The sequence below is a fragment of the Saccostrea cucullata genome, unplaced genomic scaffold (assembly GCF_032062105.1).
Source record: "Saccostrea cucullata isolate Sc308-1 unplaced genomic scaffold, CSIRO_AGI_Scuc_v1 ctg2403, whole genome shotgun sequence".
NCBI lineage: Eukaryota > Metazoa > Mollusca > Bivalvia > Ostreida > Ostreidae > Saccostrea > Saccostrea cuccullata.
Window position 1 is genome coordinate 1 of NW_026935532.1, and position 67460 is coordinate 67460.

Here is a 67460-nt window from a genome sequence, read left to right on the forward strand (position 1 = left end):
ATGAAGTTTCTGTAGGATTTTAATTCAAGTTTTCACACAATTACCATCATCCTACTTTTACCATTTATTAACCAAAATAAACAATCAGTTTCATTTCATGAGCTTGCAATAGAGAAGTTATTGATAAAGAAAAAGAAATCAAACTCTCTATGATGCTTGTTTTTTCTTACATTCATAACTCTGGTCAGGTTCATCTGGATTCTTGTTTTCTCTTCATTGCCGAGTTTGACATCTGGTAATAGGTCAAGGTCAAAGCCAAATATAACAGAAACACTACCACATGATAACACGTATGTACTTATAAATAGAGATGACAGTTTAAGATACTGGTATTTTTTTAAAACAATCATACATTAACTAAGGACTTAAATTATTAAATCTTTTGAATCCCAAAAGAAGGATGCACATTTCAACAAGATCTAAACAGACAGATAAATCCATTAACTATTGGTTATATTTATAGTGTATGTACATGTATTTGAGAGAAGGATACATGGTCCCACGAGTTCCACAGAGAGCACACGTAGTCCTGGACTTTAGCCGTTAGGTAGGCACACTTCAGAGAGATGTCCAGAATCGAGGTCAGGAGGGACCACCATCGCTCCCCACGGTAATCCCAGGTCACCTTGTTCAACAACCTACAGCAAACAGGGGATATGTCAGCCAAGCATGGGTAATAACTTAACTAACAGTTTGAATTTCTCCCCTAAGACATGAAGTCACAGCCATATTTTAATTAGACTTACATGGGTGCTTTACTTTAATCTTTAGACTTATATGCCATTGATTGCCTTATTGTAATCTTTACACTTCATGAGTGCCTTATTTTGAGACTTACATGAGTGCCTTAGACTTACATGAGTGCCTTATTGTAAACTTTACACTTCATGAGTGCCTTATTGTAAACTTTACACTTCATGAGTGCCTTATTGTAAACTTTACACTTCATGAGTGCCTTATTTTGAGACTTACATGAGTGCCTTATTGTAATCTTTGGCATGATAGTACTCCTCTCCCATTTGTACCACTGGAAAAAAAATTAATGGCAGAAAAGCTGAATAATGATTATTATACCTTCATGATAAAAACTAAACTTTATTGGATTTAGAAGTATTTAATAATTAATTTTGTTTTCCTAGCAATAGCAACACATTTGATGTTACAGCTGAAATTGACACCCAGAGAGAATGACATGAATAAGAATATTCCAGTCCCCACTGTTGTGGTGATTTAAGAATCATGTCCCTCTTTATAATTACCTCTAAAACATGCATTTTTTTATGAAATGTCAATTTTATCATAAAGTAAACAAAAGATTAAGATGTCACTGCCATGTCCTTATTACTTTATCATTGCATATACTCAGTATGAAAAATATCTCAATACTCTGAACAATTTTAAACTAATTTAATACTATATAGTTGTAAAAGTCATGCATTTCTGAAACTAGTACTTACTGAGATATCGCTTCATACGAGGAGATTTGTATTTCTTGAATTGAGCTACAGCACTGCTGAGTAGAGGAATAATCAGCCACTGAAAGAGAACCATACAACACTTATAAACCTGTCTATCCAACACTGAATGTAGTGGCTACATGAAAAGGCTAATTTTACTGTACATACACAGTATAACAATTTAATTTTTGTGACACTTTGACTTACAGAATGGTCTACTTTAATCTCTAAGCTCTGGAGAGCCATGATTCCATCCCGTTCTCTCTGCATGTCTGGAGGCTCAATGCCTAAAAATCAAACTCTGTGTTAGTAACATGGAGAACAAAGCTGGTTTAAAACTCTGCTTGTAACATGGAGCACTTCTTTAACACTGTGCTAGAATGATCAAGAATACTTGTGTTTAAGACTGTGATAGATACCCAGTAACTGACTTACTTTTGTTGAAGATTGTGACAGAAAATTGTCTTACTTTAGAGAATACTTTTGTTTAAAACTGTACCAGAAAACTGACTTAAATTTGTTTAAGACTGTAAATGACCTATTTTAGTTTGTGACTGTGACAGATATCTGACCTATTTTAGTTTGTGACCTATTTTAGTTTGTGACTGTGACAGATATCTGACCTATTTTAGTTTGTGACCTATTTTATTTTGTGACTGTGACAGATAAATGACCTATTTTAGTTTGTGACCTATTTTAGTTTGTGGCTTTGACAGATAAATGACCTATTTTAGTTTGTGGCTGTCACAGATAAATGACCTATTTTAGTTTGTGACTTACTCTGATGTCCCTGCCTCCAGGGCCTCTGTCCATAGAAGTCAAGGTTACTGAGGCTCTCAAAGGGGGTCAGGTTGAAACACTGCATTCAGGGGCTACAACAGGGGGAAAGTTATTAAATAACAGTTACTGTGGTTTATATTTCTCTATTATAGTAGACTGACTCTAATACGGTTCACACGTAATCATAAAAAGTCATAATCCTGAGTAATTTTATCAACTCATTGATTGAGTTGCTGACTATTTAATCCTTGACATATATATACACCTTACCTTACAGAGCCCCCTACACAGCTGTTTCCTGTTGATGGAGTGGTTAGCGGCCTGTTGGTAGTAGAACCCAGGGTGCTGTGTCTGTATTGCTGTCAGGCCAAGTTTTATAGCTTCATCAAAAAAGATCCCCAAACACTTGAAACCTGACAAAGACATGTACAGTGTACATACCTAAAGCTTCACATACAAGCCAGAAAACTAGTAAATTTTTTCTTAGCCTACAAATAGTTTGATGTTAGAAGACATACTGTTTTGACATCCAGGCACTGTGTTCGAATGCTAACTCTGGGCAGCCCACTCGTGACTTGAAGAAGTCTATGTGTTTTCTAAACTGAGCAATAGCATCTAAGGAGCTGTATGCTGGAAGGACAGTCTACAAATCTGGGGAAATATAAACATAATGATAATTGATTAATTCAGACATGCAGAAATACTTTACCCTAATATGATAAAATTCTTACTACCGGTAATCATTAAAATCTAATACTGCATGCTTTTGCTTTTACAAAAAGATTTTGACATTGTATCACTATGTCAGGCTGGCATTTCTTCTCAGCCATAAAGTACATACTGTATACAGGGTTATTTTCGCCCCAGGGTTCTCCATGAGCTGTTTTACTGTGCTGCTCCCGACACAGTAAAATTTTCTCCGACACAGTAACGATTCAAATTTCATGCATGCGACACAGTAAAAATTTTGCCGACGCAGTAAGACTTGTGATAATTAGAATATCTAAACTAAAAAATTTTCTCTAACTGAAACTTTAATCAAACAATTCTACCGTCTTTCAATTCAAAAAGTTACAAGAGGCCCATGGGCCACATCGCTCACCTGAGAAGCTTTGACAATCCTGTACTCTTATATTTACCCCTTGTAATACATATTGTGACCCCACCCTACCCAACTGATCATAATTTATACAATTTGAAATCTACACTACCCCAGGATGCTTCCATATAAGTTTCAGCTTTTCTGGCCCAGTTGTTATTAAGAAGAAGATTTTCAAAGCTTTTTCCTATATATTTCTATGTTATACTTTAATTCCCCATTGTGTCCCCGCCCAATCCCCAGGGGTCATGATTTGAACAATTCAGAATCTACACTACCCCAAGATGCTTCCATATAAGTTTCAGCTTTTCTGGCACAGTGGTTCTTGAGAAGAAGATTTTGAAAGATGCTTCCTACATATTTCTATGTAAAACTTTGATTCCCCATTGTGGCCCCGCCCAACCCCCGGGGGTCATTATTTGTACAATTTAGAATCTACACTACCCCAGGATGCTTCCACAAAAGTTTCAGCTTTTCTGGCCCAGTGGTTCTTGAGAAGAAGATTTTTAAATTTTGCCTATATATTACTGTGTAAAACTTTGATTCCCCATTGTGGCCCCGCCCAACCCGGGGGTCTTGATTTGTATAACTGAAAATCAACACTACCCCAGGATGCTTCCACATAAGTTTCAGCTATTCTGGCACAGTGGTTCTTGAGAAGATTTTCAAAGATTTTTCCTATATATTTCTATGTAAAACTTTGATTCCCCATTGTGGCCCCGCCCAATCCCTAGGGGTCATGATTTGAACAATTTAGAATCTTCACTACCCCAGGATGTTTCCACAGAAGTTTCAGCTTTTCAGGCACAGTGGTTCTTGAGAAGAAGATTTTCAAAGATGCTTCCTATATATTTCTATGTAAAATTTTTATTCCCCATTGTGGCCCTGCCCAATCCCCGGGGGTTATGATTTGAACAATTTAGAATCTACACTATCCCAGGATGCTTCCAGATAAGTTTCAGCTTTTCTGGCACAGTGGTTCTTGAGAAGAAGATTTTCAAAGATGCTTCCTATATATTTCTATGTAAAACTTTGATTCCCCATTGTGGCCCCGCCCAATCCCCGGGGGTCATGATTTGAACAATTTAGAATCTACACTACCCCAGGATGTTTCCACATAAGTTTCAGCTTTTCAGGCACATTGGTTCTTGAGAAGAAGATTTTGAAAGATGCTTCCTATATATTTCTATGTAAAACTTTGATTCCCCATTGTGGCCCCTCCCAATCCCCGGGGGTCATGATTTGAACAATTTAGAATCTACACTATCCCAGGATGCTTCCACATAAGTTTCAGCTTTTCTGGCACAGTGGTTCTTGAGAAGAAGATTTTCAAAGATTTTTCCTATATATTTCTATGTAGGGGTGGGACGATACACACCTCTTGCGATACGATACATATCTCGATATATTGGCACGATACAATACGTATCTCGATATTATGAGAAATTTTAAAACTATTCAAAAGAATTAGTATTTTATTTCTTTTTTTTTGTCTTGCATCAAATCAACAAATTATTCTATATCAAATCATGTTTGCTTTGAAATTAATACTTGAAGTTCATCAATTTCATTGACTAAAACTTTACAAAAACAATAATACATGTACATACTATCATTACCAAATTACTATTCAGAAGTTGTTTACAAATAGTTGTGTAGTTTATCAGAGAACACTGACTAAAACTTCATTCAAAAACATCGATCAATTTTTTATTAATTCATAGCTAAAAGTCTGTAGCCAAGTTGAGATTACAAAAAAAAGTACAATGGACTAACAATTAATAATATCAAGTGTTCTGGAAAACGATATTTTCTGTGTATAGCACGCATTACATACTGAATTTTTCTTGTCCAATCTTCCTAGGCTGCTTAAAAGTGAAAACTTTTTACCCCTAACCAACGAGTTATTTGTTCTAAAGTGCGTTTTCAATATCAACATCGTCTCTTCGCTTCGTACAAGCCGCCATTTTCTGGACAGGTACTTTCATTTTCAATTTTTGGATAGGTCGTTCGTGTATCGTTTCGTACCGATATTTGAATGCTTGTATCTTAAACCGTATCTTACAGGGAAATATCGATATGTATCGGTGTATCGGTATATCGTCCCACCCCTATTTCTATGTAAAACTTTGATTCCCCATTGTGGCCCCGCCCAATCCCCGGGGGTCATGATTTGAACAATTTAAAATCTACACTACCCCAGAATGCTTTCACATAAGTTTCAGCTTTTCTGGCCCAGTGGTTCTTGAGAAGAAGATTTTTTAATGACCCCACCCTATTTTTGTCTTTTCTTGATTATCTCCCCTTGCGAGGGGATATGTCCCTTCATTTCAACAATTTAAATTTCCCTTCACCCAAGTATGCTTTGTACCAAGTTTGGTCAAAATTGGCCCAGTGGTTCTTGAGAAGAAGTCGAAAATGTGAAAAGTTTACGGATGGACAGACGGACGGACGGACAGACGGACGGACGACGGACAAAATGTGATCAGAAAAGCTCACTTGAGCCTTCGGCTCAGGTGAGCTAATAAAACTTAATTACTAGGGCTTCACCTCGAGTAATAAATCAATTATCTCTTAGACCGTCGCCGGACTTTACGCATGCCAGAACAAAGACAAATAAATTGTTTTCACAATTCAATGTACCGGTTAATTGGTAATTGCAATAAAATACATTGTATTATTTATGAAAAATATTTTAAGTTGTCTTTCGTATACTCTGATGGGCCAGTTGGCTTAAAGAAATAAAGAAACTGAAACTGTATAGAGCCTCGGCTCTAGAATTATGAAAACACTGCAAGTCAAACATAACATCGTACCAAAGTGAATAAATTGCCGAAAATTTTGAAATTTCAGCATGTTTAAGGCTCTTTAAAATATGTTACTGTTCTGAAGTTCCTTTTTTTTTTGTAATGCGGTAACTCGATCAAGAAACCTGATAAATAAACACGGCAAATCTACTTTCAAAAATGTTAAGTAGTTCGACTATCGGTCAGAATTTCCTCTGCTTTTCAGAACGTTTTTACCCTTATATCAGTATGTACGACCATATCATTTGTGTAACGAATTACCGATTTTTAAATAAGTATGCTCTTGTAATCTTTTGTAATTATAATGAAGTGTGATTCAGTTGCGAATTTATTCGCGAAAATACTGCGAAATATTAGTGCTTCGCATAAACTCGGCAACACAGTAAAATCTCAAATGATGGAGAACCCTTTTATTTTCAGCCCTTTCAAACTCGAAAACACTTTTGCCCTGGTTAAAATTCACCCAGTTACAATTCTGTTTAAGAAATCATGCTGTGTATTTTTAATTTGCCCCGTTTTAAATTAGCCCATCTGAGGGTAGGGCGAAAGGGGCGAAAATGAAGTGGGGGCAAAAATTTCCCTGTATACAGTACCTTGTAGCTAATGAAGCCAGCAATAGTTTTAATCTCCAGTAGGTTTGTGTCATGCATTCTGAGATCCAGCAGGTGCCCATACGCCTGTTTGTAGTGTCTGAAAGGAACCAATATAAACAAATTGTAATTTACAATATTATTTCAACTTTTACCCAGTACAGTAAGTCTTGTTTATAATGAAGTCACTGGGACCTATGAAATTACTGAACTTACTTGAGTGCGGTATGACTGTCTTGTTTCAGCTCATTAAAGAAAGCAATCTTAAATTGATGCCTGACAAACAGCAGCTGATGGGTCGTCTTGTTCAGAAAGTCTCGGTGAGATTTAACCTTCCTAGCCTCCCCATGATAATAACTCTGAGCCAGCTCGTAAAACGCATTCTCCAACCTTCAAAGAAAACTCAGGGGTTTATCTTTCCATGTAAACTACTGGTATAGAACTATACTATTACAAATATAGATAATTATACAAATGTAAATAATCTTGACCTTTTACCTTTAAAATTTTAAAGCATGACCTTAAACCAAATAAGTTTCACTGTCTTAATAACAATCTGAAGCTATGCAGTAAACTTCTTCTTTTTTTGGAGGAGTCGTATTTAAATACAATATTTTTGTACCTGATGGTGTAGCCTATGAGGTGGTCTGTGTGGGGTAACACATACAGCTGTTTAGCTGACAAATCACAAGCACTACACAGGGACGCGGCCCTCTCAGCGGCCACCATATCCTCACCAGGCGGGAGGGGGGCGTTCTTCTGTATCAAGACCACTGCCACCTTCGTCCCTCGCCCGTGTAAACTATTTCTGTAAATTCAAAAGTCTCAAAAGTTATAATTTATTACATAATTTATGTGTATTTGAAAACATATTTCATTTACAAACTGTTTGTCAATGAGTTATATCCAAAGTGTCATGATGAAACATACATGCACAAGTGCAGACAGACTAAGTGAAATGACCATATATCTGTAGGTGTAATGCTCTTCTAGTAAAGTATAAGTGAAGAAATTTGTAAACCTTTTGTTTGTGAACTATTTGAGTTTTCATGGTAGATGTTCATAACATTACATGCCCATTAAAATGCTAAAGGAAAGATGAAGGCACAGAAAGATGGAGAGATAGTTTGACTCCTTAGGGGTTCCCACATTTTCATGTGCTTTTCTTATAAAACAAGTGAAGTTTGACTGTATCTACTCTACTCTAGTGGAAATTAACCTACCTGACAATCTCCACTCTGGTGGCACACTCCATCTGTCTCTCCTTCCACAGGGGCTCGTCCCATTCGAGATCAAAAAAGACGACCACCACCGCCGGAACCAGGGTCAGGTGCTTATTCATCCAGCCAGTCTTCAGGATCCCCTTAGGGATGTACCACTCATAGGACTGTCTCTACAAGTACAAATATACAGGTATACACAGCTTTGGTTTGCAATGATTAGTCCTTGAACCTTGAGGAAATGGATTAGTATTCAAAATAAAACTTTCTCTAGTCTCTTGTTTCAAACATTCTTCTCTTTTGTATCAAATTTCTGTGAGTCTCAGTTTAAAACTCGCTCGATTTTGTAGCATTGCATTGTCTTTTGGTAGATATTTGAATTCAAAATATCTTTAATTCCTTATTCTAACTGAACTGCTATGACCAAACCTTGTTTGTTCTACATTTTGGGTATTCATGGTCTCCAGGAAACACCTTGAACTGTAGAGGCACTCTGTCTGACCTTCGATTGTTGTAGAACGAGTCCCAGATCAGCTTGTGTATGGCGTTGTAAGTGATGTCCAGGCCTGTCAATCCAACAAGACCAGTCGGTCGGCGCTGAAGCTCAGCAGGAAGTTCACTGGCCCATGACATGTTTGAATGATCCTACTTTAATAGAAAAAAAGGCCAGTATACCGTATAGCAGGTTATTTTAGCGGGGTGCTAATTTTGGCTTATTTTGGTGTTTTGATGGAAGACTGTTAAAATTTTAATAGCTAAAATAGTAAGTTCTCTTCTAAATGTTCATCTGCAAAGAATTGAATCGCTGTGTCAGCTAAAATAAATTGTGCCAAAATTAATGGCATACCTTTGAGCAGGTAAAACGCCAAATTTTACACCTGCAAAGAAAAACCGCTATACGGTACAGTCATTTAGGGTATTTCGGGTCACTTTTTACATTTCTACTGCAATTAATTAAACAAACAAGATTAATAATGGTTCCTGGGCATTATTAAGAAGTTTATTGTTTGATTGAAAAGACTTACGAACCAAATTGCGATTATCTTTGATAAAACGACCCCAGTGGGAGCTTTATCTAGACCTCCAATTTAAGGAATTGCGGGTCACTTCCGGTTATTTCGAGTCACTTTATAAACGTGTGCAAAACAAAACAAAAATTATATTTAATGTTCTTTTATGACCAAAATTAGTTAGTTTTGCTAATATCAAGTTGTTATTTCAGCAGAAATGATTTTTTTGTGGGGGAATCGCTCACGGTGAAAGCTCATATCAACACACTATATTGACCGTGTGTAATGTGGGGCGGATCTCGCTTGAAGACCATGAAATTATGACCTTTAGATTGTTAAATTCTCTCGTAACATTCAGAGACAAACATTTTATGTCATTATTTATTTGAATAAAATGACTTTTTAACAAAGAAAAAAGTAACAATGGAAACACCTGGTTTTAAATAACGGGAAAATGACTAGGAATGTAAACATGGTAAAAGGCTATAAAAAAAATTATACAGTAACAAAAAAAAAGTAAATTCGTCCTACTTGGACTCATATAAAATATAAACATATAAAAATCTTTAGATCTACAAAAGAAACATAATAATAATATAGTACCTTGATACTACAATATAAAACACCCCCTCACTTTCTAGTGGAAATATGCATCTCTCTCTCTCTCTCTCTCTCTCTCTGCAAAATCTTTGGCAAATTTATGTGCATCCTTTCTCTCTCTCATTGCAGTCTTTGGCAAATTCATGCTCTCTCTCTCTCTCTCTCTCTCTCTCTCTCTCTTATTGCAAATTCTATAGTAAATTTATGTGCATCTTAAAATGATATAAAGTATGTCAAACTTAGTATGTAAACTTTTATATTAAAAAAAACAAAGGTCCTACTTTGGACATATAAAAACAACTTCACATTCTATGAAATGAACTTTGATACAAAGAATCATATGTGATGCATGTACACTTTATGATAAGGAGACATCAATGACCGACTTTTCAGGCATCTTTTCAATATGCTGCTCGATCTATAACAGTCAATGCTTCATGGAAGTTTTTGGGACACACTTTGTATTTGCAGGGTATAACAACAACTCCTCCTTTTTCCAGCACATGGGGCAACATTTTCTACATAAAGAAAAGCTATAATCATGATAATATTGAAAAAGCACAATGTAAACATTGACATGTGACGTACCAAAACACGAAGCTGTAGAAACACACGTGACCCAAAATACACTAAACCGAAGGGGGTTAGGAATACACCACTACCTCAATAGATTTTATTGCAACCAGAATTTGTTTAGTTGCATAAGAAAGCGTATAAATTTTCCTTTCCAGCAGTACATTGTATATAACATGTATTGTTTTATCAGACGTAAACTTCACATCATTGAAGAAAAAAAGATGTCTCCGTTTTTGACATGCAAAATTCTCTGATCGGGAAACATACGCCAATTAATCAACGTATTAATTAAGACATCTATTTTCAGTATTTTCTTTTGTGACTGTGTGAATGCATATAACATACCTTGCTGGACGTGACTGCAACAGCTTCTTATTTTTCTTTTACGTTTCGCGCGAATTGTGTCAAGAAAACCCCGATGACTCCCGAAAATCGGGGTGACCCGAAATACCCTAAATGACTGTATTACATCAAAACATGAAAAGTACATCACTGCACATCTATTAAAAGCATTGGTGTATGTCAGTCCTATTTAAGGAAATGACAGAAAATGTTTATACGAGTCTTCAAAAAAAATTACAGGAAAGGAAAAGAACTGTGATCTCTTGCCCTTTTAAGCAAAGAAATAATTTTGACAGAAAAGTTCAGGCCCCTCCCCCTTTTGACAATCTATTCTGCATGAAGGTTTAGGTGGTGTAAACGTCATGCGTCAATAAAAGGAACTTCAAACATAAAATTATTTAAACCTGAAATTAGAAGCCCAGTGTTAACGTCATGGCTTCTAAATTATGGTATCTTTTCCGATTCCTTAGAGAAGCTGCATCGATCTACAAATCGGAAGTTGAATTTATCAATCATTCGTACAAGGATATTTGCTTTTCTCTTAACGTTCCTCAAAAGAAAAAAAATATAACTGACTCAGTAATTATGATCCTAGATATATATCATTAAAATACTTTACAATATACACCATTATATATTTAGATATATTTAATCTCAGATTTACTAACTTGGTAGGACCTACTTTGCTCCTTCAACTTTCAAGATGTCTGCGCCCATGTGGCATGGGACGAGTGGCAGAAAACATTTTAGGTTTGTATTGCTAGATACTTAGATAGAATGTTCTATCGTTAAAATGATATTGTCCTACGGACCCGGTTTTTTGAGGGCCTGTACCGAGACACAGTTAGATTATTCTAACTACTAGATAATAGGAAACATGAAAGGTTTGTGGAATTGTCAAATTAATGTATACATATATATTTTTGTCAGCCAGCACTTAGTTAGAATAATCTAACTGTGTCTCGGTACAAGCCCAAACCGGGTCCGTAGGACAATATAATTTTAACGATAGAACATTCTATCTAGCCAGCACAATGCCTTATCTCCAAATCAGATTTAGCCCACATTTAGGAAATATATTCAAAAGGATGGGGAAGATTGTAAGATAGAACAGACCAAGATATCAAACAGGGTTTCTGATTGAAAGAAGTAACCAAGTCTTAGATACTTGGCATATTTACCAAGAAAAGTTATAGGCCATGCTTACTCCTACAAAGTAAGAGCCTCGGTTAACGTCCCTACGCTCCTTATATACCCCTTGGACTCTTACATCCGAAGGCCATTTTCTCGCGCTCGTTCCGCCTGAGATTTTGGGGCGGAACATTATGCGTAAAGTAAAATTTAAACAAGTAATTTTCAGGTACCTACGTGTTAGCATGAGGTATGAAAGTCACAAGAAATAATAAAATCCATTTTATTCAGTGGGCAATATTATTGTTAATTAATGGAAATTGGAATATTCCAATTTGTCACCAGAAGTACTTTCATTTTGTCTTCACATTCAGTCTATCCCAAAAGCACCGGTCCGTCGGACAAAACAGGTGAAAATCTGATTGGTCCGATGCATTATCTAGTAAATTCGGTCCGTTTGGCCGAGGTTCGTTTTGGTTTGAATTTAAATTTTATATTTCTATTTCATCATATAGACGCTTAATCTTATAACAAAACACACTTTTAGCAATCAATATTTAAAAATCTATTGTATTTGTTGATTGTGATTGTTTTAACACCTACTAAAAAAAATGTTTGTTCCCCATTCAAATTATAATAATTTGAATGGGGAACAAACATTTTTTTATATTTATAATTATTATTCCCGATTGGATTTTTTTCTGACAATCAATCAGCCGATTCCATTTATTTAAATAAAAAAATAACTTGCATATATAACTTTTACTAGCTTGAAACATAAAATATGTCAATCTAGTTTACAAATTACCTTAAATATAAAGAGTAATCATTATGGTAACAACAATTTCCCCCTACAACTTTGTGTAGTTTCTAAGTTTGTTTTCTGCCGCTTGGTAGCCATATTGGATGCCATGTTGGGTGTCCACTGGAAATATGACACCTGGTATTCAGTCCAGGGATGTTTGGCCATACATAAGCAAAAAAAAAGAATTCCTGACCTAACGAACCTTATTTTTTGGGGGGAATAATACAGGGAAAAAAATATTTTTTTAAAGCTTAATACATGTTTACTGATTCATATGCTATGAAAAAACATGACGTTGTGATCATCATATGAAAAAAGTTTTGGACCGGTGAAAATTTGTTTGGTCCTGTGAAATTGTGATAACTGTCTGTCCAAATGTCCTGTGGCGATTTTTCTTTTTCGTGAAGACTGCACATTAATTTTGCGGATTGCTTGTCAGAAAACGAAATTTTCGTTGCATTACTAGTTTTGTCAAATTTTCTGCATTCCATTTCCGAATTTTAAACAGACAACTTGTTTCAATTTCTGCTTCGATTTGAAAAATAATGGATTTATTGCTAATACGATAGGTTAACAGTGTTTTATGCTTAAGTTTTATCGTAAATATTGAGTATTTTATTATTTCGTACCATTCGTTAATATACAAAGCCTTATTTCTTAATAAAATAATTTTTTTCCATTTGGGGTTTCAGCGGCGAGAATTTTAACAATGGATGCTAGAGGTTACGCGGCGCCAAGTCAAAAGTATCTCGCCGTGAACCTCTAGCATGCTGGAGTAAGGCCATGCTATGGTAAACTTCCTAAAACTATAGGCCAATAGACCCTTTCATCAGGTCCAGTCCAAAGACTTTTCTACCTACGTAGCTATTAATGGCTACCTAGGTATTTAAAGCTACCAAAAGTAGCTATTTTTACCTACTTTATATAATTTCTGCATTTTGCAACCAAAAGACCAAACGGCGCAACATGGTGAATACCAGATTTTTTTATATGGTCACACTAATGATGAATACGACAAAATTTTGGCCAAAAAATGATTACCCGTACTTCCTGAATCGGCAATTTTACATTAGTTTCTATGCAAAATTGATAATATTCGAAGTTTTCATTTTTTGGCCAAATTTTTGTCATATTCATCGTCAGTGTGACTCTATCAAGAAAGTTTGTGCTCACCATGTTGCGCCGTTCCTGCATTTGGCCACAAAATGCAAGTAAAGCAGAAAGTAGGTAATAATAGCTACTTTGGGTAGCTTTAAATACCTAGGTAGCTATTAATACCTACGTAGGTAGAAATAGTCTTTGGACTGGACCTGTTCACGATAACTGCGGTACTACTGTTTTGCAGGGCAAAATGCTATATTTTGGCGAAATATGACGTAAAAGTAAAAGTAATTGTCTTATATACGTAATTTAATTATCTATCAAAAAAAACTTCGCCAAAAGTTATTAATTTGCCCTGCAAAAGAGTAGTACCGCAGTTATCGTGAAGGGGCTTATTAATAGTTACAAACAGGTTGGGACTAATCGCCCAAATCGGATATATAATAGTCGGTTTGGAATATATAAATATCCCAAATGGGCTATAAATTTACAATGCCAAAATTGAAAATTGGCTATGATTATCATAAATCCACATCAAAACACTTAAAAAGGAATAACTTTTGGTAAGCAAGTTTTTCTGCAACCCTACCGTTTGTTAGATTGATCCCCAAGAAGTTGAGGAACTTCCGAGGGATCAATCTCCTAAACAATGCGCATACAGGAAAACTTGTCAACCAAAAGTTATTCCTTTTTAAGTGTTTTGATGCGGATTTCTGATATTTATTGCCAAAATAAAAATTTTCAGTTTTTGCACTGTAAATTTATAGCCCAATTGGGATATTATATCCCAAACGGACTATTATATCCCATTTGGGCGATTGGTCCCAACCTGAATAATATGACCGAGTATCAGTAGAGGTTAGGTCAGTAGGACATTTATCATTTTAATGATAGAATTAAAGTAACTGGGGGTGGGGTGTTTACAACTATTTATTTATAACAACTATACACAGTCTATTTTGCTGTTAGTTCCAAGGCCAATTTTCAAGAGAACTTATGATTATCAATCTCCTAAACAATGGGCATACAGGCAAACTTGTCAACCAAAAGTTATTCCTTTTTCAGTGTTTTGATGCAGATTTATGATATTTATAGCCAAAATAAAATTTTTAAATTTTTTGTAAATTTATAGCCCATTTGGGATATTATATCCCAAACTGGGTATTATATCCCATTTGCGCAATTGGTCCCAACCTGTATGACTAAGACTAAAATTTTTGATGATTGTAAAATCTGGCAAAATTTAAAATTATATTACAGATTGTCTGCATAAATGTATCATTTTAAAGTCTTCTGATAAGATTTAAACAATATTTTTATATTAACGAAAGAAATTTTAAAAAAAATTATATTTGGTTTTAGTCATTGCTAGTAGTAAGTTCTTTTGTAAACTGGGTCCCTGGTCCAGCCAACTCCCGGCTCCGCTGCTGTTCCATACACGTCTGGTCTGCTTGACATCCATGTGTAGAAGAGGTCTGTGTCCCATCATCAAGTTTTTGACAAATAATCCCTCAAACTGGCATACTGTAGCTTGCAGCAAAATATGTTCTTCTGATTGGTAACTTTGAAAATTTAGGAGTATTAGCATTTGTTGTCATTTAGTGACCCATAGGAAAAATAAATACATGTATAATATGTATATACGGTACATGTATAAAGTGAAACATGCTTATAGCAAAGTGGCAGGGATGGAGGATTTTGCTTTGTTATGAAGGTAGTTCTTTAAATCTGTTAGCTTTCCAATATGTTTAAAAGCCATAGGGAATGAAAATCACATTGACATAATTGTTAATTCCTTAATATGTTGACGGTGCGACCGTTAGGGTGAACGCAGGTACTTATCCAGTTTTCATTTAGGTCGGATTCGTCAAACTGCATGTGACATTCAGCGCGTCTAAGACTCTGATGTCATATGACGTCGTATGCATGTTGCAATATCAAAATCAGGCCTAAACAGGGCTGATTTTAAATGATGAACTGTTTCATTGACTATTTTCTGTAACAATTTCATTAAATCAGGGCAAGTTTATTATTCATTTAACTTTTATGTTCTTATTCTCATGAGAACGTTGCTTTAGCATTGTGTACGAAGCATTGCATTGTGGGTCAAAATTGCTGCGTCAAAAAATTCTATCAAATGAATGTGCAGCAGTCCGAATTTTCTCTTTGCTAAGGCGTTGTCGTTAGAGCTCGCAGTTACGAGTGTCGCTTCGCAACACTCGCTTCGCTGGCTATCAGCATGTTTACTTTAAGAGTGTTTTACTGAAAATATTAAATAAAAATTATCATAACAAAAATGAATGTTGAATTCATTCTTTTTAATTTTTTTTGGTAGGTGATACAGATACATCTGTAATCCTCCATCAAGATGACTTGTAAAGACCAACAAGAGGTACATTGTCACATGTTTCAGTTTTATTTATTTCTGAACTATGAAAATTTCTATACAACAAGTTGTTGTTTTTATAGCCCTGAGCCTTAATTAAGGAAAGCAAAACAATTAAGCTAGTAAATAGTCAAATTAATGGGTATTATTTTACAATTTTTTTACCCTGACCTCATCATTATGTCAAGGACATCAAATATTTCACTTGAAGACTGATGCTGTTAAAAGGATTCTTTAAAGTGCAACAAAGTCTAAGCTTCATTCAGTTCACTCAAGGAATCATGATTTTAAATGGGACATTGGAGAATAAACTTAATAATAGATGAATACACTATCTGTCAATACTGGAATATCTAAGAAAACCTGCAAGGAAGTGTGTTCAAGGTCATATATAAATGTAAAAAAAATATTTAGGAAGAACTGTTTGTTTTCAGTTGTAATAAAAAAAAAATTTAATGTATATTGATTGACAAAGCAAATCTAATTGATGTGAAATCTGACATGTTTTCCTTGTAGGAGGAATTGGAAGTTCTCCATTCTATTTATGAGGGCGATGAAAATTTCAAAATAGTTAATCCTACAACTTTTCAATACAAGGTTGGTTTCTGTAGTTGATAAATTTAGTTTTTTAAGTGAAATTTTCTGCATGACATTTAAAATGTTATCATTATTAGGTAATTTTTGTGTATGTGCATTTAATTTGTATGTAGGTATAGGGAGGGATGGATCATACCTCACAGATTTGGAAGTTTCAATACTTTTAGTACTTTGCTTATCCTCTATCCTTATGGGAGGATCATATTTTGAAGTTTCAGTACTTTCATAACTTTGATTTGTATCTGTCATTATGGCATAAATGGGGAAGATGGATTGTACCACATATAAACTGTATTATTTAAGTTTCAGTACTTTTAGTACCTTGATTTGTCTCTGTCCTAATGGGGGTGGTGGATTTTTTAAAATTCAGTACTTTTAGTTCTTTGATTTGTCTCTGTCATAATGGGAAGGATGGATTGTACCACACTTATTTTTATGTTTCAGAACTTTTGTCTCTTTTGATTTTTCTCTTTTGAAGTCTTTGAAGTACCTAGTTTATTATTCACCAGTATAGGGAAGACAGATTGAACCAGGCATATCTTGAAGTTTCAGTATCTTAAAGCTGCTTAACCCGAAACAGGCACATATTATCTTACACAATTAAAGTATGTCATTACATAGATAAAATATAAAAATAAATTATAAGATTGATTTAATAGTTTATTACAAAAATCCTTACATGGAAAACGCAGATCAAAAACCTTATTGACAAACAGTAGTTCCTGACGGAAGTTAAGATCTGTTGTGAAGTCAATTTTTTGAAAAAAATAAGTTTATAGGATATATCTATTAATGAAGATAATTCAAACCCGAGTATTTTTTTTATTCTCTATTAGTAGAAGCCTTAGTCATAATACATCTTTTCAAAATTAAGAAATTAATTGAATATAATCCATGGTAATATTTATATTGATATTCATATCTAAAGAATAAAAGAAAATCAGATATTTTAAATGATTTTTTAAAGGAGTTAAAATATTGTCCGTGTACAAGTAATAAATGTACTTTGTTGTGAAAAAAATGCTCGGGTTTGTTCTTCATGAGATAAACATGTAAGCGATAAATTTAATTTTTCTAAGGTGATTTCACGTGATATCAACAATGATCAACATAGGATTATTTTTTGTGTGACCTAACAAAGATTATTTTTTTAACATTTTGGATTTTGATATCTTTCAAAGGAAAAAAACTTTGTGGATATAATTTAACAAAAGTTGAAACAATTTATGGACAATTAATTTTCAAGAAGAAAAATGAATATATATCTTTAGCGATTAGAATCGGACCAAGCGGCTTTAAGTACTTTGATTTTTTCCCTTTCAGTATGTGATGTTTCAGTACATTTAGTACCTTGATTTTTCTTTGTCAGTATGGGGAGGATGGACCTTACCACATATATTTTCATATTTCAGTACATTTAGTACTTTGATTGTTCTATTTCAGTACATTTAGTTCTTTGATTGTTCTATTTCAGTACATTTAGTTCTTTGATTATTGTATTTCAGTATGGGGAGGATGGATCCTACCGAGCCTTTAATGTGGAGATTGTGTGGAGTGAGGAATACCCAGAAAAAGGACCCAGGGTCAATCTGGACACCTTCTACAACAAACACGTGTAAGTAAAGTGTACAACAAACACGAGTAAAATGTACAACAAACACATGTAAGTAAAGTGTACAACAAACACATGTAAGTTAAGTGTACAACAAACACATGTAAAGTGTACAACAAACACATGTAAGTAAAGTGTACAACAAACACATGTAAGTAAAGTGTACAATAAACACATGTAAGTAAAGTGTACAACAAATACATGTAAGTGAAGTGTACAACAAACACATGTAAAGTGTACAACAAACACATGTAAGTAAAGTGTACAACAAACACATGTAAGTAAAGTGTACAATAAACACATGTATGTAAAGTGTACAACAAATACATGTAAGTGAAGTGTACAACAAACACATGTAAGTTAAGGGTACGTAAAACACATGTAATGTGTACAACAACAAACACATGTAAGTAAAGTATACAACAAACACATGTAAGTGAAGTGTACAACAAACACATGTAAGTAAAGTGTACAATAAACACATGTAAGTAAGTGTTCAACAAACACATGTAAGTAAAGTGTACAACAAACACATGTAAGTAAAGTGTACAACAAACACATGTAAGTAAAGTGTAAGGCAAACACATGTAAGTAAAGTGTACAACAAAAACATGTAAGTAAAGTGTACAACAAACACATTTAAGTAAAGTATACAACAAACACATATAAGAAATGTATACAACAAACACATGTAAGTGAAGTGTACAACAAACACATGTAAGAAATGTATACAACAAACACATGTAAGTAAAGTGTAGAACAAATACGTGTAGTGTGTACAACAAACACATGTAAGTACTGTGTACAACAAACACATGTAAGTACAGTGTACAACAAACACATGTAAGTAAAGAGTACAACAAACACATGTAAGTAAAGAGAACAACAAACACATGTAAGTACAGTGTACAACAAACACATGTAAGTACAGTGTACAACAAACACATGTAAGTACAGTGTACAACAAACACATGTAAGTAAAGAGTACAACAAACACATGTAAGTAAAGTGTACAACAAACACATGTAAGTAAAGTGTATGACAAACACATGTAAGTAAAGTGTAAGACAAACACATGTCAGTAAAGTGTAAGACAAACACATGTAAGTAAAGTGTACAATAAGCACATTTAAGTAAAATGTACAACAAACCAGAGACGTATAAGAGAGGGACCGCTGACTCTTTCGGAGCACTCTAGATTTTTCATGATGCTTCAAAAATTCGAGTTCCGAATGGAAAATCATCTTCCGATTTTCGCAGCGCCGTCACCGGGAGGCATAGAAACTATAAACAGTATGGCGTTTCATCATAAGAATGGGTAGAAAACATCGCTAAAACTTCAATTTTATGCAAAATTTACTAGTGGCATCAATCGTAGAAGGATTAGATACTTTCGTTTGTATCATGTGTATGACGACAAAGAATTGAGAACAAATTTAAATACAGTAAATAGATGAAATCCATCTAACCCATGTCTCGAGTTGCATTTGTTCAGTCTGTCTTTTAAAAACTATAACAATAAAAATACACTATAAAATGTATTTTATAGTGTAGGATGAGACCAACTATGACGAGCTCATTTGTTTGCAATGTTGATTTTGCAGTTTCATGTATTAATTACTTGGTTTTTCAATACCTACATAGGTGTTACAGCTGTGTTGGGTTTCAGGTTGGTGTATGACAGTATGTTGTTTGTTTTTAGACTTTCATGAAATAATTATTTTTAAAAATGGCTGAAATTAATGATTTTAGTGTATTATATTGCTGTATAGAAAAATAAATCTATATCATTATGTTTTTGATTTTTTTAACTACATATCTGCATTAATTTGGTATTATAAAACAGAACAAAATACAGTTAAAAAAATACACCATCCTGAATCCAGACTAATGTTGCAACATGAATCTAGTCCAGCAACTCATACATTGTATGATTTACTGGTTTTTAAAACAGTGTTTAAGTACTAGACTAGTGCTAATTTTTACATATTTAAAAAATTTAAAATGTACACTACCCCATGATGCTTTCACATAAGTTTCAGCTTTCCTGACCCAGCCACAGGTGCTTGAGGAAAGGACCATCCCCCTCCCCTAATATAGACCCCTATTAGAATTTTTTCACATAAATTTAATATATATGGATGACACATTTGTGATAAAATCTATCCTATCAATTCAGAAAATTTGCTTAAACCAACATTTTATAAAAAAATTCTAATCACTCTCTATAGTTGATTTTTATATACCGGGTATAGAATGTAGGGTAGATTTGATAAAACATTTGTTTTAGGTAATTTTTCGATTTGCTAATGTTGGTAAAGATCTTATCACAAATATGTCAATGGAAGATTATTTATAAGAAAAAAGTTGAAAAAGCCCAGGGGTCTATATTGAAGGGGGGGGGGGGTCCTGTTGTCAAGCACCTGTAGACCCAGTGGTTCCTGAGAAATTTTAAAGTTTTTTGATATATATTTCCATGTAAAACTTGGATTCTAAATCAAGGCCCCATTCTACCCCTGGGGTCATAAATTGAACAATTTAGAATCTACACTACCCCAGATGCTTTCACAAGTTTTTCTGGCTGTGGTTCTTAAAGGCCTGTACACACGGTAAGGCTTGCCTTATAAGTCATGAAGCTTGAGTTCTAGCCTTACCGTGTGTACACCCTTAATACACGTTTTTTGGAGCCTTACAAGTCTGAATTTAGAATAGAACACTGTTCTATTTCCTAATACAAGACTTAGCTGACATTGAATTCTTGACCAATGAAAACCATTTACCCAAAGTTCAATCTATTTTTATAAAACCATACACGTTCGTATATTGAAGAAAACACATAGAATATTTGAGTAAGATAATGAAAATATCTACAAATACTTCAGTTAATCTCCTCTTCCTTGTTAAGAAGTGTGGATACACTGATCTGTAAAACTATTTCAAAGTCTTTGCTAGTATTCTATTATTTCGTTTAATAATGCGCAATGTTTATGGTTAAAACACATGGAATTTATGTTAGTGTTGTTTATAATATTGTAAGTCTTACCTTAACGTGTGGACATGAGAGCCGTACGTCATGCAAAACGTAAGGTTTTAGATTTATAAAGCAAGCCTTACCGTGTGTACCGGCCTTAAGAAAAAGAATTTTTCCTTTTATATTACATTCTATGTATTACTTTGCTTCCTTATTGTGACCCTGCCCTACCTCCAGGGGTCATGATTAAATAATATAGAATTTGCACTACCTTAGGATGCTTCCACGTTGGTTTCAGATTTTTTGGTCCAGTGGTTCTTCAACTTGAGAAGAAGATTTTTGAAGTATTTTTTCCTAGTATATATTTCTATGTAATTTTAACTTTGATTCCTTAGTGTGGCCCAGCCCAACTCGGGGGGTCATGATTTGAACAATTTAGAATCTACACTAATCCCAAGATGCTTCCACAGTTTTTACTTTCTTGCCCAGTGGTTCGTGATTTTTTTTTCAAGACCCCACCCTATTTTTGTCTCTTCTTGAATATCTCCCTTTGTAGGGAACTTGGCCCTTCATTTTAACAATTCAAACTCCCCTTCAACCAGGGATGCTTTGTACCAGTTTGTTTAAATTGACCCAGAGGTACTTGAGAAGAAGTCGAAATTGTGAAAATTTTTACAACAGACAAAATATCATTAGAAAAGCTCACTTGAGCCTAAAAACTAGGTGTTCAAAAAATACAAAAATATGCATTGGCTAAGTTTAAGTTGGATTTATTGTCATACATTTAGGCCTTGAACATGTAGTATATTTTAGTTTATACATGTATGCATCACGTAGAAATTTGCACATTTCTTTACTCAGAATTTACAGTCCAAGGAGTGGGAAAATGTTTGGAAAGAATATTATTTTATTAATTAAATTCTTGGAAGTCTTAATTCTTTTTTTTTTTTTACAAATACCATGGAGAGAGATGGCTCAGAAAAAACATAAAAAGTTTCTGATATTATTTTTTATTCATTTGCAGTATTGTTGAAAAACCACACATGTCAATGTTTGTTTTGTGCCGTTTTGAGCGTGGCTATATTTTATGCAGCAACACAATTTTAAGCTTTACAGCTTACTGAACAACTATTGTCTTATTATACCCGCACTTTCTAAAGAAAGTTTGGGTATATTGTTGTTACTCATGTCCGTCCGTCTGTCCGTCCGTCCGTCCGTCTGTCATACTTTTCTTCCCTAGCTCCTCCTACATTTTTCACAGTAGCCTAATCATCTTTTGGGATATCTGGTTGGGGGTGTCATGTAGATGTGCAGTAAGGTTTCGGAATTTTGATTTTGCCCCGGGGGATCAAATGGGGGTCGAAAAATGACGTTTTTTATACAAAAAGCCCCTTCTTCCCTGAACTCCTCCTACATTTTTCACAGTAGCTTAATCATCCTTTGGGAGATGGTTGGGGGTGTCATGTAGATGTGCAGTAAGGTTTCGGAATTTTGATTTTGCCCCGGGGGATCAAATGGGGGTCGAAAAATGACGTTTTTTATACAAAAAGCCCCTTCTTCCCTGAACTCCTTCTACATTTTACTCAGCAGCCTAATCATCTTTTGAGAGATGGTTGGTGGTGTCATGTAGCTGTGCAGTACTGTTTCGGAATTTTGATTTTGCCCCGGGGGATCAAATGGGGGTCGAAAAATGACGTTTTTTATACAAAAAGCCCCTTCTTCCCTGAACTCCTTCTACATTTTACTCAGCAGCCTAATCATCTTTTGAGAGATGGTTGGTGGTGTCATGTAGATGTGCAGTAAGGTTTCGGAATTTTGATTTTGCCCCGGGGGATCAAATGGGGGTCGAAAAATGATGTATTTTATACAAAAAGCCCCTTCTTCCCTGAACTCCTCCTACATTTTTCACAGTAGCTTAATCATCCTTTGGGAGATGGTTGGGGGTGTCATGTAGATGTGCAGTAAGGTTTCGGAATTTTGATTTTGCCCCGGGGGATCAAATGGGGGTCGAAAAATGACGTTTTTTATACAAAAAGCCCCTTCTTCCCTGAACTCCTTCTACATTTTACTCAGCAGCCTAATCATCTTTTGAGAGATGGTTGGTGGTGTCATGTAGATGTGCAGTAAGGTTTCGGAATTTTGATTTTGCCCCGGGGGATCAAATGGGGGTCGAAAAATGATGTTTTTTTATACAAAAAGCCCCTTCTTCCCTGAACTCCTTCTACATTTTACTCAGCAGCCTAATCATCTTTTGAGAGATGGTTGGTGGTGTCATGTAGATGTGCAGTAAGGTTTCGGAATTTTGATTTTGCCCCGGGGGATCAAATGGGGGTCGAAAAATGACGTTTTTTATACAAAAAGCCCCTTCTTCTCTTAACTCCTTCTATATTTTACTCAGCAGCCTAATCATCTTTTGAGAGATGGTTGGTGGTGTCATGTAGATGTGCAGTAAGGTTTCGGAATTTTCATTTTGCCCGGGGGGTAGGGGGAATGGGGATCAAATCGAGGTAGAATTTTTATATTTTTTTTTTTTACATATATTTGACATGTTTAATCACCCTGCTTTCAAGAACTTCCCTAATATCTTATGCTGCAATAGCTTTAAACCATGATCATTTAGAAAATGATTGGTTTGTTTTGTGTATGTGTAAAATGGTTTCAAAATTTGAATTTTCATATGGATGGCAAAAAGGGGCTGGAATAATATGGCACCTCCCTAACCCTGGTGGTCATGATTTGTACAAACTTGAATCTACACCTCTTGAAAATATTTCCATATTAATCATGCTCTTGGTGTTCCTGAAAAGAAGAACTTTAAAGATGTGTTTCCTTTTATTCCTAAATAAAACTTTGATCCCTAATTGTGGCCTGACCCTAGCCTGAGGTGATGATTTGAAAAACTAGAAATATGTCTATAGGACATGAATGTCCCGCCAGATGTGTATTACTAATGGTACATTAAACAAGAGGCCCATGGGCCACATCGCTCACCTGAGTACTGAAGCTAAGAAAAAGTAGAAATTGGTTTATAATTGAAAAGTTAAAATCCAAAAGTAATCCCATGATCAATCATGGATTTGCTTTTCTTCAAAGAATTTTCCATATATTTCTATGTAAAACTTTGGTCGGCCATTTTGGCCCCGCCGTACCCCCTGGGGTCATGATTTGTACAAATTTTTGAATCTAGTCACTACCTGAATATGCTTCCATATGTAGTAGGAAAGGAGAAATGCACGAAGAAAACATATGGCTGGACCGGGAATCGAACCCGGGACCCCTGCATTACTAGTCAGGTGCTCTAACCACTGAGCTATCCAGGCCGATATCCACGGTCTGTAAAGCCCGAACTTCTACATTCCTCCCTCCTTAAACAGTCTTCGACCTCGAAGACACAAGTTCAAGGGCCCTACCAGGAATTACTAATTTACACATACACTGTAACCTGAACAAGGCCCCCCACACTGGCCACCAAATGTAGTAGGAAAGGATAATTGTATGAAGAAAACATATGGCTGGACCGGGAATCGAACCCGGGACCCCTGTATTACTAGTCAGGTGCTCTAACCACTGAGCTATCCAGGCCGATATCCACGGTCCGTAAAGCCCCAACTTCTACATTCCTCCCTCCTTAAACAGTCTTCGACCTCGAAGACACAAGCTCCAGGGCCCTGCCAGGAATTACTAATTTACACATACACTGTAACCTGAACAAAGCCCCCCACACTGGCCACCAAATGTAGTAGGAAAGCAGAAATGCACGAAGAAAACAGGGTCATGATTTGAACAAACTTGAATCTTCACTACCTGAGGATGCTTCCATTTAAATTTGATGAATTATGGCTTTGTCATTCTTGAGAAGAAGATTTTTAAAGAATTTTCCTATATATTTCTATGTAAAACTTTGATCAGCCATTTTGGCCCTGCCCTACCCCCGGGGGTCATGATTTGAACAAACTTGAATCTACACTATCTGAGGATGTTACTCCATAAGTTTCATCTTTCCTGGCACAGTGGTTCTTGAGAAGAGGATTTTTAAAGAATTTTCCAATATATTTCTATATAAAACTTTAGTCGGCCATTTTGGCCCTGCCCTACCCCCGGGGGTCATGATTTGAACACATTTGAATATTCACTACCTGAGGATGTTAACCCATAAGTTTCATCTTTCCTGGCATAGTGGTTCTTGAGAAGAAGATTTTTAAAACATGCCACCAAATTTTCATTAATTCCCAATTATCTCCCCTTGAATGAGGGCATGGCCCTTCATTTGAAAAAACTTGAATCCTCTTCACCCAAGGATGCTTTGTGGCAAGTTTGGTTGAAATGGCCCAGTGGTTCTTGAGAAGAAGTCGAAAATGTGAAAAGTTTACAGACAGCTAGACAGACTGTGGACGGACGCCGGACAAAATATGATCAGAAAAGCTCACTTGAGCCTTCAGCTCAGGTGAGCTAAAAACTAAAAACTAAAATTTGTATTTGTGTATAAAGTTTTATGAAAATATCTTAAACAGTTTTTTTTTTCAGAATTGAAACTAAAATATAAATAAATTGGATATAGATAATAAATTCTCATCAAATTATGTATAAGTGCATGTTAAACATAAAAATGTCTTAAATTATTTCTTAAAAACTAAGCAAAATACATATTAAAGAGGAGGGAGGTCAAGGTTACAGGAATGTGCAAGATGAAGTTTTTGATGCAGCTGAATAGCTCTCACTAATACATATTAGCTTATTATGTTTGATAAAAATATCTTTAATGATTTAATAAAAGTGAGCTTAACACTTTGTTTTAAGAAAAGAGAAGTCAAAGGAAAGGTTGTGGTCAAAATGTTGTTCTAGCTGAAAAGCTTACATCAGTGTGAATTTACTATTATCAAATGAATTTTGATAAAAATATAATTAATGGTTTATTTGAAACTTAGATAAACACATATTTTAAAAAGTGAGGTCAAGGTCAAAAGAAAATTCAAGGTCAAAATAAGTTAATGCAATATTAGCTCTCATCAGTATGTATTAGCATATGAAGTTTGATTAATATATCTTGAACTGTTTATTCAAAACTGATCTAGTCTATAACTAATCATTTGTGTAATATAATATTATTTCTCTGTTTTAGGTATCAGTCATCCTTATATAGTTAATTAAAGACTCATTGGATGATGGTTATCATTTATGACTGATACCTCGAATTCGGCAGCTTAGTTGAAATCTCCCTTGCAAAATGATAAAAGTAGAATAAATTGTTTTTATCATGGATAATTACTCATTAAGTCATTTCTCAAAAAACACATGCATCTACTGTAAAGTGAAAGTAGCGTCATTGGATGATGGTTATCATTTAGTCTAAGACAGTGAGGTCAAGATCACAGGAAATGTCAAGGTAAAAAAGAGTGAAGCATTGTAAAGCTTTAATTGCTAACATCAGTATGTATCATCATGTGAAGTTTCATTACACAACTTGAATCATTATGGTTTCTCTAAAATAAAGCTAAACACTAATTTTAAGAAAAGTTAAGTAAAGGTCAAAGGAAAGTAAAGGTAAACAAGATGTGTTTGTGAAACACTATGCGCCCGGCGGAAACAAAGTTCAGAAAATCTATTTTTAGCATATTGGTCACAGTCAAGGTCACAAGGTCACTGGCCGTGGTGTCATTTGAAAGAACTTAATCAGTGGAGTATGCATCCCAAATATGAAGTCCCTATCTACTATGGTTTAAAAGTTATGGCCAAAAGTGTAAAAAGCTATTTTTAGCATATAGGTCACAGTCAAGGTCATTGACCATGGTGTCATTTGAAAGAATTTAATCAGTGGAGTATGCATCCTAAATATGAAGTTCCTATCTCCTATGGTAAAAAAGTTATGGCAAAAAGTGTAAAAAGCTATTTTTAGCATCTAGGTCACAGTCAAGGTCACAAGGTCATTGACCATGGTGTCATCTGAAAGAACTTAATCAGTGGAGTATGCATCCCAAATATGAGGTTCCTATCTCCTATGGTTCAAAAGTTATGGCAAAAAGTGTAAAAAGCTTTTTTTAGCATATAAGTCACAGTCAAGGTCATAAGATCATTGACCTTGTTGTCAACTGAAAGGGCTTTATTAGAGGAGTATGCATACCAAATATCAAGTCCCTATCTCCTATGGTTAAAAAGTTATGACAAACAGTGGAAAAAGCTATTTTTAGCATATAGGTCACAGTCAAGGTCACAAGATCATCGACCTTGTTGTCAACTGAATGGGCTTTATTAGAGGAGTATGCATACCAAATATCAAGTCCCTATCTCCTATGGTTAAAAAGTTATGACAAACAGTGGAAAAAGCTATTTTTAGCATATAGGTCACAGTCAAGGTCACAAGGTCATTGACCTTGATGTCATTTGAAAGGACTTTAATAGTGGAGTATGCATACCAAATATGAAGTCTCTATCTCTTCTTATTGTTCAAAAGTTATGGCCAAAGTTAAAGTTGACAACAGACAAACAGACAAACAGATAAACAGACAAACAGACAGGACAAAAACAATATATGCCCGGGATCTATCACTCCGGGCGCATAAAAAATATTGCCACAGTTGGATAGTTTACATCAGTATATGCATCGGCATATGAACTTTGATAAAATATCTAGAAAGTAATTTCTTTGAGCTCGATGGAAATTAGACATATGGAAGGGTGGAGGATGGACATGACAAAAACTAATACATGTATTCCTAATCATGGCGTAGCATAAAAAAACTTGAATATACATTATATGAGGATGTTTCCATATCAAGATTATACATGCAAATTCAAAGAATTGTGGTCCTTTGCTTTCTGTGTTTAAGTGAATGGGATGCCATAATTTATGGCAGATTGTGTATCAAATATGCATCCCTATCATATGTCACTTTATGAAAATTAGGTCAAAGGGGGGAAATCATCGCATGCTCGAAATATTTTGGTGCAGGTAAAGTACATGTCAAATATGAAAGACCCATCTCTTTTCAATCAAAAGTTATATATATATAAATATATAATATAATATTTTTGAAAAGTAGGTTAAACTTCTACGTCAAGATCAGAAAGTCAAAAGTCATGATATATTTAGAAAAGTCTTTTCACATGTAATATACATGTATAATTTAAATGCCATATCTTTTCTCTTTCAAAATGATTAATTTAAAATGTTATTTTTTGGAAAGTAGGTAAAATTTTGAGGTCAAGGTCTCACTTGGGTTAAAAAATCATAGTACATTTGGAAAGTTTTGTGGTAATGTACATGTGAAATATAAAAGCCTTATCTCATATTATTCAAAAGTTATGATCAAGGTTAAATTTACTGTGACAGATGCACATACTGTCAAAGATGGCCAGACTGACAGACAAATAAGATTTATTATTACCCAACTTACTATCTAAATTATAATTAGGCATTTTGAACTGTTTCACGGTTTACTTTATGTTTTTGCGTGATCATGAAACAGTGAACTGTTGACCAGTCCACAGAATGAACTGTTGACTGGTTAAAGCGTCATTGTGATATTCAAGCGTTTTGATGATCACGACATCACTATTTACCTGCTCTATAATGAATTAAATTTAAACAAAACACACAAACAATAAATTTATTAAGTATTACTTTAAAATAAAAATATTAATTTAGTCTTTATATTATGTATTCAGCTAATTAATAGACAAGTACATGTATGTGAATAAACAATTGTGAAAACTTTTTATTGATTGTTTGTGTGTTTTTATTCCAATTTAATTAATTATATAGTAGGTTAGGTAATAAAACACTTATTCAATGACTACTCGGTGAAACAGTCAAACTGTTGTCCCTCAGTAGTACGTGGGGGAGACCTGGGAAACTGTTGCCCTTGGCCGTCGGCCTTGGGCAACAGTTTCCCAGGTCTCCCCACCTACCTCGGGACAACAGTTTGACTGTTTACCTCGTAGTCATTAAATAAGTGTATAATGTTCCCTCCCTTTCCCCCAAAACGGGGGACAATAATGCCCTTGCTGTTCTTGAGAAGATTTATGATGGAAAAAATCCCCTGCATATTTCTTAACGCAAATCAATATTGTGTTTTTATGTCATTTAATTGTTTGTTTGTTGTTAAACATCCCTCTCAGGAATTTTTCACTCAAATGGAGACACCCCCACTTGAAAAATAATGAGGACAAGTCGGATTTGAGGTCAACATTCATTTTAGGAGTTTTCAACCATTAAGACGTAAAGAGACAGGAACTCGATCCTTCCCCTCACCCCATCCCAGACCCCTGTTTATATTCATGACATGTATGCAAACTACTGCTTGTTTTACATTTTTAAAAAAATATGTTAATAGCCTATATACAAATACTTTAATGTGGTCCATCTCTTTGAATGATTTTCATTCCTAATTCTAGGAGGATAGGTTGATGAATGAAATGTCAAGCAATCTTATCATTGATGCACTTTTATTTCATTTAATGCAGTCATATTGTGAACATTTCCAGTTAGAATCATTAGGAGAGTGGGGATGACCTCCAGGGGGTTCAAAACCTTTATACCATTAAATTTACATAACATAATAACACAAAAAGCGCAAAATTATGTATTGTCAAATGGAAAAAGTTTCCTACTATTTAGGAGTCACATGATCATTTGCCATTACTGTTTACAGGGACTGAAAGTGTATCTTGAGACCCCCCCCCCCCCCCCCCCCCCCCCCCCCGAATTTGCAGGACTATAATATAAAAAAGACTTTGGATGCCCTCCACCCTAGAACACAGACACCACCATAACTTCTCCTTTTATTTGCTTCTCAGAAAATTCTGGTCTGGAAGTCCCCCCTCCCTCTCAGAAAAAAATTCTGTATTTTGTAACTGAATGTAACGTCGATAACGGTGGATAACTCTTTAGAATGTGAAATTCGTCTTATTGCAGCATCGGATGACCTTTGATCCTTTAAACTTTAACCTAACCAGTTGCATTTCATACTATTTTACCCAAATCTATACCAAAACGTGTACTTACCGACTGCCATAGCTCCAACTTCATGAAATATAATCCAATTAAACACAAAATAATTCCAACTGACATACATGCAATGATGTGTACACAACACTAGGCCTAGTACTGCACGTGCAGTGCTATCTAAAAATGATAATGGTAAAACTAGTACTTAAGTTAGGAACGTGACGCAAACCCAATGTGATGCAGGTCTTCAGATACATTTACAGTATAAGAACAAATTTAAAATTATTATTTACAAAAGATGTTTTATCTTAACTTTGCCATCTAGGCCTATTTCCAAAAACAGGAAAATAGGGTGTGTTTGCGCGTGTGTGTGTTGATGGGAGAAGGGTGGGGGTTGACTAAATTGATTGGGTATAAATGGTATATGGCAGCTTTCAAGGTGTTTCTGCCTAATCAAGTATAAAAAAAGTTTGTACATTTTAGAAAAAATCATCAAAAACGCTTTAAACTAATTTGAATAATATTTGTTGTTGATCTATATGAGAAAATAGATTTAAAAAGTTCCAATTATGGGCCAAAAATTTAAACCCCCCCCCCCCTTGTTTCAAACCTAATTTACATCATTAATTGAATTCTGTTGTTTAATTTCAGACTGGTAATAAATTATGAATATGAAATACATGTACCTATAAGATCGAAGCCCATGGTGACGGGTCACATGTTCACTTGAGAATATTATGCTCAATTTGATGAATACATGGAGGCCCTATTATGTAAATTATTAAATTATATTGACTTTTTCTTTGGTAAAGCCTAATTTTAGAGGAGTGTGCATTTAGAGGCAAACACCTTAGTGCGGGTATTACTGTCTCATGACAGCATCTAGTTCATCCTTAGATCTCGCTTAAAACACCCTTATGAAGCAGGTCAAGGTCTTTTGAGAAAACAACTTCAGAATCTTGTAGAATCAATCAAGAGAGGTACTGTTACTCTGAAAATATGAAAAAGACAAAATCAATGAAGAAGAGAATTTAATAGCCCCATGAAATATACCTGTAAAACCTGGGATAATAATTGTTCATTATTTAGTATGGTATATTTAAAAAAAAAAATCAAAAGCAGTAAAAAGAAAGATCAACAATCCCCATGAAACAAGGACACCGCAAGGCGGAGTATCCCCTTGCAAAGAACATATAAGATTATCACTCTATAAATCAAGGTAATACATGTACAATTGTATTTGATATTGATCCTGATGCAAATTTTGATGTAAATAACACGTTTACAGTCATGTGAAGCAAAATAATACATTTTAAAAAAAATATTGTGATATAAATGAGTAAAAATTGCCACTTACTTAATAGATTTATGGTGGTCAGGATAAATTCACCCATAAAAATTTATGCATTAATTCTTCATTTCCTCTGCTTGCAATCTGTGTCTGTTGTTGAGAAGAGTGATTTCTGACATACCTGGAGATTACATGAACAAGTGTTCATCTTTACATGATGTAAAAATTTAACATCCTTATTATACATTCTTGGATATACAAAAAAGTAAATAATACATCTTAATACTATGATCAAGTCTTTAAAATGTTGAGAAACTCTCAGGCCCCTTTTGTGGGAAGGAATTTCAGTTTTGGGGACAAATCTCAGTTGAGCAAATAAAAAAAGGAAAAGAAAAACATATGAGTTTAATATTTATTTAAGGGAAACATTAAAGCAAAGGTAGTTTCTAATGTTCGAATAGCACATAAAAGCATTATATTGATGGGTGAAAAGGGGGGGGGGGTCCACAACATAGGTAACGGGATGTTTCGCGCCGATGCATGGTTCGCACCGCGATGTTTCACGTCCATTCTGTTTCGCGCTGAGATGGTTCGCCTCACGATGTTTCGCTCTAAGAACATGCTATTTATTTCGTTCGTTTCTAAAAAAAAAAGAAAAATTATAATATTTGTAAATATTGATGTAAGTATCGAGATTTTGTAGGATATTAATTATTTTTTTTTAAATTGTAGAAACCGGTCGCGGTGGCCTAGTGGTAGAGCGTTCGCTTCGTGATCGGGAGGCCCGGGTTCGATTCTCGATCGCGGCGCCACGTCATACCTAAGACGTAAACATAGGTAGTGACTGTTCCTTCGCCAAGCGCTCGGCACTAGAAGTGAAAGTCACGGGTCTTTCGGATATGACCTTAAAAGCGTAGGTCCCGTGTCACGGTAGGCGTTGGCACAATAAAGAACCCTCACTGCTCAATGGCCCTGAGTGCCGAGTATAGGTCTAAATTTGAAGCCCTTCACCGGCATCGGTGACGTCTCCATATGAGTGAAAAATTTTAAGAGGGACATTAAACAATATACAATCAATCAATCAATCAATAAATTGTAGAAGTTTATTTGAAGTACATGTATGTAGTCTAATTGTATATTATTCTTACACTGATAATTAGGTTTATAGTAGTTACTTTATCACACCGCCATCTAATTAATTCTGTAATTATTGCTAGCTTGGGGAACCTTTTGATCTCCAGCAAATTACATTTAAATTGTTGAACACACACGCTGAGGAAACGGGCACCATATTAACATTTACGATCCGTTACACATGCCCACGCATATTATTAAGTCATGATTTTGAGCATAAAACACATATTTACATCTAAGATTTAATACATGACCTTAAATTATTACAAGATAAATGAAATATTTAATAAAAGAGGGGAGATGTTTCGCACCGAAATCGGCGCGAATCATCCTGGCGCGAACCATCTCAGTGCGAAACAGAATCGGCGCGAAACATCCCGGATTCCACAACATATACAGTGTACCCATTTACTGTTGAAAATGTACACTAAAAGTTGCCCCCCCCCCCATCCCGGCCCCACCTACACAAAATACTAGTAGTATTTTTCTACAGATTGTTCTGACAATTTCCTTCCCTTTTTATCATGTTTATTTGCTTGTCTTCAAGTTTTTTTTCCCAGATAACTTTTCCTACATTTACATACCCTCCCCCTTTTAAAACGAAACGTGCCTAGATGCTTGCTAATTTTTCCTCCAAGCTCACCGGTTCCTAAGGGCCTGAGTCTACAATGTTTATGAAGATAAAAGGAGCAACTTTTCAACAAGAGAACATTTTTATTCAGAATTAATAATGTTGTACAGACAACGACAAGATGTAAACATTATGATGCATGGTCTCATGTTATACGTGTTATCTTTTTAATTTCTCTTTATAGCTGCAAAAATACATCATAGATATCCACCTAATGTAAATTATTATTGATGTGCAGGCTATAAATAGTAAAATATACAATATATTAGCAATATTTACCCCAAAGTCTTCGATGAAAACACTGCAGCTAATACGACCGGAAGTCTTTCTATGCCTCCCGGTGAGGGCGCTGCGAAAACATGAAGATAATTTGGCGCGAAAATGAGTTAGCGGTCCCTCTCTTATACGTCTCTGAACAAACACATGTAAGTAAAGTGTATGACAAACACATGTAAGTAAAGTGTATGACAAACACATGTAAGTAAAGTGTAAGACAAACACATGTAAGTAAAGTGTAAGACAAACACATGTAAGTAAAGTGTACAATAAACACATGTAAGTAAAGTGTACGACAAACACATGTAAGTAAGTGTTCAACAAACACATGTAAGTAAAGTGTACAACAAACACATGTACCGCGTAAGTAAAGTGTATGACAAACACATGTAAGTAAAGTGTAAGACAAACACATGTAAGTAAAGTGTATAATAAACACATGTAAGTAAAGTGTACAACAAACACATAATTATAAGTTAAATGTACATTGAAGTTGTATGAAGAGTATTTATTCACAATATAAGATATTATGTTCCGTAATCAAGCACAACAGGGTTTGAAAATAACGCGGGTCCTCATGAACTTGATGAAATATCCCATGAAATATTTTTTCCGGCATGGTAGTATAGCCACAAAATCTTTGAAATGGATAGGTATGTGCACAACATATTATAAACAGTAAAGAGTGTCCGACAAATACTTGAAAATAGTATGACAACATATTTAAGGAATAACTGTCTTATTTTTCGAATTCATGAAGTGATCAATGGATTGGCTTGTGTGATAATTTGCATAAACGCCGAAGGCGTTTATGCATAAAATTATCACACAAGCCAATCCATTGATCATCTTCATGAATTCGAAAAATAAGACAGTTATTCCTTATATTTACATGCTTTGATTCCGCCAATCCACGGGCTCTAAGCCTGCTTCTCTCTAGGTGTTGTCCCGCCCTGCACGTGGTTTATTTTGGAACTGCGCCAAAACATTCATGAGGAAATAAATTACATTTACATTTGGTAATTTTATCTCGGACAAAGACATTGGAAATGTAAATATTTATCCCTACATTATCTTTTTATGGACTACTATATCCATATTTTGTATCTTTAGGTATGACACTGTAAAGACCAAAATCATGGAGGGCCTTCAGGAACAGGTAATTTGTTTGTCTGTATATTTCATGCAAATGACTTTCATTTAAACATTTCCAACATTTTTATAATATGTAGATAATATTGTAAAAAGGAAACATATTTTTGCTCATTTTGTTGCACATTCTTCCATGCTGCAATATTTGAAAAGATAAATGAGTTTTGAAATGCTGAGTCACTGATCGTGGTCAAACTTTTTTCGTATAGATCCCCGACTTATTGGACTGTGCCATGACCTACACTTTGTTTGAGTGGGTCAAGGAGAATTATGATGACCTTGTTGCTGAGCAGCCAGAAACACAACCAATCAATCAGGTTTGTTGTTCAGTGATTTATTGTTACAAACTCATGGACATTAAATGTATTGTCTTTCATTTGAAAGGGTTTTTACAGATTGAATATGAATCAAATCAGTTACAAAACAAGTAAAATTTAAATAAGAGCTTAAATGTAATATGTGTATATCAAAATATAGCAAAAAGGCAAAATCAATGTTAAATTATTGATTTTCTAAAACTAAATTCCAACGTACGATAATATTGCATAAAATCATAAGAATATATTTAGAATTTACATATTTAGCAAAAAAATGTATACAACAATGGTCAAAGAGTTTAATTTTATATTTAAATATGTAAAAACTCTCAACTCTAAATTTACATAGAAGTTTAAATTCCACATTTATTTACATAAATTAACTTTGTCTTTAGGTCAGTGAAAACAAGATTTCTGTTGTGGAGGTGGCCAAGAAGAAAGAAAAAAAAGAACAGTTGACCAAGAATCAGAAACGTAAAATGTTTGACCGACTGGACGCCTCTGGAGAGAGGCCACGGGGGTGGGACTGGGTGGACGTTATACGCCATTTGTCTCAAACCGGGTCACAAAGCAACTAGTGGGGTTAATGGGGGGATGTGAAACACAGAAATTCTACAGTCATTAGTTATTGAGGCTGGGAAGACAGAAATCAGGCGCATAGCTATTGATGTTTCTGATAAAATTTGAAATATGAATGAAAATGAGACTTCTTACAAATAAACTACAGCTTATTATAATACATTACAATGGACATGTTTTTCTAACTGTTTCATTTAATACTCGAATCTCTTTTGATAAAGAGTATTTTTCCTTAAGTACTGTAACTAAAAAAATTTAATTTGAATGGGTTAAGCAGTGCATTTTCCTGTAGCCTATTATAATTATGTAAATATTGTAAATGTAATATACGAATGTATGAATAAATATTTATTTTGAACCATACCTATTTGTGAAACACTGATGCTGCCAAGTGGCAGCTCATGGATAAGGTTAATGTTTTTAGATATAGTTCAAACTCCAACATCAAGGTCAAGAGTTAAAAAATGTTGATACCCATATTAGACAGGTCACAAGGAATACATGTGAGATATAACAAGATCCCTAGTACAAACATTCCAGAAAATATGTGGTGAATTTTATTAGCTTATCATTAGTGAATTGCCAAGTTGTTTTGCTCAAAACAGAATGATTGAACACACAAGTACTCCAAAGTTGATATTAGAAAGTTGGTTGAGTTTCTGAAAGACAATATCTAATATATGGTTTTGAAGATGAAGTCTTCCGACACTCTGTTGGACTTCCTATGGGTAATAATTGCACTTAACCGTCCTATTTTCATTCAAATGAAGCAGAAATTATGAAAAAAAATCTGCACAAAAAGACGGTCTCTCACTGTGACCCTCAAATCTGAAACAGAATTGATTTTGTCATTTAGTATCGCCCAGAAAACGTTGGACATGTGTTGTATTTAATTTCTTGAACACTAAAAAGTACTACAAGTAATTTTTTGATCATGATCATTTAAGTAGGTTGAAACTGTTGATCTCTTGGAACCATTATAATAAAACATTTTTACTTTGCTTTGTGTTGTCTTACAGATTTTTGTAAGACGCATCAAGGGCACTCAGCTGACAGCTGATATTGTACAATTTATAGCCTGTAAGTGAGAAGTGGATAAGGCTAATGACCGGTTTGATTATTGAGAGAGAATGGCATACTATTGAGTGGGTGATGTGACGCCTCGACGATATGACATAATATAACCATATGCTAGCTAGATACAACATTTCAAAATATTGTTGATGTTTGGACAGTTATTATACATGTACCACAGATCTAGAATATAACTAGTATATAACTTTCTTTGTTTTAAAAATTGTTTGTAAGAAAAGTATTCTCTTGCATCGTGTATTTTAATTGGTCATTCTGAAAATATGGTAGAATGAGAAGAAATATTCAGATTATAAATTCTATCGGATGGGCTTCTACAAATGTCCAGCTTTACCGGTATTTTACTAATTCAGTAATCTGTGACAGGTTTCCTGTATTCTCATTTCTGTAGTTGTTTGTATTTTATGGAAGGGTTCATGTCTGAGAGATTGTTGGTATGAGTATAGAGCAGCCTGGAGGTTCCCTGTCACCTGTTGACAGATCCCCAGAATCTGCCACGATATGTCTCTGTATAATAAAGGTATAAGTTGTCCCTGATCATGGTGAACTAGGGTCTGTAGATCATCTAGAGCTGTTTGTATTCTCGATGTGTCTACATGTCTATAACACAAGATTTCTAACATGTATAATAGTACAAATAGTGGGATACGCAATGAAGGTCGGCTGTTCTGTAGAGCAGACTGTTGTTCTGGTACCAATTCATTGATATAATGGATGTCATTGTCAAGCTGGATATCTCTGTCTACAGCCTTTTTTATCTTTGTAGACCAGGACTGTCCCCCTACAGCCTCAGTGTACATCTTGGTATCTACATTACTCAAATACATCACATATGGCTGTGCTAACTTGACCTTGATCATCTCTATAATAGATAAAGCTTCCATGTATCCAAGTGTCTTGTAATAATACATGGCTATGTACAGCATGTCTGTAATACAACCAAACTTGGCTGCTAATTTCACCATATGACAGGAAATTTTGTCAGCTCTATACCACAGTTTGTTTTCATTTGTGTAAGTTGCTATGTGTAATATAAAAGCTGTTTTCTGAATGACAATAGCTGTAAGTTTTTGTAGCATCACGACTTGATACTGAGTCAGGAGGGGTAAATCTATCATCTGTTCTATTGTATGTAGACATCTCATAAAGGTTTCTAGGTTTGATGTGAAGAATGCGTCACTTATATTCTCCCTCACTTCGTTCGTCCGAATATAAATTAATTATACTCTTTATTCTGTATTGAAAGAATAATCAACTCATATGTATGGAATGCTGCTCGTCAGAACGTTTATTACGAATTTAACACATTTGTATTTATTTCAACACCCATTATTTTTAATCATTAAATAATATTTATATATACATACATATATGTGTGTGTGTGCCTAATTTACTGGTTTCCATTCCTTACAACGTTCTGTACGAGCGGTAGAATAACTTTTAAAGCACGCACCTGCTATTTATATGACCATGTCACGTGACATAAAAACCACACAGATCCACCACTCTGTTCACACAGGAAATGCCCATAACGACAATAATAATAACTTTTAAAGCACGCGCCTGCTATTTATATGACCATGTCACGTGACATAAAAACCACACAGATCCACCACTCTGTTCACACAGGAAATACCCATAACGACAATAATAATAATTGTATGTATCTCCCTCCACAGCTCTTTATCAAACCTGGTCTCAGAAATCAGAGTATTTTCATTTGTACAGATGGAGAGGCGGGGGTTGTAAAGGACATTTATATTACAAGACCTAATGGAGGGACTGTGTAGCAGGAATGCTAAACCATTCTCATACAACCCATACAGTCTAATAAATAGCTGATGCTGTGCTTCACCATGGACTTTACTCAGAAACATGTTATTTTGGGGAATAAAAAAGTTTGGACAGACTCTATCATACACCCACTTAAGGATTAGCTTGTAGCAATTCCAGAAACACTCCAGGAGATTTTGTGGACACCATTGTTGTAATGTATTCTGTTGAATCACCCAGAAAACAGCTGTCTTCATGTGATAGGAACACAGTAATTTATCTTCATCACTTAATCCATTGTTAATTATTTCTGTTAAGAATAATTTAAGCAAGCCATAAGTTAAGAATTGGCAGTGGTTCATAGCATACACAAGTTTGTGTTCTGCAAAAGAGAAAGAAATTCTCCATTCATTGTGCTCATGTCGTCCTAGCTTATGTCCTACTGGTACAAAGTGACATCCATTTTTTACTATTTCATTAGCAATATGAGGCTTGGGCCATGAGTGACATCTGTCTATCCACGAGGAGGCAGAGGGAGGCCAAAAGTCACTAACAAAACAATGGGCGAATTCATATTCTGCTCCCCCTGAAATAACTCCACTGACACAGGGTCCATGTGGAATGGAGTCAGGCAAAGTTGCAGAACACCAAATCATTCTGTATTCTGAACTGGAGATATAATATTCGCTATTCACTCTAACACAAGCTCCCTGGATTACTTGATTCCTGCTTGGTGACAGTAAATATAACAAAGTGAATCCTGGTGGACTATCAGAACAGTCACATAATATCAGTGTTTGTCCGTGTGTGTTGTAATACTGAGACTGAGATAAGTCCCAGATCACACGGTGATCATTTGGCCAGAACATAATGTCTATATCTGATTCTTTCAGTCTGAATCCTTCTCTGTAACTTCCACTCCACATCTCACTGTACTCACCACTTGCTCTCCCTTGATTTTCCGCCATCTCCATGATGTCCACCATATCTCTTCTCATGGCCACCTGTTGTGAGGTCCCAATTTTATCACACAGTCCCAAGAACACTGACTCTGATATATGCTGTAGGGCTGTCTTTCTAATAAGGATTAAAGGAGAATTTTTATATGTTTTGACATATATGATATACACTGTATATTATGCCATTTTAGTAAACTATTCAATACCTTCTCTGCTTCAAAATTTTTTATTACATTCAAAGATGTTTTACATGTACGAGGATAATTTGTTCTCAGCTGAATTATAATTAAATTTACAATTAAGAACAAAACAGAAGAAGAAAAATGTACATTGCATACAAAGTTAAAAGCATTACAATATTTACTGATTCAGAAACTGAAGACATTTTAAGTAAAACACAACTGTCATTTAAACTTACATTGGTGAATTTTCAATGGCGTCCATTTTACTAGGCGATTTATATAAATAGTACAGAAAAATCCACTAAATCTACTTTCATTTAAACAATAAAATGCTTTCTTTGTTTGTTGTTACTGGAATGAACGGAAGCAGCTGTTGTAGAAAAAATACATAACCCGCGTAAGCGGGTTATGTTAATTTTTTCTGCAATAGCTGCGACCGTTCATTCCAGTAACAACAAAGAAAGAAAGACATTTTATTGTTTATATTTATATCTGTTTAAATTATCATTTTAAATAGGATTAAAAATATTAATTATTGTGTTAATGATGCGAACGTCTTTGTACGTTTCATTGATGGAACGGCCACTGATCAAGAAATCTGTACAGGTGATATGCTTAATGTAGTTTATGCAGGGATGAACGCAATGGGTTTTTCTTAAGAAATAAAGAAGAAAATATTCAGTGGATGTAAATATTTTATAATGACTGTGTCCTATGAGATCAAATGGAATTCAAAGAAAATGAATAAAAAAATTTAGTCTAAAAGGAAAAATTTCAATTAAAATCTTCAGGTTTTGATAATATAAGGCTATTAAAAATTAAATCGGTCATTGGTTCTCAAGGCAAAATAAAAAAAAGGTTCGATTCTTTTAGTATTTATATTGTGTATTTACCCATGTTTATTCCTCAAACTTTATCTTTAAAGCACAAACACCCTAATTCGTTAAATTAGCCTAAAATAGAAAAATTCTACCCCCTTTAAAATGTATCTATGAATAGAGCGGGTAGAATTTTTCGATATTTGGCTAATTTAGCGACTTATTGATAAAAATTCAAGTGCCTGTGTTTAAAGTTATTGATATTATAAAGGGAAAAATAGTAATTATCTAATAAATTTTCAGGAAATGCGAAAACTGCATTTAATTTCTAGTTGAGAATTGATCAACATATATACATTTTGATTTTAGGATGAAAAATTATAGGTATCCAAGCTTTTGAAGAAAATTGCATGATTTTTATACAAGTTTATACGGTAGTTAAGTTTCTTCTTTTAATTTCAATCATTTAATAATGCAGCGTCTAAAGCGTTTAATTGCTATTAATAGAGAGGTTGAGATTTTTAAACTTGTACGCGTACTTGTACTTGTACGTATTTTGACGTACAAATAGACGTTTTTTAAGAGCCATTCTCTGTAATGATTTGAAATTTAAATAGGAGCTGTGGCACGCATAGTCTCAGAATTTCTCCAAACTCTCTATGATAAAAGTCATTGATACCCTAAACTGAAATCAGGCAAAAATTGGTTGCTATGCTTTATAGTTACCATGGCAACATGTCTTAAAGTTCGAAAAATGGCATATTTTAACATGTTTAGAGCCCCATAGTTAACATTTGCGGCAAAGCAAACAATTGGCAATGACTGTTTCCAAAAGTTGAAGGTCAGATGTCTCAAATGCATGATAAACATGTTTGGTAAATCAACTATTACATACGTTACTATGGTAACAAAGTATTCAAAAGTAAAAAAAAATATTCATTGAATTTTATAAATTCATACACGTAAAAATAAAAAGCAATTATAGGATGAAATGTGACCAAATAATAGAAAAAAGAGCCTTGAAACATATACCAAGAACAAAATATGATATTTCAGATTGGTTGGCAATGGTTGCCAAGGTTTTTATACCAAAGAGAGCCTTCAAAGTAACACTCTGTATTTTTAAATCTGATCCTATCTTTTAAAAAAGCACATTCCCCCATAACTAATGATCAATTTTTAAAGATGTTTGTGTGCTCCTAGTTTTCCCATTTGAAAAAATTCAGATTAGATTCTTTAAATAGAGCGTTGCTATGGAAATAAGCAGAAAATATATGCTTAAAAACCTGAAAAATATTTTCTTTCCTTGGATACGTACCCTTAAATGTAGATTCCCAAAACTTTTATGATTGATATTTATTAACAGCTAACCTGACTTTTAATTTTGACTATCATCCAATCTCTAAGTTGATGCAAGAAGTTGGCACACAGGGTTTAATATCGATATAAAGTTCACAAAATCGAACATTTTCCCTTCTTGGTAACCATAGCAACGGTGTTGTATTCTTCATCAAATTTTATCAATATGTGATATTCAACTTCAGTTCTAACAGATAAGTACTATTCAAGCTGAGTCCTTTAATTTGGTTCTTAAATATATGGCAATTTACTTCTTAATGCAGCGAAAAATAATTCACTTTTCAGCACTGGTACTTTGTTTCCATGGTAACACTGCAAAGTAGCAATTATACCCAATTTTTCTCATGTATTTGGTGATGCAAGATCCTAAGGATGCATATTTGCCAGTCTTGAATTTTTATGTTTTTCCTCAAGAAAGTAGCATTAACCCAATCTGAGTTACTGGTTTTGCATGGTTACACTGTGTTACCATGGCAACCATAAAAGTTATTTATAGAATAATATTGCTTACACTTATATACTTAAGGTCAAACATTTTCATTTTTTTTCTTAAGTCGTTGATTGAGTTTGAGCATGTAACACCTACCATTAGTGAATACGGAGTGTTTTTCAGCATATTTCAGCATTTTAAATGTAATCCAAATGTACCCTTGGTTACCACTTACTTAGAGATATATTCTAAACAGTTTCTTTACAGTATAAGTGACATCAAGGTGTCATGTTTTTGTGAGAATGGTTTGTTTGCTTTTTCTAGTTTTTATTGAGCCACAGTCAAGAGTTAAAGTGGCTGAAAATCTTGATTTTTCAAACTTTTCCGGCTGTTGCCATAGCAACCGAGACACTTAGCAACGAAATTTTATTTGATATTTGTTTCTGGTGTCAAGTACTATGCATGGGTGAAGTTTCATCAAAATCGGTGACCATGCGTGGCAACGAAGTTCAAGTGGTTACAGAGAATGGCTATTAAAATTTGTCTGTTGAGATTTTTATGACGTGTAACATGTACGTGTACACCGCGATCGATGTTTCCGTTTAACTATTTAGAAGATTTTTTGTCGTCAGTTAGTAAACAAAACTTAATGAAAATAAGTGCTAGTGAGATTAAACATCCTACATAATGTATAACAATTACGTTTTCACTATTAAATTGGCTAATTTTTATTATTAAAGCTACACGTTTTTACTTATATGAGTCATGAGAAATCTGTCGAAGCTAAAAAACATCCCAGCACAAAGTAAGCTTAGAAAACTGAGTGTTACACATGACATGTCAAAAGCTGAGAGGAAATAGAACAGGGAAAAGGTGCTGGAAGCAAAAGCTTTAAACGAAAAGGAAAAATCGGGAAAAGTGAAGTTCATCGTAAAAGGTCCACCATGGGAGAGAAAGATTGAAAAAATCAGAATGAAGCAGGGAGACTAAAAGACAAAGTAAATGCTAATGTAAATAGCTGTGTAAATACGTTAAAAAGACCCGTTGAATGTATTAGAGACAATTACCTGCATCAGGTGATAAATAAAAATACCCGACACAGACACTGTTAGGAAAGCTCGCTGTTGGACCTTATACTAGTGAATAACTGTAACAACATTGGTGATATAGAAAACTTAGACCCATTAGGATCTAGTGACCACAGTGTGATAAAAGTCAAATATAGTTGCTACTTCAAGTATGAAAATACCAACTGTGAGAGATTGAACTATTATAAAGCAGACTATGAAGGAATGCGCAAAGAGTAAGACATCGATTGGGATTATATTATGGAAGATGATGATGTGAACACTATGCTGGAAAAATTTATGAGCAGATTTGATAGTGCAGTAAAAAAAATTATCCCCAATAGCAAACCTAGAAACACAAAGGGAAACATTCCACTGAGCAAAAATACAGTTAGGAGCATAAAAAGAAAACATCGACTATGGGAAAGATATATGGAAGACCGAAGCAAAGAAAAGCATAGAGAATATTGTAAAGCCCGAAATAAAGTCAAGAGATTAACCCGCAAAGAAAGGAAAGAGAAAGAGAGACAAGTAGCAGAATCGGAAAAGACTAACAATAAAAACTTCTGGAGGTATGTTAACTCCAAAAGGAAGAGCAAAAGCGGTGTTTCAGAATTGCACGAAAAAACATCCAAAGGGACATTTGTGGCAAATAAGGATCAGGACAAGGCAGAGATGTTGGCAAATTTTTTTAGTAGTGTTTTTACAGAAGAAGATGAACTCTTTAATTACTACTAGTTGATATAATTGAAAACACAAGGTTGAATAATGATGAGCCGATTACTCAAGAAGAGGTGAAAAAATTACTTCAGGATCTACACACTACTAAATCCCCAAGACCAGATAAGGTTCACCCAAAAGTTCTATATGAATTGAAAGCAGTAATTGATAGACCTTTATATTTGATCTATAAGAAATCACTAGAGACAGGAGAAGTACCAGATAGCTGGAAAATAGCCATAATCACAGCTCTATTTAAGAAAGGTGACAAGAAGTCGGCATCAAACTACAAACCTGTCAGCTTAACAAGCATACTTTGCAAGATGATGGAGAAAATTATTAGGAAGAGATTAATCAAGCATATGGACAGCTTAGATCTATTTATTGATAAGCAATTCGGGTTCCTGAGTGGGAGATCAACAACCTTACACACACACACACACACACACACACACACACACACACACACACACACACACACACACACACACACACACACACACACACACACACACACACACACACACACACACACACACACACACACACACACACATATATATATATATATATATATATATATATATATATATATATATATATATATATATATATATATATATACGTTGATAAGTTAAATTCTTGGTACAGTAAAAAATACTTAAATAAATAAAAACAGAATGCTGCAGTCCAAATTAAATAAAATTAAATAAAAAAAAAGATTTTATTTAATTTGGACTGCAGCATTCTCTTTTTATTTATTTAGATATATATATATATATATATATATATATATATATATATATATATATATATATATATATATATATATATATATATATATATATATATATATATATATATAACCTTGAATATGCGAGTAGCGTATGGTCACCGTACAAAAAGAAGGACATTGAAACCATAGAGAATGTCGAAGAAGAGCTACTAGAATGCTGCCACAACTGAAAGACCAAAATTATGAAGAACGACTAAAGACTCTTAAATTACCAACATTGAAATACCGGCTTATGAGAGGAGATATGATTGAAACATTTAAAATCATCCATGGAGTTTATGATAAAAGAGTTTCAACTACATTATTTCAATTGAGTGAAACGCATATTACTAGCTATATTGGGAACAGTTTTAAACTAGTGAAACACAGATGCAATAGAGACGTTCGAAAATTCAGCTTCACCAACAGAGTCGTGGAACTGTGGAATAGCCTGCCAGACAATGTAGTGCTAGCAAAAAACGTACACCAATTTGAAAATAAACTGGATAAATATTGGGAACACCACCCTCTTAAGTATGACTATACCCAAGAATATGGACCGCATACCGGAAAAAGACGATTTATATTTCCGCAAGAGAAAGTAGAGCTGCCTATAGAGCACCAAGAGGAGCTGCAGGCAGAATCAACATAAGGTTACATAAGGTAGATAAATGCCAGAGGTGTGTTAATTTTAAACTGTGTGGTAGGATAAACTTCTCCATAGCGAATGTAAACAAGTCCACTTACACATGCTCCAAGCATTTTGTATCTGGAAGGCCTACAGAAGAGTACCCAGACCCGTTGCAAGCCACAGGTACACCATTTGATATAGAGAGTGTTGTCCAGAGTTGACACTGACAACGGAAATGGGCCACAGGAAAAGAAAATAAAAAATGGTACATAATCTATATCATCCTTGTGTCAAGTTTATATGAGTATCACTAGTTAATAATTAAAATTAAGGTCTGTTGTATTGTGAAGTAGTGTTTATGTATTTTGGTTTAATTTATAGTTTATCTAGAAAATGACATTTTAATTCAGAGGTATTTTGAAGGGATGTGGGGCCTATGAAGAAAATGTCTTCAGAAGTTGAGAAAATTCAAAGCAGTGCCGAGTCCGACTGTGATGTACTACAAATACAATGAAGATGTGGAAGTGTTGCCTGTAATAGAAGGAAAGGATGACATCCCCAAAGGTATCATATTAAATAATGATCTATAGATTTTTTTTTTTGGGGGGGTATACTTGCTTCAAAATGACCGATTTATTTTTTCTTTTTTTTTAGGCGACCATTCATATTGTTCAATAGCCAACAGCACTGCTATTTCCACTACCAGTATCCAGTGTCAGACTGATGCTACTTTAGAAGATTTATCAGCATATGATGATATGCATCTGAAGGACAAAGGCAGCATGAGAAAAAGCCATGTCATGAATGATATCCTGGAGGATGATGCTTCCTGTAAATTTAATACAGGTATGTCAAAAACTATTTTTTATTTCATTTTAAATTCAATAAATTTTAGTCTATTCATGTAGCAGCAAGCTGTCTACACTGTTATGATGCTTGTATAAATAAGTATATTTTCTTGATATAATTTTTCACAATAATTTATGTCCATGAATATTATAACAGGGCATTTTCTTTCTGTTGCTCAATTCACTCAAAGACAAAGCTGCCAGACTTTCATACTGGAGGGGAAAGGAAACTAACTTTGAAAATAATGAAGTACTATTGCTTCTTATTAAGATAATAAAACTCCTACGGATTATAGGTGTATATTCTTGCCTTATTTGATCATCCACATTTTATAGGATTTTCAAGTATTTACATAATTTCATAAATATTCAAAATTTTTAAATTGTTTATAGAAAAATAGGTTTTAAGTTTTAAGCTTAAAATTAAGTTAATTTATTTTTTGACATTTATAGTTCCAACTCTTTAAAAACTATACTACATTTTTAAACGAAAAGGAGAGGGCCAAAGAGACAATTATCTATACGTGAAGAAATGGTGAAATATTGGAAACACCACCCTCTAAAGTATGACTTTTCCCAAGAATATGGACCGCATACTGGAAAAAGACCAGTTATATTTCCGCAAGAGAAAGTAGAGCTGCCTATAGAATCAACATATATACCATGTAAAAATAATGACACTTATTATTATTAGTGGGCGGCATAAATAAAACAATCATAAAAACTTAAATTTATCTGTAAATGAATTTAATTAATATGAGGTGCAAAATGTGTGCATATCTTCACAGGGTAATATTTTCCCTATCATTTAACTAAGCGCGTTATAAATTTTTTGTTAATGTGACATGGATTTACCGTTTAATTTTACTCGGAATGCCTAGAATATTTTTATAAACTCCTGGGGGATGATCATAAAATAACTTATAAGCTGTATGACCATGTATATTAACCAACGGGAAAAAATCAATCTAAAAATTTTTTTTCCTATTATTCTGATCAAAAGACAAAAAAGTGAACATTTTTTTGAAAATGACCCATATATACAATGAGGAGGCACAGTTCAAAACGAAATATGTAACATGTATGCTAGCATATGTACTGTCTAAATCCTAGTGAAGCACTCCCGACTTAGCTCCAAAAGATGATTATTTAAAACATTAATTAGTTTAAATATTTTTTTTTATTTCTGATTCATTGAAAAGACAATTTTCAAACTCATTATTATTCCCCGATCGCATTTATTTACGTTTTGAAGAAAATTCATGCATCCCTCTAGTATTACTTGGTCACTGAATTGGCACTTAGCCGACTTCTAGTTGTCACTCTGACTGCTTGCATTGATTCCTTACCGTCACTTTCATGAGATTTTTCAATATCGCTATCATCACTGTCATCTTTGTTTTGATGTTGTCTCAGACAGGGTTTGCAAGGATTTCTCGACAAAACGTCTGAATTTTGATGACTACGCCCTGGGCATTGAGTACATGTAACCGTAAGGTCATAAGTCTCAATCTCTTGAAGCCATCGTATTGTTTGACCGGTGGGGTTCTTCAAGCTTCTGACCCAGCTGACAGCGGCATTATCAGTGCAAAGTATAACCTTCTGGCCATAAAGGTAGGGATGAAACTTCCGAAGGGCAGTGACAACAGCCAGCAACTCTTTACGTGTGACACAATAGGAATGCTCATGGCGATTCATTGTCTTACTCATATAGGCAATAACTCTTTCCTTGCCCTCTAGATTTTGTGACAAAACTGCGCCAACAGCTTTATCGCTGGTATTTGTATCCAGAGTACATGGTAGTCCTGGTAATGGGAACCCAAGTATTGGTTAAGTTGTAAGAGCTGTTTCGAGGGTGTCAAATGCATTCTGACATTCAGGGGTCCATATGAACTTCGTTCTTTTCTTGTACAAATCATGGAGGGGCTTTGCTATCTCTGTAAAATTCTTCACAAATCTTCTGCAGTACGAACAAAGTCCAAGGAATGATTGAATTTTTCTTTCATTCTTGGGGATTGGCCAGTTTTTGACAGCAGATGTTTTCTTTGTATCTGTCTGGATACCTTGTGAAGAAACTAAATGGCCTAGGAATTTTACCTGATTTTGTAACAATATACATTTTGATGGCTTGAGCTTCAAATTTGCTCCTTGGAGTCTGATGAAAATATTGGCTAAGCACTGAAGGCCTTAATCAAAAGTTGAACTGTAGGAAATTATGTTATCCATTAGACTAAGCATTCAGTCCACTATAGACCCTTCAATACATTCTCCATCAGTCGCTCAAATGTAGACGGAGCATTAACCAGACCAAACAGCATGACTCGAAATTGGAAAAATCCTAATGTTGTAACAAAGGCAGTCTTCTCTTTGTCCTTTTTAGCCATCTCTATTTGCCAGTAGCCCGAATTTAGGCCCATTGTTGAAAACCATTTTGCACCAGAAAGTGAGTCAAAGCACTCGTCAATACGAGGCAACGGATAGGCGTATTCCACTGTTTTGGCATTCAACTGTCTGTAGTCGACACATGCTCTAGTGGCTCCATTCGGTTTAGCTATTAAAACTAAACTTGATGCCCAGGCACTGGTAGATGGTTCAATTACATCTTTTTGTAACATGTTCTGTACTTCAATATGTCTTTTTGCTATAGGCTGTCTTCTTAGGGGCTGTCTCACAGGCTTTTCATTTTTTTTGTATCTATCCTGTGTTTTATTATACTAGTGCAGCCAAGATCATCCGGTGTCTTGAAAAAAAACATCTTTGTGCTGTAGGAGTAGTTTGAAGAAGGCATCTTTCAATTCTCGGTCTAGATTTATCGAACTTCTTTCAAACATGTCCAGGAGATGTTCTGGTAAATCTTTTTCAGGAGTTGTATTTTCTTTTAATTTGTTCCCTGAAGAACTAAGACTGTCTGTGGTAAGGTACCGTGGTCCACTAAATATGTGTTTCTGCATTTACCAATTGTAGTTCTTGCTTGTAGTTTTCAGGTACTTCTCCAAAGTTTACAATGTTTACATATATCTGATCAGACTGGGTATCTATCAAACCATCAAAAACTTGTATGTCATCGGTGTTAAGTTGCTCTAGGAACCCTATGACTGTGAGGTCATCATTCTCGGTCAAAGCTACTGGAACCCAGATGCCACAATTTGCACGTATGGAAACTGTAACTTTGTACCCGTTTGATCATTCGCAATTCAGCATTGAACAGTTGTCATCTCAGTTTGAATGTTTTTGTTTTGTAGTAGATGTGACGACAATACTGCAAGTAGCAGTCTTGTCCGAGTATAGATCCATGTCAACAACCACCAAGTCAATTGCATGTGGAACATCTTCTAGATAAATGTAAATCCTTCCCATACCATAGACGGACAATGCGTGACCATTCAAATCTTGCACACACATGTTTGAAGGTTGAAGGACAGGACAGGACACGACTCCTCTGAGATCTTCAGAAATTCAACATGTGACAAATGGGATGCAGTAGAACCACTGTCTAGTAAAAAACTAACATCCAACCTACCCAATGTTCCAGTAATATGGAACCCATTGTCTAAGAATTTTTTCTCTTTATTTAAAACCACCCACCTCGAGTCATCAGGACTAGGTCTTGGCTTATCCACCAGCTGTCGACCTACAAGGCTAATGGTCTCCCATTTCCCTGTTGGTAGTTTTGTCGCCTTAGTACATCTTGATTTCTTCTCTGCCCAGGTCTTGGTTTGTCTAAATAAGGGCAGTCTTTGATGAAATGTTTAGGAGAGTTGCAATGAAAACAGAGCTGAGGGGAAAGCTTTTTGTTAGCTCTTTCCAACCGGTCCAATCTGTTACTGATTTCTTGTATAATTGTAGATGAATCAGGGGCGTTGCTTCCAGATACAGCGAAGGATGCTAACATACTTGTCACCGGCACAGCTTGGGGAACATTGAATTCCTCATCAATTGTCTTCACAACTCTAGCATGTTGTTTCTTTTTGTCGTAGTTTTCACCAAGGATGGCTTCGTATATCTGTCGATTATGTCAGCGGCTTCTGAAACATTTTGACAATCTTTATCAATACATATGCACTTCATTTCGACACTTATCAACTTGTAAAGGTGATTTAGGGCTAAAATTTCTTGAGCTTGCTCATCTAAGTTCCAGTAAGCTTTCTGAACCATTTGTCGGATAGCATCACCTAGAGCAGCAGCACTCTTGCCCTGTTGTGGTTTGCGTGATTCAAGCTTAGCTAACCATTTTTTGGTGTCTCGAATTTCAAAATCGCTGACTAAACTTGTTGGAAAGTGCATCAAAGGATCTTCTGTTAAGCAAGGATAAGCCCATGTAAAATTCCTGGCTTGGTCTCTTAAGCTTGCTGCAAGGAACAGAACCATATCTCTCTCTGTCCATAGGCTTAGTTCTGCACAGTCATTGAAATGTGAGATGTACTCTTCCCAACTAACAGTACCATCATAGGACTCAGGCTTCATCGTGTAATTTACAGGTTGGATAGGGCTTGAAAATATCTGAGGAGCAGATCTTTCAGAAAAACCACTGTAGGCACTGGGTGGACCTAGATTGTCTTCATTTCCTCTGGAAGACGATCTTTCTAAAAGTACCTCACTTCTCGTCATACATGTCACCTTGACCGCCATCGTCAAAAATTACTGACTGAGGCACGCGTACTTTGACTTCATAATCAACCGACTCACCGGATTCTGACATGATCTTAATTTTCTTTATGTCATCTTAAATAAGCAGTAATAATTCTAATGTTAAATCTATGTCATCTTATCTTCTAAGACGGTAATGTTGATGTTAAATTACCACACTGGACGGCTCATGGGCTCGTATCAGGACACTAAAATAATTTAGTATCCCACTTCTGACATCAGTTTGTAAGATACCCCAGGGGTGGCTAGTATTTCTGAATCCTCAGCATCTATATATAGGCCATAGTTTATCGTCTAGATAATTCATCTTTTGTGAGGATGTAAAAGTAATTAAATTTGTTGTAATATAAGTTAAACAACCAGGCACCACTATGAAGATTCTTTGTTGAATGATACTCAAGATGATTGATCAGTCATACTCAGCATTTATTGTATGTGCAGCATCTCATAATCATAACAATACAATATGTAAACATCAATATAAAACAGCTGATTCTTCAGAAACACAAGTTAAGTCGTCCAGTGTGGTAGGAGATTTCTAACTAAGCTAATTATACGTAAATAACAATATAAGTATCTCACCGTTTTGGTTTTCTTTCTTTTAACTTTCAAATATAGCCGCCAAACAACTAGCTGAAATCTGTCGTAACGGAATACCTATATATTCAATATATCCTATCTATAACCTCCTAGTCCCTGTCACATGACTCGAATTATCCAATAAAATTATGCTGCACGAACTACTAACCAATCACAGGCTTGTTCAGGAGGCTGAGTTCCCACACAAGTTCCCACACAGAACTACTTCATAGTAAAACTATGTAAAATGAACAAGTGGAAATATAACACATAAAATGAGCTTGACTAGACGAATTAATAAATTCCTTCAATGTTTATAAAACATCCCTACACTGCACAATATATGATGAACAATATAGCGTATGAATATCGTACGTACCTACACTAGCGTAAACAAATGTAGTCCCGATAAAGCTGACTGATTATAAAGTGAATGCTAACAATAAATAACAACTTGTAGCTTCAAATCACAAAACAACTCAAACTAAAAAGTAGAAAACGATCCCATATTCATAACGTCGATAGAACAATGCATTACTAGTAAATATATATAGGTCACCAAAACAGAAATGACGATTCGAGTAAAGTATGATGGCTTCCAAAACATGAAATGTAAAATCCACCCTCTATTCCCCGATATTATAACTCCTACGATATTACATAAAGCGACAACAGGTAAATTATGATGATAATGGCTATTACTAAAATCGTATTTACATAAGCTGACATATTATTTTCAATAAAATCATAAACGAATAACTTTTTTGACAGGCACATGTTGAGCATAGATTTAACAAGAAGGAGAACTGGAGGACCGCATAATATATCGTTTAAAAATCAAGTGATATGTGACAATATTGATTCGAAACGCTTGTAAATTGAGTTCACAAGAAAGTCAAGGTTTTTGCTTAAAACAGTGTGAACTTTCAGGACTCAGTTTGCATTAAGTTACTCTCAAAAGACTATGTCATAGAAGCCAATATTTCTATCAGTGTTATTGTTTTTGCCCTATTGTTTCTGTCGAAATTCCTTTTTCGAGTACTAGGTTTGAACTTCTTTTGATAGAAGTTCTTGACATATATTTTTAATTTGTGAAATCAAAGATACATAACAAGAGTCAATATATACTTTCAAAATTAACACTCATCAATTTTTGTTTACAAAATATCGTCATGCATGCACTTTTTAAACCCGTCAACCTACCATCTTTACAGTAAAAACAATTAAGTTTTACTAAAGGAAAATATAAAAGAACTGCGCAGATCTCAATTAAAAAATGGCAAGACAAAGACTAAGATGTAAGGTTAAAGTTAGGTCACCTCAATGTAATTTGAGTGGATCATTATGATCTAAAATGTTTGTGAATAATAGGATTTTAAAGTTTTCTTTCTCGGTCAGTAGTTATAAGAGATGAAACAATGATTTCGTTATTTGAGCATCGTTGACATCAGGTAATGTTAAAACTCATCCAGCTATATAATATTTAAAATAAGGGAATGAAAGAAGTTGAAATGTAGGACTGTGACAAAGTCATCTAAAACATCTACAGGTATAATAAACACCTCTGAAAAGACTAAATCTACAATACAGTTACAATACAGTTACATAAACTTAGCCATTGAATGTATAATATAATTAATAAAATAAGACTCAGGCTGTCACATAATTTATTTTATTAATTTTCATTAGCAATGAAAGTGAAAAAAAAAAGAATTAAAAATGAATGTATTGTTTGCGACCTTTCTTGTGATGCAATCACTAGCAGTTTTGTTAATGTTCTTTCAATGGACTAGATTAAATTTATAAAGGGTGACAAACACCTCAATATGTATCAACATGTAATAGACGAAAGAAAATGAGAGCATAAACACAAAACGTGGGTAAAAAATAAAATAAGAATACCAGTTGGAATATAGAAGGCAGCAATCATGAGATCATGTAATTAGACTATCATCACATTAGGTTGAAAACTATTCTTATGCTATGGGTTCGTAATTAAAATAATATCGTACATTTTCCTTTCGCAGAGGCATACATAAGAAAAGTGAAGGGGAAGAGTTCATAAACGGGTTTGTTGCTATGTACAAAAAAACAAAAAAGAAAACAATATGTGTTTGTGAAACACTATACGACCGGCGGCAACAAATTAAAAAAAAATAGCATATGGGTCATAGTCAAGGTCACATAGCATGGTTTCTTGATGTCAATTCGAAAGAACTTGATTAGTGAAGTATGCATACCAAATATGAAGTCTCTATTTCTAATGGTTTAAAAGTTTTGCCGAAGATTCAAAATAGCTATTTTTAAATAGTCAAGACCACAAGGTCTTTGACCTTGTGTCATATGAAAGGACTTAAGGGGAGGAAAGATGTATGGCCACATGACTCAGTTTAATTACGTCATAATCTCTAAAAAATATGTACACACCAGATTGAAACCACAGTATAAGTAAAAAATTATGACTGTTTGAGATCACTTTCTTGTATAATAATATCTTAAAACATTCAAACTTTCTTGCGAATATTTCTGGATTACCGGAATAGATTGATCGATCACGTCATAGTCGATCTGTCCGTACAGTAAGATTAAACACGATAAAACATGGGAAACGGGTGATAAATCAAGACATTCATAGTCTGTGAATAACTTGAAAACAAAAAATATTTTTACATCATTATGAAGCGGTATTGTGTTTATCGTTATGTAATTTCGCAAATGTGTGTCGCCATAGTTAAGTTTTCCTGTACGGTAGAAATGTAAACATGACACGTTTTTCTCATGCTCATATCTTGTTTGACTATGCCCTGTGCAATATTGAGTTTAGATTCACCAACCAATATTTTTATAGTTAATCAATAACATGACGAACATGTATTTCGACGTTAATTTTCAAATATTTAATGATAGGATTTTTTATGCAAGTTAATTTTTTTGTTGTTTAAGTTGTCTAAAAAAGCATGTTATTTTCTGTCTCCAGATGCAGTGTGACGAAAGAATCTTGTTTTATTTTCGAATTTTTAACCATATTCATACTCTGAAATTTTTAAAAGACTTTTCACCTTTCCTTTATTATAAAGCATTAATTATTTTTTAATAATTCATGTAATGTGTCATTTGTCTTCCATATGAGGTTATGTCTCAAACCCAACCTCTATTTTAAGACTTTTTAGCAATCCTCTGATTTTATTTATCTTACAAGAAGATGTACGGGGTTTTTGCAAATTTTGGGACTACAGTTCTCACTCTTTCCCTGGAATTTACACATCAAAAACATGAACTAATAAAAACTACATTTAAAAAAATAAAACTTTAAAACATGCTCCAATTATGATTTTTTTTATCATTCAGACCGACCAGACCCACCCTGACACAAAGCAGACCCACAGCAGTCCTAGAGCGGTCCCAGTAGCCCAGCGGTCCCAGAGAGCAGTCCCAGTGGGGGGTTTATAATTTACTGGGCGGAGCTAACCAGAAATGAGATTTCTAATAAACAATGGAACTATAAAAGGCAGTAGAAATTGATTCGGGGTAGTATGCCAGGAATTCATACATGTACGCAAAGGTCATTTGTGAACAAGGCTTTCACACCTACATGTGCATATATGAACAACACCAACATGAATATTTAATCTCAATTATCAGGAATATTTATTTAATAATTATTCTTTGATTGATACTGGTTCCCATATATTTTTTTTATGCAAAAAATAAAATGTGAATTAATTATTTTCCACCAAAATAAGTTTTAAATAGATCTTATCATTATATGGCAAATTTCCATACTATCAGGATACGTAAATGAATATTCTAAAGTATTGTGGCTTTAAAAAAATCTTCGTAAATTTTGTCAAGTTTTATTTTTCAGTATGATTATGTTTACTGACATGTCAATGTCAATTATCGTTAATTTCTCTAGATCTATAAAGCTCAGTTTCAAGTGTTTATTTATAAATGTTAGAGTGTACATCTGTAAATCACCAAAAGAAAAATTTTTCAAAATTAATTAATCCCAAAAGAAATTCATACACATTTCATTTATCACATTTTTTTACATTACATAAACTGAAATTAATCATTGTTTACCGGTATGATCAATGATGTGTAACGCTGATACAAATACCTTTATAACACGTTTATTTTCTGCCCAAAGGCGATTGAAACCATGGGTGTTGATACCATTTAATAAACATTAATCGGCCGGGTAAATACTAGAAAAACAAAGAAAGAAAGAAATTACATTCCCGGCATTTTCAATTTATTTTCTTTTGATAAATATGTTCTTTTAATAACTTGTTAATAAATTAAAAGCTACCTGCTATTATTAATTAATTCCCCCTGATTATTCACATCGGAAGAATGGTACATAATTTTATTTAATGGTCATTTTATAAATTGTTATGTTTTATTTCAGGGTTACATTGAATACTCCTTTTTTTAGCGTGGTCCTTGAAAAACATGTAGCTTTTTTAATTAAAAAAATCTTTTGTCTAACTGTAATGATTATTTTTTTAAAAAGTACCAATGCAAATGTTGAGTAAATAATTTTACATAAGAAAATAAAAAGGCCCATATTTAGCTATATTTTTTTTAAAATTTGTAGTATATTGCTAGGGATAAAAAATTTTTCCCCTGACTTTCCCTTTTTTAATAACTTTTTTTATTTATTCTAAACTATAATACATTAATTTGTGTAAGATACAGTCCCTAAAACTATTAATTATCTATAATAATCTCTACCGTGTATGTATTAAAAGTATGTAAGAAATCTTTGCTAATTAAATAGTTTAAAATCATCTCTACTGCAAGAAAACAATAAACAGGGAGCCTGCAATTCAGAATACACAAGGGGGGGGAGCTTTTACGTCACTCCCAACCTTTTTGCACGCATGAGTGCACAAAGCAGTCCCAGAAACAGTCCCATGGGTAGCAGGGACTGCTGGGGCTGCTTTTCAAAGCAGGTCCCACAGCAGTCCCATAGCAGCAGTCCCACAGCGGGCCCAGAGAAGTCCCAGAGCAGTCCCAGAAGGTCCCAAAGCAGTCGGGGACTGCTTTCTGGGACTGCTTTGGGGTAGGTTGGGTCTTGTTGGTACTGTACTGTATTTGAAGACAAGCAAGTTGACTTGTCCTCCAAATTCGAAATTACATACATTAAAGAATTTTGGGAACATTAACAATTTTCCCTGTTGAAAAAATTAGGCTAACGTTGTTTTTTTTAAAGGACTTGAAAAACAATTTTAAACAAACCACATTTGAAATTTTTGCCTCTGAAAACTTTCAGTGACATCGGGATAATGTACAACCTTTCTCTCATTAATATACTAGTATTACAATTTGTAAACCAGGAAGTCCTTCTTGATGTACAAATAAGACTTACGTGTTTCCATAATCTTTATGCGGGTATCAGAGATAACAAGAAGGTCTATACGAGGGTTGTTCAATAAATAATGTTCTCGGTGCCAAAAAAAGCAAGAGACCTTTTTAATGTTTTAGTTACAGATTTTTCAATTAATCTCTTTTGAGTAAAATACATGTCCGTAAAACTTTTTATCCAATTTCTGATTGTTGTTAGAACTCATTTTTGGGTATGGCCCTTAGTATAGTGGAAAAAGGCAACAAGATTTCCCGGATTTGTTTCTTCCCCCCTGATAGGTGTTTTTTCAAGTTTAAAATAGAAAAAGGTCAAAAGGTAAAAAATTTAGCGCTTATTGTTCATGTGAAAAAACATTAACTCTCTGTTTATCCCAAAAACCCCTTTACTCTTCAGGGGATGCGGGTTTTGGGCCTGTTTTTAAAAAATTAATGTGTGGATTCCTGATTCTGGGGCCTTCCTCTAAAAAACCTTTTGATTTTTTTTGCAAAAAAAATTTGCTTTGGACTCCTCCAGAAATTAAACTGTCTCTCCAAAAGAATTTAAAAAAAAACAATACCACTAATTCTTAAGAAATTTACATATAAATTTGTCTCTATGCTCTTGAATTTACGTGCTCTTGTCAAAATTTGCTGTTTTTATCAAGTAGATCTTATGGTAAAATTTGTTTTGAGGGTTTTAATCAATAGATTCATGTTCCAATATCTATTTAAAAATGAAAAAAACGTGGATAACTAAATTTATTGACATTTTAAAATAATTGTTAAGAATTTCGTATATGCTGTCGTTTTCACTATTTTTTCAAAATACAGGGGGACCTTTGATACCAAGATTTTTCGCCACAAACGTTTTTAAAAAAAGTTAAACTCTCCCCAAAATGATGTCTTTCAAATTTGCAATGTGTCTTAAAGTCAATCATACATCATTAAATATAATTGTTGAAATGTGGCAACCAGTACAGAAGTTGTTATAATTTTTGTTGGCAAGGAGCTTACCAATTTTTGATGCACATTATATAATTTTGATCAATGAAATTTACCGCTTTTTGTCTATAAAACAGGCATTGATTGCTGTTAATGTCATATATTTCAGTGAATATTTCTTTGGGATTTTTAACAAGTTTTTCGACAGCTATAATGAAGCTTTTATTTTCACTTAGTTTACTGATTCTTTACCATTCATTTATAATGCAGTGTCTAGAAAACCCCTTTTTTTCCCCCAGCTTCTCACGATGAAACTATGGATGAAAAGTGGTCACATAAACTGTTATAAATTCATGAAAGATTCAAAGATGAGAGAAAGTCAAGTTTAATGTCAAATGATATCTGTAATGTATGTTTATAGTTCAGGACATTATTTATTGAACAGCCCTCGTATGATCAGGGGTCACTTTATATTGTACATCATTTGGGGGGACAAAAGGTGATCTTATATTGTACATAGTAGGGGGACCATACATGTATGTCATCTTATACTGTACACCAATAGAAGACTAGAGGTCAGCTTAATATATTGTAACGTTGGGGGGGAGAGGTCAGCTTATATTATACATCAGTATTGGGAACAGAGGTCATTTTATACTGTACGGCAATAGGGGGGCAGAAACCCCCTTTTATTGTACATCATTAGGGGTTCCAAAGGTCACTTTATATGTACAGAAATGGGGGGGCTATATGTCACCTTTTTTGGACATCAGAAGGGAAAACCAAAATTTACTTAATAACATCATTAAAACTAATGATCACAATATAATGAACAAAAATGAAGAAACCGGAAGACACGTTATATATTTTACATCAATAAGAAGACTAAAGGGCACGTTATTTGAAGTCAACAGGGAGACCAAAAGTCACTTATACTTGACATGAATATGGACACCTGAATCAACTCATCTGCACAGCTCACTTTTGAGTACAATCAGAGACATGTTTACCCTTTAGGGCTATCTGGAACCCAACTTACAAACTAAGCCTGAACCTGCGGACGAGGTGTCCTGCTTCCTGGGGATGATTTTCAACCCGGATCATGCCACACACTACCTTTGTCCAAGACGTGAATACTAGGGATGGACATGCGCAACCCCCATGTCAAATCACACCCAATCCCTATGGTACCGAGGTGAGTGTATTCAAACCTCACACCCAGTAATACAGCCATAGTGTCCCAGTTTCATCAACTTGTAGTCCTGCCTATCCACACCCCACCCTGCTATTTTGGAAGGGAGGGGGGAGGATAGCACGTGCATTGTACAGCCAAGCTGGAACACTATGCTACTCAGACTGTCCCGGCCCACCATGATAGCTGCTAGGTCTTGCAGATCTAAAGGTTTTATGGTTGGCCTTTGTGTGCAAGGCATGGAGGTTACAGCAGTAGTGGATACAGGGGCTGAGGTTCGTTTATTGTCGACCAAGATGTATGATAGCTGGAGCCTAAGCCCCCAATCTTGGAATATGTGACCATGAGACAGGCCGGAGAAAACACCAAGTTGTAAGGATTTATAGTGGGGGGCTGTCACTCTGTGTATTGGTCTGCAGGAGCATGAAATGGAATTCCATGTTTCCCAAATACAGGACTCTATGTTGCTTAGCATGGATATTCTCATTGCCCGGAAAGCCAAGCTGGACTTAGGGCAAAACCCCCCTCTGGGGGGTGAGGCCATAAAGGTGGAGCCAACGAGATCTATTGGTATTCCAGTGGAAAGTGTGACCTTTACAGGAGAAACACTAGTTGTGGCAGACCTGTGATCTCGTTCCCCGTTTAGTGAGGGATTTTGGCAGTGTGGCGCCTCTGGATCATCCTGGAAGTACACTGGGTAGACCAAGCCTGGAAGTTAAAATGGTGATGATTCCCTCCTAGACTCGGCTATTGAGGATATCGGCGTTGCCCACTATCCCCAGGACAGCCAAACCTTTTGTCAATAAGGCGGCCTATGGCTTGTTTTTTGGGGATAAGAGTTGTGTGGAAGGGCCAAACCCCAAAGGGGTTTAAACTAAAGACCATGTTGCAGAAATGGGGACAGCCCTGTATGTTTGGGCAGTTAAAAGTTTTAAAAAAAAAACGGAAAAAATGCCTTCCCGAATGCTCTTGCCAGATATTGCAGAAGTGTTCATGTATTTCTAGGAGAGTTCCGAGCTGGGAAACGAGTTACATTAAGCTAGGATATAAAGTGTTCCGCTGTAAGTGAATTTAGGATTATTTTAATCTTAACAACTGTAGGAAAGCTAATCAAGTCAACGAACATTGCAAATCCGCTTCGAATTGCACACCCCCTTTACCCCCCATTCCACACCCCCATATGGGGGGAAATGCATGGTGAATATTGAATATTTAGAAATTTAAGATTTATTGAATATTTAAATTGCTATTTTAGACATCGGTGTACTCGGGATTTGATCCTGGGAACACAGAAAATTGTCTCTCCCAGTAAAGTTATAGTTGTTATTTTAAAATTTGTAATCTGTTAGCAGTTTAATTGGTATTTATCTTATTTTTATTGACAAGGGAAACTTAGACAATTCATCTAGTTCTGTACTTGAATTATCTTTTGCATGACTGTATCCAGGTTTTGGTAAATTTGTATGGCATACCTTTTACTTTAAAAACATACATTACTTTATTGTTAAACCAGAAGTTATAGATTTAGGGTGGTGGACTTAAGTTGAGCATGCGCGGAATTATGAAGATAGTGGGGGGCTTCCCTTACAAAGAGTTACTTTGTAATTTTTGCCATTTAAAATATATTTTAGGAAACCTAACACCTAACACCAAAGAAGGTTATATAGCACCAGTCAAGCAAAGATGGAACTTGGCACTTGAACACCGGACACCAGAACCAGTTTGCTCCAGTATCATCGGTAGCACCTAGCACCTTTCATTCAGCCGATAGCACCGAGTCTAACGCGCATCTGTGATTTAAAATATAATTTTTATTATTTACATCACACTGTGGGTTGAAATTAATTTAATTTTTGTAAAGTATTTTGTTTAATTAGTTTAATAAATTGATTGTAATTGATCACATTTGCTTATCTAAATTTTATTTTAAAAAAGGGACCTTTGAAGTCATTATTGTTACGTGCCTCTAGGGTACCTTTGATTGAATATACACTAAACAAAGCATTACAACATCTTTTTGAGTTTCTTAATTATTTCTAAAATTAATGTGATTATTAGTTTTAATGATGTTCAGTATAAGGTGATCTTTAGCCACCATACTGATATTCAATATAAGGTGAGCTCTAGACTCCTCCCCCCATATATGTACAAATAAAGTGACCTTTGAAACCCTTATGATGTACAATATAAGCTGGGGGCCCGGGCCCCCCTATTGCCTTCAATATAAGGTGACCTCTGTTCCCGTTACTGATGTACAATATACGCTGACTCTTTTCCCCCAACTGATGAACAATATATTAAGCTGACCTCTAATCTTCTATTGATTACAATATAAGATGACATACATATAGGGTTTCCCCCTACTGATGTACAACATAAATACCTCTTGTCCCCCTAATGGTGTACAATATAAAGTGACCCCTGATCATATAGACCTTCTTGTTATCTCTGATACCCGCATAAAGATTATGGAAACACGTAGAGCTTAATTGTAATAAGAAGGACTTCCTTTTACAAATTGTAATATAGAAATGACACAAAAGTAATCTTATGTTGCACATTATTATGATGTCACTGAAAGTTTTAGTAGGCAAAAATTTCAAATCGTGGTATGTGTTAAATTTTTTTTTAAATCAATTCCCAAAAAACCTTTGCAACCCTTTTTTTGACAGGGAAAACGTATAAAGATTCTCCAAATTCTCTAAATGTATGTAATTTCAAATTGGGGGAAAAGTCAACTTGCTTGTCTTCAAATACAATATAGTATATGTATCTATCCAAAAGTAAATCATATTTGGTGCATGTTTTAAAGTTTTTATTTTTTAATGTTGTTTGATTGGTTTATAAATTTGGTGTGAAATTCCAGGGAAAGGGTGAGAACTGCATTCCCAACTTTTGCAATACCCCCTTTAATCTTCTTTGTAAGATTGATAAAATCAGAGGATTGCGAAATGTGTAAAACTGCGGGGTGGCTTTAGACATAACCTCATATGGAAAACAAAGGACACATAACATGATTTATTAACAAATGATTAATGCATTATAACAAAGGAAAGATGAAAAGGCAGACTAAATGAAGATTTTAGAGAAAATTCTCGGAGTTTTGAGACAAATTAATATTTAAACATTCCTTTAGAGGAAGGTCACGTGTCAAGCTCCGAGACGGACGTGTTTATGTGGGCTCTGTGTTTTGACCAAACTATTCTATTAAACTCGAGATTTTACTCGGGTTTATTGCACTAGCCAGTGCTTTTTGTATTCATTGTATATAATTTGGATTAATTTCCTACAAATTTTGTGTTTCTTTGGATTATTTGGTGATTTATTCATTTTCCATTGTGTGTATATACTTCTGTTTACCTGGTTATCGAGTGTTCAGGTGAGTAACTTCTCACCTGCGTTTACCTGTACGATCAGCGCGATCAGTGTGATCACTGGACAATGGATAACAGGACAGATAAACCGGTTAATTTCTACTGAGTGTTGGAGACACTGTGAGATGTCTACAACTAGATAGAGATCTTTGGCGCATTTACTTAACAAACAAGGAGTGCAGACAAAAACTGCTTCTCGAAGGTTTCCAGTTTAGGAACCAAACTGTTTCTGTATACGACTCAAACCCATTCTCTTCTGGTGCCAAGAATCCAAATGACCCTGTTCTGAAAGTAACAGTGTCTGGTATTCCTCTATCAGTACAAGATACAGAAATCATTAAAATGCTTCTTGGCTTTGATGTTGAACTTAAAAGTGAATTACGCTTTGAAAATATCAGAAATCCTGTCACAGGAAAAAACAGGCCATGATCCCGGCTCAGAGGATTGTCAACACCACGAAAAGCAAAATGATAATGTCGTGGCTTTCCACGGCCATAAAAATATTCTATCGAATTTCTACACCACAGATATTAAAGTCTTCGGTGAGACCCATAGATCCGCCGAACATGCTTTTCAGTTAACAAAAGCATTACGCAGTGGTGAGAAAGAGTAAGAACAGCGACTACAGCCCTTGAAGCAAAGCGTATCGGCGACACCGTTACAACAAATTCCGCCTGGGAAACTGAAAAGTCAGAGGTCATGACAAATATCATTGATGCTAAATTCAGCCAAGTTGATCCGTTTCGTGAGAAAATTACAAAGTGTGGATCAAAATGTGTCATTGTCGAAGCGACCTATGACGATTTCTGGGGAAGTGGACTGGATGAACATGCTACACTGAATACCAAACCCAAAGCATGGCCTGGCCTAAACAAGTTGGGTCAGGTTATCATGTCTGTGGCTCAGAAGCACCGCACGAAAAATCGCCTTAATCGCAGTTTTTCAGTCCCAAGACAACCCGCGCGAAAAGCTCCGAAAAATGTACAACAAGAGATAACCTCTTTCGTCAGTCAGCTGAAAGACGGTCCAACCAAACGCTCACGCGATAGCCTCAATGCAGAGGATGACAGCCAGCATCCTGACAGCGAATAAGGTACCTAGATGAACTAAGAATAATGAACGATCTATTGAAAATTTTTTCCCTTAATGTAAGGGGTTTGAATGATTATAATAAACGTACAATTTTATATGATTGGCTACAAGATCTAGATATTGATATTGTTCTCCTTCAAGAAACCCATTATATTGAATCAAAAGAATTTGTTTATAATGCTAGATGGCTAGGAAACAGCTATCATTGTTTTTCGAGTTCATCCTCTAGTCGAGGTGTTTCTATTCTGATTATAAATGGTTTTCAATTTGAGTTTATTAATTGTCATAAATCATCTGATGGTCGAAAAATTTTACTTAATATTAAAATTAAGGATGAATCATACTGTATAGTAAACCTTTATGCTCCTAACAAAGTGCTTGATAGAAAAGATTTTTTTATCAAAACTAAATCATTGGTACGAAAATATGTTATAAATAAAGACAATTTATTCATTGGCGGAGATTTAAACTGTAAACTTGATGAAAAAAATAATTCTTTTGACACAAGTACACATCAATTTTGTTCCTTAATTAAACAACTTCACTTGATTGATACATGGAGAAATTTAAATGAAAACAAATCTGGATTCACTTGGTGCAATGCACAACATATACCAAGTAGTCGAATTGATTATATTTTGATCTCGGATAACTTTTTCCTCTCCATTGACTCATTAACTGTGATAAATTCTCCACAAGTTAAACAAAATAGGATGAGTGATCATCTTGGACTAAGAATAGATTTCATATTGAACATTAATAAAAGAGGTTCAGGATATTGGAAAATGAACACATCTAATTTATTAGATAAAGACTACACTTCTAAACTCAGAAAAATTCTTAAAGAGAAAGATTCTTAATTAAAAGAAATATTTTGTCCGCACGAGCGATGGGAAACTTTGAAATACTTAATAAAAGAATTTTCAATAGACTTCTCAAAGCAAAAAAGCAGCAGCTTAAAACAAAAAGTTCAATTGATAGAAAGAAAAATCAAAGAAATTGAAAATCGACCTTTTCATGAAATAAATAACCAAGAAAAGCAAAAACTTGAAAAAGAATTAAACGAGATTTATGAGAGAAAATCAAAAGGTGCATACATCAGATCTAGAGCTAACTGGATCAAATATGGTGAGAAATGTACACCATATTTCTTGCATTTGGAACATAAACGGCAACAAAGTAATGTAATTGAAAAAATAACTGACGAGGGGAAAACGTTATATAAAAACAATGAAATTTTAGGATCACTATGCAATTTTTATGAAAATCTTTATACATCTAAAAACCCTCAGAAGGAGAAAATCACAAACTATATTTCGAAAACAGACATCTCATCAAAATTGACAGACAGTGAAAAAAGTTATTGTGATGATATTCTTACATTAAAAGAATGTGAAGAAGCTATCAGAAATATGAAAAATAATAAATCACCAGGGTTAGACGGGATACCAGTAGAGTTTTATAAATTATTTTGGAATGATATAAAAACATACTTTTACGATGCCTTATTAAAATCATTTGAGACTGAAGAGTTAACTGGGACACAAAAGTTGTCAATCATAAGTCTCATTCATAAAAAAGGCGATAAATCTATTCTAAAAAATTATAGACCTATAAGTCTGACTAACTGTGACTATAAGATATTAGCATTTGTTCTAGCTAGAAGACTACAAACAGTTGTTTCAAAACTCATTAACAATGACCAATCAGCTTATATAAAAGGGAGATATATTGGATGTAACGCCAGATTAATTCAGGATATTTTTGATTATTGTGAAGATCAAAATGAAAACGGAATCCTACTTTTCTTAGACTTTGAAAAAGCTTTCGATACTATTGAATGGTCTTTTATGTTTGAAACATTAAAAGCTCTGAATTTTGGACCAAATTTTATGAAATGGATAAAAATATTATATAAAAACCCTAAATTTAGAGTAAAAAATAATGGATTTATTTCTAAAACATGTAATATGACTAGAGGCATACGACAAGGCTGCCCAATATCTGCTTTGCTATTTATTATAACCGTTGAAATATTAGCTATACGCATAAACTCTTCGGAGGATATACACGGCTTCAAAATTGAAAATGATAATGAAATTAAGATGCTACAACATGCAGACGACTCTACAAATCCTCTTAGAGATATAAAATCTGTAAAACATGTAATTAAAGTGGTACAAAACTTTTCGAAAGTTGCAGGACCAAATCTTAACATTAATAAATCAGAATGTTTATTACTAGGACCACTGAGAAATTCGTACAATAGTATAGAAGGGATAAAAGTGACTAACGATCCAGTAAAAACATTAGGGATATTTGTAGGACACAACAAAAAATTATGTTTGGAAAAAAATTGGCAAGATAAAATAGATAAAATAGCACAGATTTTAGAATCTTGGGAAAAGAGAAAATTAACAATCTTTGGAAAAAAGGATATAATTAATACATTGTGTATTTCAAAATTGCAATATAATGCAACCATTCTTCCCAATCCACCCGGAGAAATTATTAAACAAATAAATAAATTAATCTTTAACTTCGTATGGAATAGTAAAGACCGTATAAAAAGAAATACACTTATTGGGGATGAAAAACAAGGAGGTATTAACATTATAGACATTGAATCTAAACTCAAAGCATCCAAGGCATCTTGGATTCCAAGGTTACTAAATACAAATTCTAATCTTGTATCATTCTTAAACTATCATTTTAATAGGGAAACATTGTCATTAGAATACATTTTAAAAACTAATTTAACAAATGTAGATGATTACAAAGAGCTAAAAAACATTCCCATCTTTTACAAAGAATCAATCTGTGCATTCAATGCATGTAAAATGATTAAAGATTTTCCAAAGCTATCCACGGATGAATTTTTATCTTTACCAATATGGAAAAACAAACTTTTTACACATAAAAACAAACCAATTTATCTTGAAAATTGGATTAAATCAGGAATTTTGTACATAAGAGACCTCTATGGCGCAGATGGGATATTCCGTGATATTAGGTACTTCTATGATAAAATTTTATACAAAAATAATATCTTGTGTGAATACCTCATTATGAAGACTATTTTTAATAAATTTTCAAAAACATATGAGTGTGAAAAGGCACAGTATATTAATATAAGACGCAGTACTACTGTACTATTAAAAGGAAACAGGTATACACAAATAAATAAAATAAAATCATCTGTTTTTTATAAAATATTCATCGAAAAGAAATTTTTGAGACCAATAACGGAAAATTATTGGAGTGAATTGTTTGATACTCCTAGGTATCTATGGGCTTCCATTTATCATGTGAAAATCTCGAAAATGTCTGATAAGCATATAGCAGAATTTAATTATAAATTATTACATATTAAATTATTAAACAATAACCTGAGTGTGAGCAAGTGGAATCCAAATGTGCAAAAATTTTGTGCTAACTGTGGAGATGTAGAAAATATAATACATCTTTTATTTAACTGTAATGACTCAAATATTATATGGCACAAAATAAGTACAATTTTAGGTTTCAAAATAAGTTGGAAGCATATTGTAATAGGTTTTTATGAAAACACAGATTTAACCAACGGTATGAATACATTGATATCTTAACATTGCGTTAAAAATTTTTAAATATAAGATGAAGTGTAGATTGACAGATACAACTTGTAACAAAGATTCCCTGTTTAATTTTGTTAAATCATCTTTAAATACATATCAGTATATTGCAGAATTTTCATATGAAAATGTACAGATTCACAAATTGCTAAAAAAAAGTTTGTATTAATTTGTAAATTTAAATATATGTTACCAGCAGGTCCACAAAACCAGTTGTGGAGTCTGTGTGTTAGCATGAGGGCATTATGGACTCTTGAAAGTGTGGAAGGTGGCCTATCATGCTAACATAGGAACATACTATATTCTTTATAATTCCATTATACAATTGCAAGTTATCTATTATTATCATGATTATAAGTATAATTATCATTTTAATTATTGTCTCAAATTGATTATAGCTTTTCTTCTTTCTTTATTCTATGTGAAAAGAAACAGTTTATCTGTGTACGTATTATATAAAGCTTTTCTTTTTTCTTTATTCTATGTGAAAAGAATCATCAAAATTTTAATGTCAATGCCTTTCTTTTTTCTTTATTCTATGTGAAAAGAATCATCAAATGTCAATGTGTAATGTAGTCTATCTGTGTGTTATTTATATCATTGTTTGTT

General features: G+C 34.4%; 2 protein-coding genes, 1 long non-coding RNA gene and 1 pseudogene across 3 annotated transcripts; 1 reads left to right on the plus strand and 3 right to left on the minus strand.

Moving 5' to 3' along the window:
• Positions 1–170: 170 nt before the first annotated feature.
• LOC134243165 (trafficking protein particle complex subunit 11-like) lies at positions 171–10986 on the minus strand (annotated as a pseudogene).
• A 4900-nt stretch (positions 10987–15886) lies between these two features.
• Positions 15887–35866, plus strand: LOC134243163 (RWD domain-containing protein 4-like). Its single transcript, XM_062725395.1, has 6 exons — positions 15887–15910; positions 16421–16501; positions 18007–18116; positions 34474–34519; positions 34722–34829; positions 35225–35866. Exons 1-6 carry the CDS (start codon positions 15887–15889, stop codon positions 35405–35407), a joined length of 552 nt encoding a protein of 183 aa, XP_062581379.1. The 3' UTR covers positions 35408–35866.
• On the minus strand, positions 30927–33497 carry LOC134243166 (uncharacterized). The gene is made up of 3 exons (XR_009986986.1): positions 33364–33497; positions 31386–31500; positions 30927–31019 (listed from the first exon to the last, which is right to left on the minus strand). It is a non-coding gene; the product is annotated as an uncharacterized LOC134243166 (long non-coding RNA).
• A 98-nt stretch (positions 35867–35964) lies between the features above and the next one.
• LOC134243164 (uncharacterized) lies at positions 35965–41172 on the minus strand. Its single transcript, XM_062725396.1, is given in 4 exon segments — positions 35965–37687; positions 38147–39350; positions 39597–39607; positions 41125–41172. Coding segments are annotated over 4 exon segments (2106 nt in total). The 3' UTR covers positions 35965–36844.
• Between the last annotated feature and the right edge of the window lie 26288 nt (positions 41173–67460).

Bases quoted from the DNA above. Each gene is read 5' to 3' on its own strand.
- LOC134243163 (XM_062725395.1), top strand. From the start codon at position 15,887: ATGACTTGTAAAGACCAACAAGAG. The intron at 16,502-18,006 runs GTTGGTTTCTGT...ATTGTATTTCAG, and splicing joins CTACAACTTTTCAATACAAG to TATGGGGAGGATGGATCCTA. The intron at 34,830-35,224 runs GTTTGTTGTTCA...CTTTGTCTTTAG, and splicing joins AAACACAACCAATCAATCAG to GTCAGTGAAAACAAGATTTC.